This window comes from Mesocricetus auratus, unplaced genomic scaffold, assembly GCF_017639785.1.
Source record: "Mesocricetus auratus isolate SY011 unplaced genomic scaffold, BCM_Maur_2.0 Super-Scaffold_100004, whole genome shotgun sequence".
Taxonomy (NCBI): domain Eukaryota; kingdom Metazoa; phylum Chordata; class Mammalia; order Rodentia; family Cricetidae; genus Mesocricetus; species Mesocricetus auratus.
The window spans coordinates 1,067,568-1,136,094 of NW_024429189.1; the positions used below are offsets into that span (position 1 = coordinate 1,067,568).

Sequence of the window (68,527 nt, forward strand, 5' to 3'; positions counted from 1 at the left end):
CTAGGGCTCCTTCCAGAGCTTGGGAGAACCATTGAAATTACTCTGTTCAAGATGCTGTGGGACAGACCCAGAGCCTAGATGTGCCATGTTAGGGTCTGGAGGGACGCTGTGGCTACAGTGGCATTCTTCGCCTGTTCGCATGGTCCCCATTCTGAGCATGGGCAGCAGCGATGGCGGACATCAGCCCTCAGTGATGGTGCTCTGGCTGCAGCCTCCGTGTTCAATTGGAGGCCGTGCTTCGGCCCTGAGTAAGCAGCTTAGCACCTAGTTTCCTCGAGTGCCAAATCTGAGTGGAGAAGTGGAAACGAGGGCTGGGGGAGAGGCTCAGTGGGTGAGAATGCTTGCTGTGCAAGCGTGATGATTCGAAACCTGAGTCAAGACCAGATTACAGCAGCACCTGCAATCCCAGGCCTCCTACCGCAGGACAGGAGGCAGGGAACTAGAGAAAGATGGCTCGGTAGTTAGCAGTGCTTACTGCTCTTCAGGAGATTTATGTCGGCAGCTAACAACTATTTGTACTTGTAGTTCCAGGGGGATTCAACTCCAGCTCTCCACAGGCACCAGCACACATGCACAAACCCACACAAGACACACACAACTTAAAACATGAAATAACTTTTTAAAAAAGATTAAAAGAAATAAAAAGACGGAAAGTGGAGTTGGGAGAATCCCGGAAGCTCTTCGGCCAGCTAGCCTAGCGTGTGTTGCTGAAGGGAGGCCGTGCCGTACATAAGGAGGAGGCAAAACTCCACCATCATTGTCCTGTGATCCGTGCATGGTGGCATGCGAATGCCCACACACACGTACACACGTGCGTGCACACATACACAATATACACACATCGACCAATTTTAACACTCAGTTGGGGGAGCTGGAGAGATGGCTTAGCCATTCAGAGCACTTCCCACTCTCGCTGAGGACCCAGGTTCAGTCCCCAGCATCCACATGGAGGCTCACAGTTCCAGGTGTTCAATGCCTCTTCTCACTCCAGATGCACGTACATACACTCAGGCACACATACAATGTAAAATTAAATGGTTTTAAAAATAAATAAATTAAAAAATAAGTTAATACATGCGTGACACCTGGCACCTAAGAAGCAGTAAGAGTTAATGGTATTTACATTAATAGTTAGAGCCCAGCTCCTGACCTGCCTTCCTCGCTGGGTACTTATCCTCACCCTTGTCCTCCTGAGCAGGCCTTTGGGCTCCGGCTCCAGTGTTGGGTGCAGACCTGGTGTGGCCTCCAAAGTGACTGAACAATGCAGGACAGTGGCCGCCTGGTGCCTTTACATTATCTTGGCTATGGCTATGCAGCCCTGGTTGCTACTGTAGGATTATTGGCTATGCAAAAGCAGGTAGTGTGCCATCGCTGGCTGCTGGACTCTTCATCAGGAGGCTAGCAGACCTTGGTGCTCACCAGCTGCCTCAGGATCCCGGGAATGTGTGGGTTTTCCTAGATGCATCCTAGACTTGGCTGGTGTCGTGGGGATGAGATTCAGCAGCTCCGGGAAATTTGTGCCTGCAGGTTTAATCCCAGGTGCCAGTTTGCTAATGGTTGCCAAGCGTGGAAATTAGTGTGTTGAGTTGTCCCCAGCCATAGTAGCCACACTTAGGTTCATGAAGAATTGGAATTCTCCAAACTTCCACATTTACACTGTCCGAAGAAAAAGTGCAGTGTGTTCACATATTCTGACATTTTACAAACGTACAGTGAGCTTTTATTGTTGTAACTATTCAGGGGTGGTGAGTGTCTAACCTGAGAGCAGGTGTTGTCTTCACGCAGTTTCGCTCTTGTATGATGACGTCTCTCCCTTCTGTACTTGTAGACAATGGGTAAAATGTTAGGTGTCAAAACTGGGGGTCCCAGAGCCTCCTCACGCCCTGCCGAGAAGTATGTGAAATCTCTTGGTGACATTTGCAACGTGGGATCTTCAGCACAGCTCTGCTATGAAATTATGTTACAAGAAAATACCAGTGAAAATAAAGTTTGCTGTTGAGAACAACAACAACAACAAAAATAGTTTGAGGACTCTCTATGGAGCCCTGGCTGTCCTGGAATTCACTATGTAGACTAAGCTGGGTTTGAATTCTCAGCGATCACCCGCCTTACCTCCGGAAAGTAAGGATCAAAGGCATGTGCCACCACACTCAGCTAAGGTTGTTTTGCTGTTTTTCTGTGTCTTGCACAGTTTCTGGATGGAACACGGGAACTTGACAGCGCTGGGCAGGGGGCACACCTCTGAGCGGATTCACAAGCCCAGCAATTACTATTTCTGGGACATCTACTCAGAGCAGTCAGTCAAGCTGCTGATTTTATCTCAGACCCTGGAGCTTGGAGGCATGAATTTGGCTGAGCTCAGCACGGTTGCCTGGTTGTGTGGCTTTAAGGAAGTCATTCCTTCATCCTCCTGCAGTCCACTCCATCATCAGCCAAATAGAGGAACTAGCAGAACGGATCCAAACGGTCACCGCTCTCGCCAATCTTGGGATGAGGGCTGGGCTGGGTGGAATGAGACGGTGGAGAGGGACAAGAGGCATCAGCTGCTACAGTGGAGCCAGGAGAGCACCCATAACCTAAGACAGGCAGAAGGAAGGGAGTGGCTAAGAGTTTCCATAGCGATTTGAACACATTCTAGATCCTAATGCAGAGTCGGGTGAAGAGATGACAGGGCCTGCTGGACTCCACAGGGCCCGCGGCTCTATTGGAAACTGGGATCTGGATCTTAGCTTCAGAGGCAATGCTGACCTACTCCCGTCCAAAGCTCTCATGTCAAGGAAAAGAAGAGCCATCTTCTCTGCACACAGAAGTGATATGGAATTGCTGAGATTTCATTTTATCCTTTGATTGCTTTTATGTTACTTTATTTTGCCTGTGCACACGTGCGCGTGGAAGTCAGAGGACTTTGACAAAGCCTGTCCTCTCCTGCCACCGCATGGGTTCCAGGAATGGAATTCAGGTACAGGCTTGGCAGCAAGTGTCTTACCTGCTGGGCAAACTCTCCAGCCCCATTACTGAGATTTTTAAAAGCTTAAGTAAACTGGGTGTTGGTGGCACACGCCTTTAACCCCAGCACTCAGGAGGCAGAGGCAGGCGGATCTCAGTGAGTGCGAGGCCAGCCTGATCTACAGAGTGAGTTCCAGTTCGACCAGGACTGTTACACAAAGAAACCCTGTATTGAGAAAACCAAAACCAAACATACAAACAAACAAACAAAAAAATTAGTTTAACAAAGGGGGATTGGAGAGAATCATTTTATTTATTTAATATTGAGTGGAAGGTCTAGAAAAAGCAGTAAGACAAGAAAAATTGTCCTATTACTGTTCTATTGCTGTGAAGAGACACCATGACCATAAGCAATTCTTGTGAAAGAAAGCATTTATTTAACTGGGGGCTTGCTAACAGTTTCAGAGGTTTAGTACATTATTATCGCAGTGGGGAGCATGGCAGCGTGCAGGCAGGCAGGCTCTGGAGTGACAGCTGAGAGCTATATCCTGATCTGCAGAGGGAGACTCTGGGCTTGGCACCACTGCCTGACAGAACCAAACTCTTTTTTTTTTTTTTTTTTTTTTTTTTGGTTTTTGAGTCAGGGTTTCTCTGTAGCTTTGGAGGCTGTCCTGGAACTCACTTTGTAGACCAGGCTGGCCTTGAACTCACAGAGATCCACCTGCCTCTGCCTCCCGAGTGCTGGGATTAAAGGCGTGCGCCACCAACGCCCGGCCAGAACCAAACTCTTTTAACTGCTCAGTCAGTCATCTCTCTACATATCACACACACACACACACACACACATATATATACATGTGTGTGTGTATCACATTTTTGTGTATATGGTGTGTGTGTGTATGAGTATGTGCTAGTGCATACGTTTGAAGGCTAGAGGTGGGTGTCATGTACCTTATTCCCTTGAAAATCCTCCTGTCTGTGCTCCTCATAGCACTGCAGTTTTGGGGGCCAGCAAGGCCACACCTCAATTTTTATGTAGGTTCTGGGGATTTGAGCTACCCCGCTTGAACAAAAAGCACATTCGCCCACTGAGCCAGCCCCAGCTTGAGGCATCCCGAGTCTTCCCAGTTATAATTTTGTTTTGGTTTTTTGAGACATGGTTTCTCTGTATTGTTTTGGAGGCTGTCCTGGAACTCACTCTGTAGACCAGGCTGGCCTCGAACTCACAGAGATCCGCCTGCCTCTGCCTCCCAAGTGCTGGGATTAAAGGCATTCGCCACCAACTGCCCGGCTGCAGCTATAATTTTTTAAAGTATTCTATTATTTTATGTGTATGAGCGTTTTGCCTGCATACATGTATGTGCACCATATGGTGCCCATGGCCAGAAAAGACTGGAGAACTGTGAATCGCTGTGTGGATGCTGGGACTTGAACCCAGGTTCTCTGCAAAAGCAACCAGTGCTCTTAGCCGCCAAGCCATGTCTTCAGGGCCCCCAAACATAATTTTAACTGAGAGCCTAGCAGCATATTATTACCCACTATTGCTCTGTATCCATGTAAGAAAAAAAAACGCCTAGAAATAAGACATCTGGGTGTGATAGACAATTAATGGTCTCCCAAAAGTGTTGACAACATAATTTCTGAAACCTGTGGATGTGTTATCAAGGAATTCAGGCAGGAGTGGGATTGGAGTCTCTAACCAGGTGAACTTGAACAGGAGAGCCGGAGTTAGACTATCCATCTGGGCTTAATGTAATCACAAAGGTTCCCCCAAAATGGAAGAGACAGGACAGCCAATGTGGCCACCCCTGCTTTGCACATGGGCTGTGGCTGGCCACTAGAAAGGTCTGTGGGGCCTGAAGAAGGGGGAGATGACAAGAACACTCACTTTTCTCCAGGAAGACCCTCAGATGTGCAGTTTTGCTGAGCCTTTGGGTTCTAATTGTCAGAAGCACAGGAGACCAAGCATGCATTGTTTGAAAATAAAGCTGGGCCTGAGTCTCAGAAGGAGAGCTCTTGTGCGGCATGGGCTAGATCCTGTGTTCCATCACCAGGGTGCAAAAGGAAAGGAGAGTGTGTGAGAAGAGCTGCCCCAGTAACAAGGAGGAACAAACAGGAGATTAAGAAAAGTCACGAGTGTGTGTGTGGGGTGGCGCACGCCTTTAATCCCAGAACTCAGGAGGCAGAGGCAGGAAGATTTCTGTGAGTTCAGGGCCAGTGTGGTCTACAAAGTGAGTTCCAGGACAGCCAGGACTGTTTCACAGATAAACCCTGTCTTGAAAAAAAAAAGAAGAAGAAGAAGACAAGAAGGAGAAGAAGAAGAAGAAGAAGAAGAAGAAGAAGAAGAGGAGGAGGAGGAGGAGGAGGAGGAGGAGGAGAAGAAGAAGAAGAAGAGGAGGAAGAGGAAGAGGAAGAGGAAGAAGAGGAAGGAAAGAAAAAAGAAAGACAAGTCATACTGTGAGTCAAAAGATTTTGTAGGAAAAGTTTTTAATTCTTTTTCAATTTCCCTTTATGTGTATAATGGGTGTGTTTTGCCTGCATTTATTTCTGTGTACCATGTTGTGCACTGACCAAGGAGGCCAGACCCCAGGAACTAGAGACAGCTGGGAGCTACTGTGTGGGTGCTGGGGATTGAACTCAAGTCCTTTGGAAGAGCAGGCAGTGCTCTTAGCCATCTCTTTACCTGCCCCCTTTTAAAAAGACTTACTTTCTTTCTTTACTTTCATTTAATATGCATGTATACCTGCATGAGTTTACATGCACCACCCACATGCATGCAGGTGCTCAAGGAGGCCAGAGGAAGCATCAGCCCCCTGGTGCTGGACTCTGAAACACGCAACATGGGTGCTGGGAACCCAAGTAGGGTCTCTGGAAGACGGCAAAATTGCTGAGCCATCTTTTTCCGTGTCTTCTTGTTGTTTACAGTCACTGGGCTGGAACTTGGTTCTGTATCTCTGTGAGTTACATTGGTCTCGTTCTTTATCTGTCACAACAGCTCCTCAAGACACTTGGCTGTCAGTCACTCAAAGACCAGGCAGGCTCCATTCACAGGCCGGGAATGGAGGGAGTCCCGGGTGGGTCCCTGCAGCTCTCTGCCACCTGGTGACATGAAAAAGCCTGACTGAGCAGGGATCACTTCCAGAAGCTCCCACAGGAATCCTGCTCTCTGCTGCTCATCTGGGGAGTCCCAAACACTACAGATGTGATTCAGAGGTGCCCAGGCATGACCGTGACAGATCGCAACACTCTGTAAATATTATGTCAGGCTGGGATCACAGCAGGGCACTCTGGGCAAGCTAAACTCTGGTCTTCCTGTGAGACAAGGAGCAGAGTCGAGCAAAATGGTTGTCTCTCCTTCAATCAGCTCACTGCCCCAAACTTTCTGAGCCTCAGTTTCCCTCGTGAGGATTTCTGGAGGATCCCTGGCTTCGGTGAGAACCTCTCAGTTCCTAGCCAGGGCTCAGCCTAGTTAGCTCTCTCTATCCGCAGTGCACACCCTCCTGGAGTCCATCAACTAGGAATCAAAAGGATACACATGCGGGGGGGGGATACACACACCCGTCCATCAACTAGGAATCAAAAGGATACACATGCGGGGGGAATACACACACCCGTCCATCAACTAGGAATCAAAAGGATACACATGCGGGGGGGGGGGGATACACACACCCCAGATCGGCTTGCAACTTGCTATGTAGCCAAGGATGGCCTGGAACGGCTCATCCTCTTGCTTCCACCTGCCAAGTGCTGGGATTAGAGACATCACTTCTGTATAGGTGCACACCTGTGGTCCCAGCACTTGGGAGGCAGAGGCATGAGGATCAATAGTTCAAGATCAGCCTAAGCTATATACAGCAAGACTCTGTTGCAAAACAATTAAATTTAAATTTTTAATTTTTTATTTATCATGTATACAGTGTTCTGTCTGCATGTATCCCTGCAGGCCAGAAGAGGACACCAGATCTCATTACAGATGGTTGTGAGCCATCATGTGGTTCCTGGGAATTGAATCCAGGATCTCTGGAAGACCAGCTAGTGTTCTTATCCACTGTCATCTCTCCAGCCCCTTAAATTGAAATTTAAAAATGAATAGACCTGTGTTGAACATGCACAGATTTTTTTCTGCCATTATTCCTAAGCAATACGGTATGGTACTATTCCCCAGTGGTTGTGTTACATTGGGACCCTTTAACCTAGAGATGATTTAGGCAGAGGGTAGCTATGCAGTTATAAACAGATGACCCTACTAGCATAAGGGGCTTGGCCATCTGTTGACTGGGCATGTGTGGGCCATCCCCCATGACACTGAGGGACAGCGGTACCTTTCTGTACAGATTCAAAGATTAAGATACACTCCTGGCACTCGGGAGGCAGAGGCAGGCAGATCTCTGTAAGTTTGAGACCAGCCTGGACTACCAAGCGAGTTCCAGGACAGCCTCCAAAGCCACAGAGAAACCCTGTCTCGAAAAACCAAAAAAAAAAAAAAAAAAAAAAAAAAAAAGATACACTCCTGGGCTGGGCATTGGTGGCGCACACCTTTAATCCCAGCACTCGGGAGGCAGAGGCAGGCGGATCTCTGTGAGTTCGAGGCCAGCCTGGTCTACAGAGCAAGTTCCAGGACAGCCTCCAAAACAGTACAGAGAAACCCTGTCTCGAAAAAAAAGAAAAGAAAAGAAAAAAGATGCTCTCATGACAGCACTGGTATCAGGGGCTCAACCGTAAAGAGCCTCACTCTAAGCCAGGAAACCTCAGGGTCTCATCCACCCTCGGCCCCCTCAGAACATGCAAGGAAGGGAGGTGGCTCAGAGAGCGCAAGCTCTGTCACCCTGTACTCTCATGACTACCATGCCGGGGGGTTACATGGGAATTTAAGGGTGGAAATACATGTTTATTTTCTTGGAGAATTATCCTTAAAAATAAAAGGATAAATAAATAAAAGTCAAATAATGGGAGCCATGGCACTTCCCTGTTGTTTTGATTCCTGGAAACCCTAAAGTCAACGATGGAACGTATCACAGTAAGTCTGTCTGTTTTGACAGAAGAAAGGAGGGAGAGGGGGAGGGAGGGAGGGAGAAGGGAAAAAGAAAACATCCAATGGGCTGAAGAGAAGGCGCAGAGGTTAAGAGCACTGGTTACTCTTACAGAGGACCCAGGTTCAATTCCCAGCACCCACATGGCAGCTCACAACTGTCTATACTCACACAGACATACATGTAGGCAAAACCCCAATGCACATAAAAAAATTATTTAAAGCAAAAAAGAAAAGCACCCAAGTAACTCCTTCCACAACATTTTATTGAGCGCCTACTGCATACTGACAAATCTCAGGTGGGCACCAGGTCACAAACCCTAGTGCCCAAGGACTTGGGCTGCCTGAGCCTGGGACTAAACCCTGCTGGGTCCAACCACTCCAGCACTTAAAGGTGTTTTCCAAATGGGGCTGTCACTCTCAGTACTCACAGTGGAAGGGAACACTTGGACGCCCCAAGCCTGCGATTCCATCCCCACCTCAGCTCAAACTCCTGCCTCTTCCTCGGGATTCAGGGAAATCAGGGGAAGGGAGCCCCTAAGCGGAGGGCCAACAGTCAAGGCCGGGGCGGGCAGGACCTCTCTTACGCCCTGGGGCGCTGCCGACCTTGCCTGGTCCCTGCAACATCTTGCTGTAATTACTCTCCCTGTGGAGGGAAACGGTACAGGAGGAGGTCCTGCGGTGCACAAGAAACCAAACTGGGGCGCAGAGAGGCCTGGGCAGGGCCCAAGGCTTCGGAGGAGGCTCCCAGCTCAATGGCTAATTGGGGCTATAATTGTTCCGCTCATTTATAACTCACTCTTGAACCCGCGCCAGGAGGGCACGTTCCTTCTACCCCATCCAGGCATGCACTAAATAATTAAGCCAAGGTCTAATCTGGGGAACTCCCTGCGGCCTCCCACTTCCTTAGTTCGCTGATTGCTGATATTTGGTGGTGGTGGTGGTGTGTGTGGGGGTGAAATATGACTATTTTTACAATCCAAGAAAACCGAGTTCTAAAGTGGGGGAAAGCGGGCAAAAAGACGAGGGGACGCCCCTTCCAACTTCCCTTCCCTCCGATTTAGTGGGATTTAGTGGTCTGCTTAAATTTCTTGAGGCGTGCAGATTAACACACCCTCCTGTGGGGAGCCTTGAATTACCCCAATCTCTCTCTCATTCGTGGGACGGCGAACATTGAGGAGAGATTCAGCCTCCGCTGTCTTTGCAAAGGGATGAGGCCTGTAATAATGAAAATTACTCCTCCTCCTCCTCGTCCTCCTCCTCGTCCTCCTCCTCGGGACCAGCATCATTATTTTCCCAGCAGACAGTGTGTGGCTGATGAGGATAGTTTATTTGAAATCTGTACATCATCACCTTGTCCGGGGTCTGGGATCTCCCCTTCTTTGTTTTAAGGGCCCATGCGGGCTGCCTGCGGTAGGGCCACTGCCTTAGGTCCCTCGTGGGGAATCTTAAGCAGGCTTTGGCAACTGCTCCCTGTGCACCCAAACACGCCCCACCCCCTTGCCCATCTGAGCACCCACATTCCTCAGTCCCTTCCCACCTTCCCCTCCCCACCCTGCCTGCCTATGATACTCAACCCTGGCCCCCCAGATTCCAGAAGGGGTCCCTCTTCCTCCAGGAGGAAGCACAGCTCAGCGCATGTGCAGTGGCGCAGACCTGAAGTCAAGTAGAGTCGGGCCGGAGCTGCGTGCCCCCTGCCGACTGCCGCTGCTTCCCAGATTCCCTCAGCCCTTCCTCTGCTGACAGAGCTGTGTTACTCGGTGCAGCGGCAGGCCTGGTCTGCCCCTGGCGCGTATCCAGCTGTTGTCCCTTCCCTGACACTCTCAAATGTCTCTAAATCCCAGGGTTTTGTTGGTTGTTTTATTTTGAGTCAGGGGCTCACTATGTAGACCAAGCCTCAAACTCATAGAGAGTTTGGCCCGCCTCGGACTCCAGTGCGGGCACCAAAGGTGTGTGCCACCAAGCCCGGCTCTCCTGAGGGCCTTCTAGTGCTGCTGGGGACAGGCGCGTGCCTGCAGAGGGGCCGCTGAGCTTTGAGGGGCACATGGTGAAAGTGTGACCATGCAGCATCCAGCAAAGGGGACTAGGTGTAGGGGCAGCTAGCGGGGACGGTGTGGGACAGACCCACGGAACAGCAGCTGGCCCTACTTGCTCAGGCAGACGCTACATTCAGGTTTCTTTTTCTTTCTCTTTGTTGTGGTCTTTGTCTTTGCTGTGCCTCACTTTCCCCACTACACCAGAGAGGTCAAGGGGCATTTCTTTTTTTTTTTTTCTTTTTAAGATTTATTTATTATGTGTACAGTATTCTGTCTGCATGTGTCCCTGCAGGCCAGATGAGGGCGCCAGATCTCATTACGGATGGTTGTGAGCCACCATGTGGTTGCTGGGAATTGAACTCGGGATCCCTGGAAGAGCAGTCAGTGTTCTTAACCTCTCTGCCATCGCCCCAGTCCTCAAGTGACATTTCAAAAATCTCTCAGTCGAGATGTAACTCGTCCTTATACACCAAGGTCCACCCTCTGCCTGCTGTGGGCGGGGCGGTGATAACTGTGTGGCAGGAACCAGGCAGAGTAGCCGTGCTGGGGTCTGAGCCCCGCTGGCCCAGGGAAGGGAGGGCCCCAGCTGTGGCGTGTGGGTGCTCCTCTGAGGACAGAGCCTCTGCAGGGCACAACGCTCTGTGAAGGAGGTCACACGGAAGCAGCTGACCTTCAGGGACGGCGTTAGGTTTGAAGGGAGCAAAGCTTACCCCAGAGGCAGTCTGCCATCCAGGAGGCTGGGAAATGTGCTCTCCCTCTCAGCCCTGCCTGGGGAGCAGGGGAGCTGACTGGGGCCTGTGGGCCTGGGACCTGGGGGCCGCAGACAAGCAAACCTGGATCGCTGTAGAAACTGGCTTCAAAAGAGGCCTAGGCCATTGTGGGACGTGCCCAGGAGTCAAGGCTGGTCAACCACATCCGTTCCTATGTGGAGGACTGGCCCACACTGGGGGTTCTTGCTCCGTGTCAACCACATCCGTTCCTGTGTGGAGGACTGGCCCACACTGGGGGTTCTTGCTCCGCGGGACGGAGAGGGACCCTGTTGCGTGGGCTCCCCTGGAAGTGGAATCCCGCCCACATTCCGGACACCTTCAGCCTCAGCTGGCTGTCCTACCAGCTGCCGGCTGGATACATTGTGGCCTCCCTAGAGAAGAGCCCCATGCCCGGCACCAGCCAGCGTGAAATAACTGCTAAATGAGGTCATTCCAATTGAAGTGGCCCGCAGAGCACAGCTAGACAGTGTCCAGACAGGCCCAGGATCAAATCCGTACAGGCAGCCTAGGTTCAGCCACAGGGGTAGCTGGCTTCCCTCTTGTCTACAACAGAGAAATGACAGAATCCACCTCCGAGGGTGTCCAGAGGTGTCACCTGGTGTCAGACAGGGCAAGAGCCAGGCAAATACTGGCTATGCACAGGACTGGTACCAGGGCCTGATGGTTTCTGGAATTCTGTGGGACCTGTAGAATGGACGTGAGTTTTTTATTTGTTTGGGTGTTTGTTCCTAAGGTCTCATGTAGCTCAGGTTGGTCTTGAACTGATCCTTTTGTCTTCACGCCCCAAGTGCTGGGATTTCAGGCATATACCGCCATACCAGGTTTTATGCAATGCCGAGGATTGAACCTAAGGCCTCATGCATGCTAGGTAAGTGTTCTCTCTACTGAGCCATGTGCTCAGCCCCAGACTCACGCCTCTGACTACAGTCAAACCCCAAAGCGTGCCGGCCACACCACCCTCTCCTTCCCACCTCAGTCATCTCCGAGGTTCTCTGACCCCTGCCTCTGTCTCCATCATAGTGTCATTCTGGGCTTGGGTTCCAATCCCTGCCTGTCCGCCTGTCTCTCCCGTTCTCCATGTGTCTAGGGAGACAGCTCCCTTCTCTGCTGAATTCCCTGCTCCAGCGGTGACATGGGCCAAGGGAAGGAGGGAAAACAGCAGGCCACATATTGGTTCCAGATGTGGCCCTCTCCCAGCCCTCTCCAGCAATTTAATTAAGTTCCCCAGACATCCAGGAGAGGTTCTTAATGATCACACTTCCCTGCTCCCCTCCTCTGGCAGCCATGGGCCCACTCTGTCTCCCTGATGGATGGCGACGGGTCCTTCCTGCCCGAAGTCTGCTTTGCCAACGGGGCAGGCAGGGTACAGAGGACTGGTCTTCCCAGGGACAAAAGCCTGGGCCCCACTCCTGCCCATCCTCCCGCACCAGGGAGTCCAAGCCCTCTTGCTGACTGTTGGCAGGGCCAGGTCAGCTTTGCTTAGCAGTCAGAGGGGCCAAGAGGCCTCTCTCCTGAGCTCTGTGCCCCCCCCAGCACCGGGCTGCCAGGGCTTGAGGCCAAGCAGGCACCAGTGGGCCTCTGAGATGAGGAACCACCGGGGCCAGATCTCGTGAACACTCGTCTGCCAGCAGAGGAACAGACCTCAGCATCCAGGCACCCTCGGTCCTCTGGGTGGTCTGAGCAAAGCACAGAGGGCTGGAGACACAGAGGAGGAGGTGACTTGGTATTTCTGGGTCATGTTTCCCACATAAGGGGACAGCCAGCACCCTTGTGTGGCAGACTCTGAAGGGCCCTGGACTCTGGAGTGGGAAAGAAACTAATCGATCACCCAGTTCATCCACTGCTTGGACAGACAGGCCTTCAGGCTGAGCAAAGACTAGGAAATCCTCAGCCCAGAATCCTTGCTGTCCCCCAGCTAGGGACCCCGTGACTCTGTGCACGTCACCCCGTTCTCCTGGGTTTCTGGGCCCCTAGGGACACAGCAGACCTTGGAGCAGCTGGGTACTCAGGGCCTGAGATATCTCTGGGCATGAGAGAGACGCTGTGGGGCTACCTCTCAGGGCACACATCCCAGCCCCAGACTGCCTACCCAGGGCGTAGCCTGGGCCATAAGCGGCCCTCAGAGCTTCATGCCACCCAGAGCCACAGACTATTTACACAGGCTGGAAGGTTGGGCAGCTGAAAAGGGTCTCGTCTTAGAGAGGGGCTCTAGTCAGAAGTCCCAGGAGAGGGGTAGGAAACCTCTTCTCACTTAGCTCCCAGTGCCTCAGTTTCCCCTCTGAGCCCGCAGAGGGAACTTTTAAATTAGGGCCCCCTATTTCCTGCATTGGGACCAGAGATGAACAGGGCCAAATGAGCTGGGCCGCTAGTCAGTGGCACACTCCGTCCTGAGGCTGGAGAAGCGGCGGGAAAGAAGGGGGCCAGCCAGAGGGTGATGGACCATTACAGCATTTCAGGGAGAGGCTGCCCTCATCCGCTCAGGCCCCAGACATGCCCGAAGACTAAGGCCAGACCTGTCCGCCGTGATGGAACAGTCCTCCAGTGGCAGCCACGGCTTCCAAATATTTCACTTGCTGGAGAGAAACAGAGGGTGTGGAGGGAAGGAACGGTGGAAAGAAAGGGCTTTCCTGGTTTCCCACTGAGGGCCTTCTCAGGGGCACCGCTGGCTAAAGACCAGCCTCCCATGAGAGGCACGGAGGGCTTGGGATGGGGCCAAGAGGCCACCTGTCCCAGCAGCTGCCCTTCCCGGGTGAGAGAACGCCAGTGAGAGGAAATGAACTGTGTGTTGTGTCTGAGAGAGTGAGCCTGTGTGTGTGTGTGTGTGTGTGTGTGTGTGTGTCCTTCTGTCTGTCTGTCTGTCTGTCTGTCTGACTGCAGAGGTGGGTGTCTTTCCAAGGATCAAGGAGAGACCAGTCCACCCTCAGGCACAGGTCACTGTGACTATTAGTGGCCTTTTTCTCACTCTTATGGAAGCCCTAGAGACCATCTGCCACTGGGAAGTCAAATGAGGATTATGCCACCTCTGGCTTGGGGGGACAGAGCAAGGAGCTCAGCGTCACTGAGGAAGTGACCTTCTTGTTGGAGGGTGGGCTCTGGAGAAGGAGCAAGGGCTAGAAGTCTAGATGCTGCTGGACCAGTCTTCGGCTGTTCCTTAGCTTCCGCTTATGTCCAACTTCAAGTCTCTAGTAAGACTGTGGTGGTTTAACTAAGTATGGTCCTCAGAGACTCCTGTGTTTGAATGCTTTGTCACTAGGGAGGGGCACTATAGGAGGTGTGGCCTTCTTGGAGGAAGTGTGTCATTGGGGGCGGGATTTGAGGTCTCAGAAGCTCAAGCCAGGTCCAGTGTGGCTCAATTCTATTCCTGCTGTCTGAGGATTCAGAACCCCAGCACCATGTCTGCCTGCATGTCACCATGCTTCCCAACATGATGATGATAAACTAAACTTCTGAACTGCAAGCCAGCACCAATTAAATGTTTTCCTTTATAAGAGTTGTCATGGTCATGGTGTCTCTTCACAGCAACAGAAACCCTAACCAAGACAAGGACATACTGAAAGAAAGGAGTAAATCCACAGAAGGACAAAGATGGGCCAGCGAGATGGCTCAGCAGATAAAGGAACTTGCTGCTCAGACTGAAGATCTAGGCTCAATCTCAAGGACCCACATGGTTGAAGGAACCAACTTCCAAAAGCTGTCCTCTGATGTCTGTGAGTTTCAATATGCAGGCATTCAAGAGTACACACACACACACACAAGTAATGATTCTTAGATATAAAAATTTTCTTTTTGGTTTTTTAGACAGAGTCTCATTTGGTTGCTCTGGGTGGCCTGGAACTTGACATGTAGACCAGGACAGGCTTGAAGTCATCAAGAAGATCCACTTGTCTCTGCCTCTTGAATGTTGAGATTAAAGGGTCACCATTAAAGGACAGCTAGAGAGCTGCCCATCTCTTCCTGCGCTTGCTGACTTCACCTGTGGTTCACATTTGCATCTCCTGTGTCTAGACCTGTGAGTAGTTTTTACTGTTTTATTGATCTTTGAAAGTTCTTTGTATGTTGAGGTTACGTCTGAGCATTATTCAGAGTAACCCATAAATCCATGAGGGAGTAGGCACAGACCTTTGCAGGGTCTGGGCATTGTGTGTTTGTCCCTCGTTGGGTTGAGGAGCTCTGGAGCTGGGTGGCAGGATGGGGCTTGTCCTCTCAGGCAGAGAGGGAGGAGCAGTGGTGAGGAGAAGGCAGAAGGGTCAGAGCTGAAAGTGGGAGCTATGAGTGACAGCCTTAATGGGAGGCAGATGGAGGAAACAGGATTGCCCTTGCTGACAGGAGGGGTCAAGGGGCATAGGGCTTTCTAAAGACAGGAGCCTGGGGGACTGGTTGGTGGGGGAGTCTGGCTCCACTGTGTGGTGCCTAAGGGCTGTGAAAAGGCAAAGGTCAGTTTCCCCCACCCTGCAAGTCTAGACCCTCTAAGGCCCAGTGGCAGAGGAGTTGAAGGGACTCTGGGCCGGTGAAAGGACAGCGTGTAGAGAGGCCCCACAGACAGGGAAGAGGCTCTATCCAGCTGCGTTTCACTGAGCAGTCTCTGGAGCCTTTCTGAGCTGGAGTCCTGCTCATGAAAAGTATAGTGTTATTTATCTAATAGGATTTAGCAGAATCAGTTTGTGGAGTGTTTAGCCCAGTGCTAGGACCCAGGGAGGGGTTCGTTCATAAATGCAGGTTAACTCTTACATGTCTGCTATGCATGTATTTACATCTGTGTATGCATGTGTCCACACATGCCACAGTGTGTGTAGAGGTTGAGGACAACCTATAGGAGTCTGTTCTCTCCCTCTGCCATGAAGGTCCCAGAGATTGAACACGGGTCATGAGGCTTGGTGGCAAGCCTCCATTCTCTGAGCCATTTCCCCACTCTTGTTACTCTGCCCCTCTGTCCACCATTGGTGACATCCAGATGCCTTTCATTGAATCTAGGACTTTGAGAGCCGGGTGAATGATCAAGCTGTAGGAGACACCGAGGCTAGGACCAGAAGGAACACATCTGGGCTCACCCATTACAGAGGGGTTGTAAAATGCTCCCTGAGTTCCACTGGGGCTCCTGGGGACCTTCAAAGTGACCTCATTTAGAAGAAGGGTCTCGAAGATCTCATAAGGGTAAACTGAAGCCACTCTGGGTCAGGGAAGTCCCTACATCCAAGCACTGAAGCCACTGAGGAAGGAAGGAGTGATTTGAACAAAGGCACAGTCCTGAAGCAGGAAGCCAGGAAGTCCCATCTACATGGTACTGCATGTGGAGCCCCAGGCTCCATGCATGTCACCCAAGCAGCCTATCAACTGAGCCACATGCCCAGCCCCAGGATGCAACTTTTTTTTCACGTGTATGAATGTTTTGCCTGTACACATGTTTGTGCAGCACGTTGGTGCCTGGTGTCACAGAATCCAGAAGATGGCATCAGATCCTCTGGGACTGGAGTAACAGATAGATGGCTGTAAGCCACCACGCACGCCCATAAATGCTGAGCCATCTCTCCAACCCTGGTACAGATTTTTCGTTTATTCTTTGGTTGTTATTCCCTGAACAACCCAGTAAACAATTACTGACCTGGTATTTACACTGTTGGGTGCAGGCAGAGTCATGTAGAGCTGATTTGGTATTTGACAGGAGCATGTAGGATGTACATAAATGCTATGTCATTCCGTGTAAGAGACTGGAATGCCCACTGGGTTTGGTGTTCTGGGACATCCTGGAGGCAAGCCTGTGATCCCAGCACTTGGGAGGTGGAGGCAGGAGGCTCAGGAGCACAAGGCCAACCTCAGCCATTCTGAGAGTTCAAGGCCAGCTTGGGTTGCATGAGCTCCTGTCTTAAAACAAACAAGAAACTTTGTTCCCAGATAGCCAACTCTACCCCAGTGGCAGACGGCAGGTGCAAGCGGAGAGACCACAAACCCTGATACAGGGTCGGAACACTGATGCCATCTAGATCCCATAACCGGCCATCTAGAATCATCAGGAGCCAAAGTTGCAGTCTCTCAAATTCCTATGGGGGGAAGCTGCCTAATCCCTCTACAGTTCCTTCCTGCTATGTCTCCTCTCTTGCTTCCCAGCTCAGGGTCTAGGATTTAAGCAAGTGAGACTATGCCCATTTTATAGACCAGGACATGAAGGTCTGTTGATTCTAGCGAGAAGTGGGGAAAGTGGGCAGCCTGTTTGATCAGGGGTCAAGGGACAGAGAATAAAGAACTCAGTGTCTGTGGGGAAGAGTTGGGTGCAGAGTCCTCATTATGCTCGCAGCCTGCATGCTGCGTGGAGACTGAAGTGGTTGCAGCTCTTCCTTAAGGAGTGGCTGCAGGGAGCAGTGTTCTGGCTTGGAACAGGGTCTGCATCATCTCGGACGCCCTCTAGCAGCTCCGTCGGGGAGGAGCCAGAGCAGTGAGGAGTGCCGTGAGGTCCTCCGGGGCGGCAGGGGGCACTGTGGCCAAACTTGAGCCCTCACCGGCCCGCGCGAACCGGAAGTGGGTGGTAGAGTCACTTCCGGTGCGGAACCGCGGCCTGAGCGGAGGACTGGTCACCGGCGCGGGGTCTGAACCGATAGCTCTAGAGGTGGTGGCGTGTGGGTGTCGGGACGCACGGCCGTCGCCATGCCGTTCCTGCACGGCTTTCGCAGGATCATCTTCGAGTACCAGCCCCTGGTGGACGCCATCCTGGGCGCCTTGGGCATCCAGGACCTGGAGCGGCAGGAGCCCCTGGACGAGTGAGTGGCTGTGGACCCTGTGGTTGTCGCGGCGGGAGCTGTGTGGCTCCGAGCGCGAGCTCCAGCCCGAGGCGAGCCCGCAGTGTCTTGCAAGGCAGAGGACCTGAACCTCGGCGCCGCTCCCGTGCATGAATGCCGGGAGGAGACGAGCTGGCTGTGGCCGAGCGCGCTTTCTGCAGACAGCAGGCCTCTCTGAGGAAGGAAGCGGGTGTGGTTCTTGTGCCCTGTGCAGGACTCCCCGGGTATTGGGAGCGTTGCGACAGGAGAGCACCCAGACCAGCCGCGTGGTGTGCGATGCATGGGGTGGAGTGGGCAGAGGTGAGGCATAGGGAGAGGCATGAACTGCAGTTGCAGACACCAATTGTCGGTCTCAGCAGGGAAGTCTTTTCTAACCCACATCAGCTCTCTCCTCTGAGACCTACTCTGTAAGTGCATTGCGAGGCTTTTCCAGAACTCCGAGGCTGGGCTGCAGGGCTGCACATCAAGGCGCTGCCATCCTCCGTGGGCGGAGCCTAACATATTCCGGAGGGCTGCCCCAGATAAGCTTTTGTGTCCCGGCGTTGGTCGAATCTCGGGGCCAACCTATTACAGGAGGTCTGGTGCGTGAGATTAGGGAGAAGAGCGAGTGATGAACTTCGTGGAGAGAAGTTGGAGGTGAAGGTGATTGGGCCGTTGTCAGAGCTGGGACAAGGCCCAAGAAGTTCTTAGTAGGTGTGTTGACAAGGAAGGGAGAGCGCTTTGGGGCCACCTTCAGGGTGGTGAGAGACAGAGCTGGACAGAACCAGCCTTTGGTAGCAAGCCGAAGGATGGCTTTGAAACCGTTTCAGGCTTGACCGAGAAAGGCCTCTCTGCCCCACCGAGTCTGAGCAGTTCTTGTGGTTGATCGTGCACCTAGGGTAGGGCGGCTGGTCCCCAAGCGTTCCCACTGCATCTGCTTTGCCTCTGATGTGCAGTTACGCCGCCGGCGAGGAGAGCCGCATCCTGGTCCTCACCGAGCTGCTGGAGCAGAAGGCCCACTCTCCGTTCTACCAGGAAGGCGTGAGCAATGCCTTGCTGAAGATGGCTGAGCTGGGGCTGACTCGGGCAGCTGCTGTCCTCCTGCAGAGTGGGGCCAACCTCAATTTTGAAGGTCAGCAGGATCCCCAGGGGGCCAGGGCTAGGCAGCCAGGCCTGGCCGCTGCTCTTCCTCTTCTCTGCGGGGTGACTTTCCTTCCTCTTCTCCATTGGGTGGCTCCCCATTCCTGTAGGCTTTCCAAGCGGCTCATAGCGCCTCTACTCCCACAGAGTGGTGTTGCTTCTGTCATAGATTAAGTTGCCAAACTTCCCCAGCTTGCAGATTAATCCCACTTCTATTATGGTGAAATTGCCCTGGCAGTGCTAAGGGAAGGTAGTTTCCTGTGACTCTGAGCTGTCCTGCAAGTTTGGCTTAGACCCTAGAGGTGGGAAGATAAGCCATACCAGGCATCAGTTACAAGCCTCATAGGTTTCTTAAGCATCGGGATGAGGAAGGGCCAACTTCCTATCCTGTCACTGGCTGTTACCCAGGAGATAGAAACAGCTAGTGTGCCGCCAGTGCTGACCCACACAGTACAGCCTTAGTGCCTTTCATTGGAAACCATGCTCAGAGGCTGCAGGCACCTTCCTGGGAACCCTGTGAGCAGAAAGGGGTGTCTATTCCAAAGCCCTTCCATGTGGCCACCTGGCTTGAAGCAGAAGTTTTTTTTTGTTTTTGTTTTTTGTTTGTTTGTTTTGCTTTTTCCAAAGAGTTTCTCTGTGTAGCTTTGTAGACCAGCAGGCTGGCTCTAAGTCAGGGATCCGCCTGCCTGTGCCGAGTGCTGGGATTAAAGGCCTGCGCCATCGGAAGGGTCTTTAGTGATTCTGGGATACCTGACAAGGTCGAGGCCTGCCAGGGCATTGTAGTGAGAGCCTGGCTCAAGAAAACACAAGGCAGTGATGGTGCAGGCCTGAACACAGCAGCCACTCTGCATGCTCCTTGGGAACAGTCCTGAGGGGAAATACAGAGGAGACTGAGGCCAACACGGATCAGTTGCATTCCCATTGGAACTCGCCAGCAGGCCTCGCATCTGTCACTTGAGGTAGCAGTGCTAGGGAGAGCCTCTGAGGTCAGCCCCCGAACCTTTGAGAATGGACTGACCTATACTTCTTTGCGTCCAGACCCTGTCACCTATTACACAGCCCTGCACATCGCTGTCCTGAGAAACCAGCCCGACATGGTGGAGTTGCTGGTGCGCCATGGGGCTGACATCAACCGGAGGGACCGGGTAAGAGTTGGGTCCAGTCAGCTTGGGTGTATGTGGTACATTTACCAACCAGCTTTTCAGGCCCCAGGCCAACATGGCTGCTATGCTTTTGCTCAGATCCATGAGAGCAGCCCCTTAGATCTGGCCAGCGAGGAACCTGAGCGTCTGCCCTGCCTACAGCGCCTCTTGGATCTTGGAGCAGATGTCAATGCAGCTGACAAGAATGGTGAGTGCCTCCCTGAGAGGCTGGCCATCTCTGGGGCTAGCCAGGTGAGCATCTGGGGCTGACCCCAGAGGATGGCGTAGCCACAGCTGGCATACAGGAGGAGGGTACCAGCCTTCCTGAATCCAGCATCCTGGAGAGTATGGTCACTGTCCCCATGCTGCCTCAGAAGGCATCTTTAAGAAGTGAGTGTACCCTGTGTCTGTGGATGCAGACGGGTCCTGACCTTGCTGACCCTTTTGTTCCTATTGTGTGAATGAAAATCCAGCTGCTCTTCCCTCAGCCTTGAGATTCCCGCTTCCACCCATCTGTGGGCACACTGGCCTCATCCTCCTCTCCTTCCTAGGGAAGACAGCGCTGCTGCACGCTCTGGCTAGCAGTGATGGAGTGCAGATCCACAACACAGAAAACATCCGGCTCCTCCTGGAGGGAGGTGAGGTCCACATCTGTCCACAGCAGCTGTCACGCCCTCTGTTCTTCACCCCCCACCGCTGTGCTGGCCTTCTCTCACTTTTATTCCATGGCTCTTCCAGGGGCAGATGTCAAGGCCACCACCAAAGACGGGGACACTGTGTTCACATGTATCATCTTCCTGCTTGGTGAGACTGTCTGTGGGGACAAGGAGGAGGCCCCGATGATCAACCGCTTCTGCTTCCAAGTGACACAGCTTTTGCTGGCCCATGGGGCTGACCCCAGTGAGTGCCCAGCCCACGAGTCGCTCACACACATCTGCCTCAAGAGCTTCAAGCTGCACTTTCCCCTCCTGCGCTTCCTGCTGGAGTCTGGGGCTGCCTACAACTGTTCCCTGCACGGTGCATCCTGTTGGTCTGGCTTCAACCTCATTTTTGAGAGGCTGTGTTCCCACCCGGGCTGCGCTGAAGATGCCAGCCACGTTGAGCTTCTGCACAAGGCCGAGACGGTGCTGGACCTCATGGTGACTAGCTCCCAGAGGCTCCAGCTGCCTGAGAACTTCAATATCCACCCAGTGGGTAGCTTGGCGGGGAAGATCCGGGCCCTGCACGCCTCCCTGAGGCAGCTGGAGAGCTACCCACCGCCTCTCAAACACCTGTGCCGTGTGTCCATCCGGCTGTGCCTGAGGCCGTGGCCTGTGGACACCAAGGTCAAAGCCCTGCCCCTGCCTGACCGGCTCAAGTGGTACCTGCTCAGTGCACACAGCGGCACAGAGGACAGCTGCTGACGGCCTGCTGTGGAACCGTTGGGGCTGAAGCCAACCTGCGGGCAGACCTGCTACTTGCCACAGCCTTCGGAGGGTCTTCATCTGGGCAAGCCTTGCCCTCACTGACATGTAACAACTAGGGCAGTGCCCGCCCCAGGGGCCAGAGGCATGGCTGCCCCCTGGGATACCCCCACTCCTTCCTCCCTCTGCACTCTCAAGTCAGCCACATTGGAGGGGCTGGCGTGGACAGGACACATCTGCCCTCTGAGTCGGGGGAGCTGAGCAGGCAGGTAAGCTGAGGCCAGGCCCCTCGGAGCTTTGGCGGCTGATTGACTCTGGGGGGAGGTACATACCTTGGTCTTTCAGGGACCAGTGCCAAAACTCTGGACCACCCAGGTAGGCCCTGCTCTGCCACCTCAAGTCTCACGGTGCTTTGAGGTGCTAGAGATGGCACTGAGGCTATCGGGTGGTGGTGGTCTTCTGGATTAGAGGCCTGCCCCATCCTATAGCCTTTAGTGATCTGTGGTTGGTGGCAGCTCTGCTCATGCCACACCCAGGGCTTGCTTAAAGCTGTCATGAACACAAGACAGACTGTCTCAAGGGCCTGGGTCTGTGAGGGACTCCCCAGACACACTGAGGCCACAAGCTGGCTTTCCTCTCTAGTGCTCAGCCCTTGCAGGCCCTTCCCAGGCAGCTTGGCCTTTCGGAGTGAGCAGAGGTGATTAAAAATATTTATAAGATTAAATATTGGTGTCCTTGTGTGACAGATCGGCACTTTCAAGTAATCTTACACATGTCCCCACACGGCGTAACTCCAGATTGCCCGGGCATTTGAGAACAGGGCTCACCCTTTTATTGACTGCAGTGCCTATCAGGGAGGAGCTCCCGAGGAGGAAGAGGTGGGGAAGCCTTCCCTTACTAAGGCTGCTGGGACCCATCACCAAAGAGGATCTGGGATGTGACCATTCCTGAAAGTGGTACCATCTGACAGGCACCGAGTGTGGCTCTCCTGGCTGTCCAGACACAGCAGTTCATATACTCGAGATCCTTGGCAGCCAGTCTTATAGGTGGCAACTTGTGGGGAGTTGCCAGGATGCGTTGGAGTGACAGGGCACTGCCCAATCCACAGCACACCTTCCCAGGGCTTGTCCCTCCCCACTGGAGTCAAAGGTGACAGCAGGTGTGTGTAGCAGCCCGCCAGCTGCTGGCCCCAGCCTCATCTCAGGGCAAAGCTGTAGACATGGTAGATCTCATCTGGCAGGTTCTCCTGGCGCTCCTCGGCCAGAAGGCTGAGGCCCGCACTGCGGATGATGCGGCGTACCACCTCAAGGTCACGGCACACACTGCTGTCCACATCATCCAGGATCACACCCTCCTGGGCCATGTTGTCTTTGATGACAATGATGCCATTGGGGCGCAGGCCCCGCTTGCAGCGGCGCAGAAACTCAGCCAGGTGCTGATCTGTCAGGTGGCCTGGGGAAAACAGAAGCTGTGTGCGCATGTGTGTGAATGCATGTGTTTGTGTGTCTGTGCACCAGCAGGTGCTGGTGTCTCTGTCTTAAACCCTGTTTCATGTCTGAAGTCACCCAGACAAAAGCATACACGTGGAATCAGAAGCTGGGCTTCAGCCCGACTGGGGGCCCTACAGCTCTGACACAGCACAGCAGACCACCTCCCTTCCCGGCCTGGATGGGAGGGTGGAGCCAGAAGCTCCCAAACACAAGGGCCAGGCCCAGTGTCCACACTAGAGCCACAGCCCCCTCATGAGGAAGCATCTGCCAGTGCCAGCATCCCTGTGTATAGCAGTCCACATGAGGCCATTCGGGCACCCACCCCACCCCCACTGCCATAGCAAGAGTGCAGAATTACACTTTCAAATCGTTCAAACACCCTGCCCTGCCCTGGCCGTACACTCTGAGACTCCACCATTGGACAGGAGGATTTGAGTTTGAGGCCAATCTTAGCTACATAAGGAGATGTGGGGGGAGGGGTCATGATAAAAAGATAAGGATTTAGGAACTGGAGAGGTGACTTGGGTTAAGAGCCCCAACTGCTCTTCTAGAGGGCCAGGATTCAGTTCCCAGCACCCACATGGTAGCTCACAGCTGTCTGTAGCTCCAACTCCAGAGGAATCTGATGCCGTCTTCTGGCCTCCATGGGTATTGTACAAAGACATGCAGGCACTCAAACATTTTTAAATATTTAAAAAATCCTTTCTAAGCAGACATGGTGGCTCATGGCCTTTAATCTCACCACGTTAGAGGCAGAGACAGGTGGATCTGGGAGCTCAAGGCCAGTCGGGTCTACAAAGCGAATTCCAGGACAGCCAGGCCTACACAGAGAAACCTGTCTCAAAAAACCAAAACCAAAACAAAAATTCTAGCCAGGTGGTGGCGACCACACCTTTAGTCCAGCTAATGTCCCAGTGGCAGAGGCAAACAGATCTCTGAGTTTGAGGCCAGCCTGGTCTACAGTTCTAGAATGACCAGGGCTACACAGAGAAGTCCTGAAAGAAAATCTTCCTAATTGTTTTTTGTTTTTACTTTTCATGTGTATGGTGTTCAGCCTGCATGTATGCATTTGCACTGGGTGGGCACAGGCACTGCATCCCCCTACAACTTTGGTTGAATAGCACCCACCATGTCGGTGCTGGGAACCAAACCTAGGTCCTTTGCAAGAACAGCCAGTGCTCTAACTGCTGAGCCATTTCTCTAGCTCCTAAGATAAGAATTTAAAAAGAATAATCCTTATAGAACTCATTTTCACATCTCCAAATCGGTGTCACTGACCACTTTAGGATTGTCCCCCTAGACAGCAGTGACTCGGGCTTTAGGTGTCATCACAGTCCTAAGAAATGCGAGAGAGTTGCCTCTCAGCTGCCAGCTCACTGAGGGAGCAGAACTAGGCTCCCAAGGCTGGCGGGGGAATGGTGAGCATGGGGAATGGCCATGGGACTCTTACCTATCACCCACTGGATCCAGATCACATCATAGGAGTTGGGCTCTGGGCTGAAGTCCTGCAGCCCACAGCAGAAGTAGTTCCTCACCCTCTTGCCCTCTTCCCCCAGGTAGGTCTTAGCTTTGGCCAGAAAGTCCTCTGTCACGTCCACCATGTCCACCACCCTGAAGAGCGGCAGGAGCAGGCGCTTGGTGATCCTTCCAATGCCAGCACCACAGTCCAGGGCACAGGAGGTCCCCGTCTTGTTCGGTCCTTCCTGAAACACAGGGCAACACGTGACCCACGAGGCACCGCCACTGCAGGGCCCTGCTCATGAGTCCCAGGAAGCAGAGGGAGGCCTGACTGGCCTAGCATAAGGGGCAAGTGGAACGCTTTCTAAGGCTGAAGGCAGCTTCCTTCAGCTAGAAAAACAGGCGCACAATCTCCTTTCACTCAGGAGTCCCCAGGCTGACAGCGCTAAGGATGCAGAAAATGCAGGCAGGGCAACTGCAGAGCACCATGGGAAAATGGCCGTGGGGGTGGAGAAAGTAAGGGCCTCCTGCAGGGCTCACCCCATGCGGCAACAAGCTGAGAAGGGAAGACAGACAGCAGCAGGACAAGGAGTCACAGGACAGTCACCACCCACAGCCAGCAGGGCTGATCCCAGATGGCTCAGTTTTGACACAGCTGAGTCCCCAGTACATGGCCAGCTCCTGACTCATGGCCTGGAGACAAAACTCAGTCCACAAGACCCACCCAATCACCCAATCACCACCCGAGCCAGCTCTTCAAGGCCTTGGTGGCAGCCGCCAACAGATGACTTCCCGGAGAGCCTGCAGTGTGGTGTGTGGAAGTGGCCCCCACACTGCCCCCACCAGAGCCACAGCCTCTCCTGGAGAGGACATCACACCTGCCTACCCTTAGAAACCTCTGCAGAAACTTCCGAGAGCTGTTGAGGTCGATGTTGGAGATGTGGCCATACCCCCCAAGCATGCCGTCCACCGTGGGTGGGATCTGCTTCCAGTAGGTCTTGGCTTTCGAATAAAACTGTTTCTCATCTTCAATCACCTCACTTGTCATGATGTCACTGGCCGTGTTGTCACGAACCACAGCTTCACTTCTCTGAAGGAAGAGAAAAACGAGCAGGGCATCAGATGGCAGGGAGCCTCTAGGGTACTGTGTGAGGCGCAAAGCCCTGTCTAGAGAAAGCAATGTCCAGCCACCTAAACAGTCCCCTACTTCTTGGATAACAACCCAGCACCCATTTTGCCAGGGTCCCTGCAATGTACTGTCTGGTTTCTGAATCTATGGGACTCTTGACTTGATGACCTACAACCTCAGGACAGGCAAAGGACCCAGAGCAGCGTCCCCTGCCTTCTGCTGTGGACACCTCAGGAGACCACCCAGGAGGTCTGAGAAACTCTCATGTCTCAGGGAGGACCAGCCCTTCACTCCAGAGCAGGCTCTCTGCCAGGCGCCAAGCTGTGTCCCAGGAAGCAATGGCAGGAGCTAGGCACACACAGAACCGCAGCAGTAAGGAGAACATAGCCAGAGGCCACTGAGGGAGGGAGGGAGCACCCCAGGGAAGGAGCACGGTGCCCACAGTGATGGATGAGCAGGAGTTGGCTAAGTGAGGAGAAAAAATCAGGTGGAAGGCTTAGCAAGAATGTCATGAGGAACCCTGGGCTCCTGAACACTGTGGGTAGCTGAGGAAAAATGTGGGGATAAAGCCAAGGGAATCACAGCCATAGTCCAGCCCTGGCCCAGCCTGCCCTTCGGCAGAGTGACACTGGATTGGTGGCGCCCACACCAGCTTGTCCACGTGCTGTGGAGGACACGTGATCAAACAGCAGAAGCGGCTGGCGCTCCTCTGTCCCAGCTCCTTGGAGGATCTGATGTGCAGAGTCCCGTAGGAGATTAGAAAACAGAAAGCAGCTAAACGCAGCAGAAGACAAGGACTCCTCTGCCCTGATGTGGCTTCAGAAAGGGTGTGAGCACTCAGGACCCCTTTCCCATGTTTCCAGAACTGGGAGTGGAACACAGTCCTCACACCACTAGGTAAGCTCTCCACGGCAAGAGCCTTGTGAAAGCTCTAGAGGACTTCTTTCTGAGTGGGGACAAGTGGCGGCACAGTGAGCAGCATGGTGTGGGCACAGGCCAGAATGGTAGTGGGTGGGAAGCGGAGGAGGAAGAGGAGGACTTGCAGAGGACCAGCCCTGAACTGTAGCCTGCCAGTGCATGCTGGCTGAGTCGCTCCCAAAGCTGTCAGTCTCAAAACTAACCCTAAACTTCCAACGAGCAAGGAAGTGCCCAGGACAAGCCTGAGGGTGTCAGACAGGAGTGGCCGCAGCAGCAGCAGTGCTAAAAGTCGCAGAACGAGTAACAGCAGCAGGGACGACAGTGACGGCTGCTGCTCAGGCACTGCCTAGCACCCATGCTTCCCCCGGGAGTAGATACCACCATTACCCGCTACGCAGAAAAGGAAACCGGGCCACATGGAAACTAAATGCCCTGCCCAAGGCCAAAGGGTCCACACACTGCTCTTCCCAGCCAGGCAGCTTGTTCCCTCGATGCTATCCTGAACTTAAGGGTCTCCACTAGAACACTGGCTTCGTGGGACAGGACCCTGAAGTTCACACCTCACCAGCTGGGCCCTCGGTGCCATGTCTCATGGCCAATGACACAGGCCCTTTGAAGGCGACAGTGTCTCACCCCAGGGCAAAGCCTGGAGAGTCAGAAAGAATGCTGGGATGCCCAGGAACACGACAACCTTGGAGCCTGCCCACCTGGGTACCACCATGACAGGCAGTGTTGCTGAGCACCTGAGTCACAGCCCAATGCGGACTGTCAACATGGGAACCAGGAGAAGAGCAAAGCAGCCCTGCGAGCCAAGAACAGGCAGGCCCACACCAGAACAGCTCCAGGGCTGCTGCGAGGTCTCCGCTAAGTACACAAGAAAATCAAAGTGGCCCCACTTGTCACCAGCCCCAGAGCACCACAACTGCACTCTTCATTACAAGGGTTTGGGGCCAAAGGAAGACACACGGCCATCCTGCATCCCCAAGAGGCCCTTGGTGTGACAGGCTGGAGACTCTGGTTCTAAATACCCATTCCTTTACCACAATGCCCCAGCAGCAGCAGCAATGGCCCAGGGAAGACAGTGGTATGCTACATAGTGACCCAGGGAGGACAGTGGCAGCCTTCAGCTGTGAAGTCTCCGGCCCACAAAGGAGTGTGAAGAGGGCCACCGCCTCTACAAGTAGAACAGTACAATTTCCAGACTAGACAGGAAACGCCAGCCTGAAAGTCACTATGTACCTGGCGGGGGACTAACAGGATGACCTGGGACAAGAGGGCTGTCAGGTACCTCTCCAGGCACCACAGCAACTATGTCCCAGAGCCCTAGCGACTACCAGCTACGACAGCATCCAGTCCTCTTCCATTTCATACCAGCTTAATGCTGGCCCAGCAACAGCCATGCCCCTTGCTGCCCGCAAGTCCTAAGCAAATTCTCAAAGTTCAAAGCTGTCTTTAACACCGAAGGCGAGGACTTCAGAGCTTTGCATGTAGCACACAGACATCCAACACAACATTCGGTTCTTACCTGAGGACAGGAAAGTCGGATAAGGGAGGCGCTCGGCCACTCTGCCTCCTCCTGTGAGGAGGGCCATGGCCTGGCACACCCTCTGTGCAGTGCTAAAGTCAAGGACACTAACTAGCTGGGTGAGCACACACACCCGTGACCATTTCTCACTCCTAGAGGTGCCTACACCGCCCATCCAAAACAGGTTGACACTGCAGGCTGTTATCAACACTCTTTTTTTCCTGCTTTACCCAAAGCCTACAACATAATTCCTTTAAATGTCAAAGCTGAAAAATCTAATTTACAAGAACCCCCCTTGCCTCTAGGAAGCAGCTGGGGTTGGGGGTCAGGGTGGGCTCCAAGCAGAAGGAACACAGTCAGGCCGGGATGCGAGTCCAAGGCTGATTAGTTCTCACAGCTGATTCATGAAGATGTGTGCTTCTGCCAGGCAGCGGTGGCGCACGCCTTTAATCCCAGCACTCGGGAGGCAGAGGCAGGCGGATCTCTGTGAGTTCGTGGCCAGCTCCAAAGCTACACAGAGAAACTCTGTCTTGAAAAACAAACAAAAAAAAAGTGTGCTTTCTGAGGCTCTGCCCTAACATGGACCTCTAGTGTCCACTGAGCAGCCTGAAGGCTCCTAAAAATTAGGGACATTAAGAAAAACATCCCCCACCCCCAGCCAGGTGGCAATGGTAGCAGTATATGCCTTTAATGCTAGTAGGCGGGTCACTGTGAGTTTGAGGCCAGCCTGGTCTACAAAACGAGTTCCAGGACCACTAGGGCTATACAGAGAAACCCTGTGTTACAAAAAATAAAAAATAAAACAAAAAGAAAATCAAAAAAGAAAAATACCCCCTGCTACAGGAGACTGCATGCCACGGGCGGGAGCCATCAGGAGAGTGTGGCTGTGTGTGTATGCTAGGCTGGCTCATGGGAAGACCGGCCTCCTGCTCATGGCCGACTGTCACCTGCACATCCTCAGAGTCATAGCCACCTGGGCTGCTGCCTTGCTAAGTCTCTTCTCCCAGGATCCAGAGAAGAAAGTGATGTCACCACACCCTGTGACATTCCTTTGAGAAAGCATGAAAGCAACTGGAGGCAAAATAAACAAAACCCTGTCTAAAGTTAGAGGCCGCCACAGCCTGGTGGGCGGGGCCTGTTCTAGATCTGTATGCACAGCAGCTGGACCTGTGAGGAGCGCTCTGGAGAGGGAAGGAGAAGGGGGTGGTGGGAGAGGAAACAGAAGAGAAGGTAGGGAGCCTGGCTCTAGCCATGCAAGGCTGTTGTTTGTTTTGTTTTTTCGAGACCCACCTGCCTCTAACCTGCCAAGTGCTGAGATTAAAGGCGTGAGACACCATCACCACTGGGCACCACACGAGTTTTTGTTTTTTCTAAAGATTTATTTATTATGCATACAGTGTTCTGCCTATATGCATGCTTGCAGGCCAGAAAAGGGGACCATATCTTAGTACAGATGGTTGTGAACCACCATGTGGTTGCTGGGGATTGAACTCAGAACCTTCTGGAAGAGTAGCCAGGGCTTGCTCTTAATCTCTGAGTCATCTCTCTAGCCCCCAGCCACACAAGGTTCAATTCAAGATAAAAAGTGTGTCAGGTGTGACAGCATAGGCCTTTAATCCCATTCCAGAGGTGGAGACAGGTGGATCCCTGAGTTCAAGGCCAAAATAGTCTGCTCAGAGAAACCCTGTCTCAAAACATAAAAATATGCCGTGTGTGATGGGAAATCTCTGAGTTCTAGGCTAGCCTGGTCTACACAGTGAGCTCCTATCTCCAAACAAAACAAGGCAACAAATGGCTCTGAGAGTAGGGTGAACTGTACCTGAACCTTGGCTCTTCTCACCAGCTGTGTAAGCTTAGAACTAACACTTAGCTGGGTATGGTGTAATGCCTATATTCCTAGCATTCAAGAGGCTGAGGCTGAGGCAGGGGGATCAGGAGTTCAAGACTAGCCTGAACAACACAGTGAGACCCTGTTTCAAGAAAACAGCCGGGCGTTGGTGGCGCATGCCTTTAATCCCAGCACTCGGGAGGCAGAGGCAGGCGGATCTCGGTGAGTTCGAGGCCAGCCTGGTCTACAGAGTGAGTTCCAGGACAGCCTCCAAAGCCACAGAGAAACCTTGTCTCGAAAAACCAAAAAAAAAAAAGAAAAAAGGAAACAAAAATAGTTCAGTTGGCCGAATGCTTGCCTAATATGTACAAAGCCCTGGGTTTAAGCCACAGCACCCTAAAAGCATGGTTCATGCCCGGCATCCCAGCACTCCAGAGGTGGAAACAGGAGAGTCTGAAGTTCAAGTCATCCTGGGCTACAAAGTGACTTTGAGGCCAGCCTAGACTACATGAAACATTCTATCAAAAAATAAAGAAGAAAAAAACCTGAGTTACAGATGTACAGCTCCACCACACAGCCCTCACCTCAAGGTCACAGCATAAATGAATAAATAAACCAAATGCTTTACCTCAATGTTCTTCCTTTTCCACTGGTTTTTTGTTGTTATTGTTGCTTGTTTACTGTTTGTTTCTGAAAGACTCTCCCTATGTAGCCCTGGTTGGTCTGGAACTCACTCTTGTAGACCAGGCTGGCCTTGAGCTCAGAGATCTACCTGCCTCTGACTCTGGAGTGCTGAACTTAAAGGTGTGCACCACAACTGCCCAGCTCTTGGTTTTTATTCAATGAGGACAGTGACGCTGAACTTCATGGAAATGTTGTAGTGACTACATGTGCCTCTGGGAAGTCAGGTGACCCACAGTGGAAGGTGTATACTCTCTTGAGCTTTTAGTTCTCAAAGAGGCGCTGGTGAGATTGTTCAGCGCCAGAGCCCTGGCTGCTCTTCTCAGCACCCCACTCTGGCTGCCTCACGACCACCAGTAACTCCATTTCCTATGGTCTAGTGCCCTCTTCTGGCCTCCAAGGGTCCTGCACTCACATGTACAGCCCCCAATACACAAAACCGAACTTAAAAATCTCAAACACCGAGAAAAAAGAAGAAAAAAAAAAAAAAGCCAGGAAAGCCAGGCGCTGGTGGCCCACGCTTTTAATCCCAGCACTCAGGAGGCAGAGGCAGGAGGATCTCTACGAGTTTGAGGCCTGCCTCTGCCTGGTCTACAGAGTGAGTTCCAGGACAGCCTCCAAAACAATACAGAGAAACCCTGTCTCGAAAAACCAAAACAAAACAAAAATCTCAAACACAAATCTTAAGAAGATCAAGTGAGGAAAATGTTAAAACCCCCGATCCCATAGACCCTAGGAAGGTTCTATGAGGTCATATGACCAGAGAAACTGATGGTCAATCTGGAAGATACAAACACACACTCTCCCTTCCTGTACACTCAGAACTATCTCACAGTTGAAAACTCTGACTTCTTCTGGCCTCCAGTAGAGCATTCCACAAGTACTTCCAACACTCCCACAGCACCCCCCCCCCCGCCCCCAGTTTACAGGGGAAAACCATCTGAGGAAGGAAATGACCTGCCTTAAAACACCACATAGCAAACAGGGACCAAAACTAAGGACAGGATCCGGGCGTCTCATGTAGTTCTGGGCCCTCCTAGTGGCTCGTCCCATCTCACTGGTGACCATACCATCAGCTGCATCACCCCAGTCAGGGCCTCTGCCACCAGCTGTTCCAACCCCTCACCAAAAGGATAAAAGGCAGAAATGATCTCACAGTCGGTACAGCAGCAAAGCCTCTCCCTGCAAAGAGGCTGACCTTGGTCCCAAGGGCTCATGCTTGTAGCCGTGTTGGTCAGAGCTGGAGCTAGTTAAACGTGATAGCAATCTGTGCGACCGGGCACTTAGCCACGAGGACGTGAGCCTAGCACGGCGACAGTTCCTCACACCAGCCTTGCAGTAGGTGCTATTTTATCTCAGAGGGGAAACTGAGGACTGGAAAGGGCCTTTCAGTGGCTCAGGGGCGCGGGTGGGGAGGGTACAAGTCTTGCCAGCTTCCGACAACGTGGCTTTCTCTAACCCGGTCCGTGGTCACCGAAGTCCCTGCCCAGGTCGGGTCGGAGGACTCCCCGGGACACGCACGTGGGACAGGCCTGGGTCACCTGACCACCGGGCCTCACCGCTTTGGGCAGTTGGAGTGAGTACCGCCCTCCTCCCTAGCCGCGTCCCCTCTGTCCACCTCGCGCTACTCACCCGGGAGGGTGCTCTCGGGACCCGAGAGACAAGGGCGAGACAAGAAGGCTGGAAGGGACCGGAGCCCACGGCGGCCGCCACCAACCTACCGGACCAGACACCTCGCGGCCTCTGCCTTTGTCCGCACACGTCACTTCCCCGAGCCTGGAGGGGCGTGGACTCAAGCTCACTCCGCCCCACGACCAGTTTACCCCTCCCCACAGGCTGATAGCCCTTCCCACGGTCCGACCACCCAGCCAAAGGCCAGCTCACCGGTTCTACGTCCCGATCGCCCCGCCCCACAGCCGACTCGCCTTTCTCCACGCCCCTCTCACCCTGCCCTACAGCCAGATCGCCCCGCCCCACCCCAAACTCGCCCAGCCACACTTCCAGAGTCCCGCCCCATCGCCAGTTCGCCCCGCCCCATCGCTAGATCGCCCCTCCCCACGGCCAGTTCGCCCCGCCCCACGGCCCGTTCTCTGCTCTCCTGGCCTGATAGCTCCATCCCGCAGGCTCCTACACAATTTTGCCTACTCGAAAGGCCCTCCTGGACTTCAAGATGAAGGATCCGCAGCTGGTATCTCCTGGACTAAGTGCGTGCGGCAGTTCACTTAAGGATGTATCTCTCTTTTGGACAGAGTTCATCTACTTATCTTCTGCATCAGCGTCGCAGTTGCTGGAGTTACCGGCACGTGCCACCACCATGCGCCGCAAGGCTGGATTCTTAAAAACCAGCGTTTGTGAGAGTTTTACACTCTAACGGAGGAATGAAGGCCATTGTTGCTCAGATTCACCCATCTCCACTAGTACCTTAAAATAACAACCCAGAAAACAGAAGAAACAACTTCGATAGAGGCAAAGAAGCAGAAATCCAGAAGCTTCCCTCCAGAGGACTGCCCTTCCCTATTCATTCATAGTTCTGAAGCAGTCTTGAACAGTGTGACAGAAAGATGAGCTTGCTGCGTGTAAACCCTTTAACCTCGGAGTTCTAGTTGCCTTTTCTGACTAGTGGATGTAAGGATTCAGCTACAATGCTCTGAGGGTTAAACTTGTGACATTAGCAGGTTCAGGCTTCAGCCCAGCATTTGCAGTGGGTTCCCAGGCAATGAAAGCTATCATAAGTGTTTTCACCTTAAGCTCTCCTCTGCCAGCCAACATCCTGATGTTCGACATAGCTACAACGCCTTTCCCAGGCTCTGCATATAGGAGGTGCTTAAAGAAGTGCTTGCCGCTGGGCGTTGGTGGCGCTCGCCTTTAATCCCAGAACTAGAGGCAGAGGCAGGCAGATCTCTGTGAGTTCGAGGCCAGCCTGGACTACAGAGCGAGTTCCAGTACAGCCTCCAAAACAATACAGAGAAACCCTGTCTTGAAAAACAAAAAACAAAAACAAACAAAAAAGAAGTGCTTGCCTTTATTTTATTTTTGAGTCAGGGACTTGCTAGGTAGCCCAGGATTGCCTGGAATTCATAGCACTCCTCTTGTACTGGGATTAAAAGAATGATCTTTTGATTAACTTACTCAATGTGTACATTAATGAAATGAAAGATATAGAGATTTAGGAGGCTGAAAACCCCCACCCACAGTTGAGTCCCCACCCTAAAGGCATACCATTTAATATCTGCTCTGAAGTGTAAGTTATACCTGGTCTCAATAGTTTAAAGAGCTCGTGATCATCACACAGTGGTGAGTGCTTATAACCCTAGCACTTGGGAAGTGGAGCCAGAAGGCCAGGGGTTAAAGGTCATCCTCTCAGTAGTAAATTCAATACCAGCCTACACTGCCTGAGACCTCCTCTCAGAAAAAAAAACGAAAGCCAAGGGTTTGTGGCTCAGCAGTTAAGAGTACTTGCTGCAGGTGGGGTGGCTGCACACGCTTTTAATCCAGCACAGGTGGATCTCTGAGTTCAAGACCAGCCTAGTCTACAGAGAGTTCCAGAACAGCCAGACGCAGAGAAAACTTGTTTTGGGGGGTGAGGGATGCTTGCTGCTTTTCCAGATATCTAGAATTCATTTCCCAGGGATCTGACCCCTTCTGGACTCAAAACACTGTGTGCGTGCATGCGCCCTCCCCCACACATAAAATAAAAAATGTGAAATTTCTTTTAAAATGCAGGTTTCACTGGGTGTGGTGGCTCACGCCTTTAATCCCAGCACTCATTGGCAGAGGCAGGTACATCTGTGTGAGTTCAAGGCAAACCTGGTCTATATAGTGAGTTCTAGGACATCCACAGCTACATAGTGAAAGCGTGTTTCAAAATTAATAATAATAGTAATAATAATAATATGCAAGTTTGGAGGCTGCTAATAAGAGCAGGTAAGAGTATATATTGCTCTCACAGATCTGACTTCAGTCCTCAGAACAAACACTGGGAGTCTCACAGTCACCTGTAACTCCAGCTCCAGAGGATCCAGTGCCCATTTCTGGCTTCTAAGTGCACTTGCATTCAGGAGCACAGGCACACACACACACACACACACACACACACACACACACACACACACACACACAAAAGGCCTGGAGAGTTGGCTTGGGTTAAGAGCACTGACTGGCCGGGCGTTGGTGGCGCATGCCTTTAATCCCAGCACTCAGAAGGCAGAAGCAGGCGGATCTCTGTGAGTTCGCAGCCAGCCTGGTCTACAGAGCTAGTTCCAGGACAGCCTCCAAAACAATACAGAGAAACCCTGTCTCGAAAAACCAAAAAAAAAAAAAAAAAGAGCACTTGCTGTTCTTCCAGAGGTCCTGAGTTCAATTCCCAGCAACCACATGATGGCTCACAACCATCTATAATGAGATCTGGTGCCCTCTTCTGGCCTGCAGGTATACATGCTGGCAGAATACTGTGTATATATAATAAATAAATCTTTAAAAGAAAGAAAAAGAAAAAAACAAAAAAGAAAAGTTTATCACCCCCCCCACTCAATATTCTAACTCCCTGAGGAAATATGTGCCTCCTCCCCTCTGAAGAAAGTCACAGAAAATGGAATACATCCTTCATGACGCCTCCTGTGGGCATAGGAGTGATACCCCTTTTTTTTATCATAAAATTATACCATACCTGCGTATACTTGTCTCAACTCTACCCTCGTCCCCCAGCCTGAGTTCTACACTCTCATGGGCTTCCTCCAGGTCTCTCCCAACCACAACTCACTGGCTCATCCATCTATCTATTCGATTCACTCACAGAACTCCCAGAAATTAAAAAATAAAAAAAACCCATCAGCATCTTATAGCTAAGAGAAGCAGAAAATGAACTTAACCTTGGTTTGGGGTTTCCAGGCCCACTGTGTTCTTACTGTCCTCTGGGTCTGGAAACATGGCTGAAACTAGCCTATTCCTCTCTGGATTAAGCATCTGGAGTACCAAGGCCTCTGTGGGTGTGGCCCTGGCATCCAGGACACACAAGCCCCACCCTTGTCCCCAGGCCACAGTGCCCATTGCTGCCCAGTAGCTATGGGTGAGAGCTGATCACAATGACTCCAAGAACACTTGCAAGCACCTAGGAGGGGCTGCCAGAGGCAGCAGGTGGGAAGATGGGCTCTCCCAGCAAATAGCCCACCTGTTAGGGGGCCTCTAAACTCACAGGACCTCACCCAGCAGACCCCACACGGTGAGTGAGATGTGTCTCCCAGGAACCAGTTTACAGCTGATGGCAATCTGAGAATAGGGTATGCTTGGGGAGGAAGCAGGCCTGGAGACTTCCCCTCCCCACCGCCAACCACCAGTGTCAGAGATGAAGGGGCACTGGGGCTTTCCTCCCTAATTGGGAGTTTGCTCAAAATGTGTCTTGACTTTGGATGAGGCTTGATGGTGGAGCACTTGTCTCTGTTTCATCCCCAGCTTGGGGGAGGGGACAGTAAAACTGCTCTTGGCTTCTGCCCAGACCCACTGTCAGAATCTAGGATAGGAGGTGGGAGAAAGTCATGTGTATTTGCAGTCTGTTCCGATTCTGAGAGCAGGCTGGCAGATCCCCGATGAAGTCTACAGTCAGTAGGAGATCCAGCCCTCCCATGCCTCTTCTATGGCCTTTAGTCTGGTGTGAGCTGCAGGTGGCAGCCCAGGTTTGTAATCCCAGAATTTGGAAAACAGAGGCAGGGGGATGATGGAGATTAGGCCAGCTTGTGCCATGCAGGGAGACCCTTCCTCAAAATGAACAGGGAGGCAGGAGGAGGCTTTGCCTCATTTTATAGTCCTGAGTTCTGACTTGGGGGAAGTTTTCTGACTGCCCAGATCCCAGAGACATATATATATATATATATATATATATATATATATATATGTATGTATACATGTACTATATATATATATATATATATATATATATATATATATATATATATATATATATAGCTTTTTTTGAGACAGGCTCTCTCTGTAACAGTTCAGGCTGTCCTGAAACTCACTCTGTAGACTAGGCTGGCCTTGAATTCACAGAGATCAGCCTGCCTCTGCCTCTGAAGTGCTGGGATTAAAGGTGTGCACCTCCACTGTTTGGCAATAGCCTTAAATTTAAGAAAAAAATTAAAATGCATGTGTATGAGTGTTTTGCCTATAAAGTTGTGCACCACGTGTGTGCCTGGTGCCTTCGGAGACTAGAAGAGGGTGGCAGATCCCCCTGGGACTGGAGGTTGAAAGCTGTCCTGTAGGTTTTGGGAATCGAAACCTGGTCCTCACGCTGATCCATCTCTCCAGCCTCTACCTCCCAAATTCTGGGATCACAGGCATGGACCTCCACGCTGAGGTTCTCGACAATTCTAGGCAAGCCCTCGCCCGACTGTGCTAAATGATAAAAAAAAAAAAAAGAGGCAGTCTTCGTCCAGCAAGTGCCCACGCCCTGCACTGTGCCAGTTGCCCGGCAAGTAGTAGTAGCTCACGTGAACGTCACAGCCGCCTGCAAAAGGCTGGCGTCCTCGCCTTCACCGTCTTGGCGCACTGACACAGCCGGACGCGGACACGGCAGGGGAGGGTCCTGCCCGAGCCGGCTCCGCTGCCCCTACCCGGCGCTATGGCCTGCGGGCTGGCGTGCCACCTCCCCGCGGTCCCGCTCGCCCCCGCGCGTCCCCCAGGCGCGAAAATGTCCTGAGCTGAGCTCGGACTCACGATGTACCGGCGCCAGCCCGCCGCGGGGACCCGGGTCTACGAGCCCAAGGGGTGTCCCGACCGGGCCGCCCCACGCCGCTCCACTCCGCTGCTCCCCCGGCTGCCCAAGCTCGACTCCCGTACGGAACGAGGCTCAGGCGGCGCGTGGTGGCAGGACAGCGAGCGCCTGCCCTACCTGTCCCCCGGGGTTCCATACGGGCCGCGGGGCCGCGGGACCATGAGAGCGCTGCTGCTGCCGCCGCTGCTACCGACCAGCACGGCCCGGGGGACGGGGGCCCGGGGTACACGGCAGCCGGCGGCCCGCGACGACCCTGACACCTTGGACACACTGCTGGGGACGTTTCTGCCCGTCAAATTCCGCGACTTCCTGCACCAGCTACGCGCCAAGTGCGCAGAGCCCGAGGCGCACCGTGAGGCCGCAGGAACCGGGGTGGGGTGGGGTGAGGTGAGGGCTAGGGTCCCTTCCCAGTGAGGTCCAGCCCCAGCTCACCGGGTTTCCTCCTCTTCTCCCTTCTCCATTTCTTCCTCCTCTTCTCCTCCCCCAGCACCCTCAGCGCCACAGTACCCCAAGAGTGCGTCAGAGCACAACCTAGGTTTGCGCTGTCCCAACTGCTCCTTCCTCCCAGACCTGTGGTAAGTGGAGATACCTTCTTGGTGAAGGAGGGGTTGCCCTGGTTGCTGCCAGAGTGGGGGTTTTGCTCCCATCAGCTGTGACCTCTTTGTCTTCAAGGGACCAATCACTGCACTCAGAGGACAGTTTAAGAAAGAAGCCTACCCTGGGGCTCCCAAGAGGCGAATTCAGCACAGCCAGAAAGGCCAAGCCGTGAGTAGTAGTAGTTGTGAGGACACAGGTGCTCATACCTTTGCGGAGACTCTCTCCTTCACCTTCGCATGGGTTGGGGGTGTGTGCGGTGAAACAGGTCACTAGGCTTACCTGCCATCACCTTTACCCCGACCGGTGAGTTATGGGAGTGGGAGCAGAAAGGCATTCCTTCGCCCCTCATTTCCTCATTCACTAGTGAATTTACCATGTGTCCATCAGCCCGTTCACCTGTCCATCCTTGCGTGCGCCTTAGGCACGAACTACGAGCTATTGTGAATTTCTCACACATCTATCCATCAGGGCATCTATTGGCCATGAACCAGTAACTGCCCCCCGGACAGCCAGTTTTCTGTCTGTTCACAAATCCCCCCCTGGTTATAGCTGCCCAATAACCATCCTTTCATTCACTTATAAACCCGGGGCACCAATCACCTCTCCCGGAATAATGAGGCCACCCACAAGGTTCCATCTGCATCTGCCTGCATAACCCTACAGCTGCCCACCCTGAGGTTCAGCCCTTCAGTTCAGATCGTCATAAATCCACCCATCGCTGCAATCTTCTCTCATACTATCATTACCCACTCATGAAGTTTTACTATGTATCAAACACTAGCGGAAAAGGCAATGAGATGGAAGCAAGAAAGAACCCGAGGCACTAAAGATGCTTACCTGAACCTGAATGCTAAAGACCTCCTGAGGGAGAGGGGAAAAGAAACAGGTTTAAACAGGCCAGAGCAAGGGTGACGAGCACTGTCTGGGAGTTTAAAGGCTAGAGAGTTGGGTGTGGTGGTGTACTTCAAAAAAAAAATCTTTATGTATTTTTTAGATGAGTGTTCTGCCTGCGTGTATGTCTGCACGCCAGAAGAGGGCAGCAGATCCCATTATAGATGGTTGTGAGCCACCATGTGGTTGCTGGGAATTGAACTAGGTCCTCTGGAAGAGCAGCCAGTGCTCTTAACCACTGAGCCATCTCTCCAGCCCCAGTGGTGCACATTTTTAGTCTCAGCATTCAGGAGGCAGCGGCAGGCAACTCTGTGATTTGGAGGCTAGCCTGGTCTACATAGTGAATTCCAGGACAGCCAAGGACTATGCAGTGAGACACTGTCTCAATAAATTAATTTAGGGAAGGAAGGATAGATGGATCAGAGAACACGCATACACAGCAAGCATACTATTACTGTTCCATCTGTATTGATGCCAGACAATACTAATGGATTACTGCACATTTCTATGTGAGCCTCAGAACCCTTCCTGACACAGTTCTCCAGGACCCAGGACCGTAGAGACCAGGAAGGTGGAGAGATGCCTCATGTGGGTTCAATTCCCAGCACCCACATGGCAGCTCACAACTGTAACTCTGGTTCCAGAGGATCCAACACCCTCACACAGACATAGATGCATGAAAAACACTAATGCACATAAAATAAAAATAAGTAAATCATTACAAAAAAGTATAGACTAGTTGGACACTTATTGATATATAACATTCTCTCGGTACATTGCATGGCTCCAGTGTTCTGCCCTAGGCAGGGAAACCATGATTTCACACCAGCAGGCAGAGCTGGGAGATGCCTAAACCTGGCGCTGTGGCCAGGACAAAGCTGGGGTTCGCAGGCACACAACTGTGGCCTAACCGAGTTCCAGCACCTACACACTGGTTCTTCCCTAGTCGTCCCAGCTGGGTGGCTTTCTGATGGACAGATAAGAAACACGCCCTCTTGGTCCGCAAGAAGATGGCACGGGATAACTGGAGGCAGATGTGTAAATATGTGTGCCCAAGACGAAAGTGTAATGGGTCGTTTCTGAGTGACCAAGTAACCAGGCTTGCCACCCAGCCCGAGGGAGAAGTGAACAGATCTAGCCTTTTTATCTATTACACATAAATACAGCATGCCCTTTATGGCACACAACCCCATGACAGGCCCTGTTCTAGATGCTTCCCCACTTTCCCAGTTCTTACACCACAACACATGACCCGAAGGAGGACGCTGAGACGCAGAGCCCTGAGGACAGTGTGCCCAGCTCATGCGGCCTCCGAGGCATAATTGAGACTGACCAGCACCGGAGATGCTTCCTCTGCCCGGCATACCCTCAGCACGGCGCCATCTCTCCATGCCAGTCCTGAGGAAGGGGTGGGGCACCAGGATCTCCTTGTTTCTGTTTTTATCTGCTCGATTGTCAGTGCAGGACCTCACACAGCACAGGACGGCCTCACGCTCACTGTGTAGCCGAGGATGACCTTGAACACCTGACCCTCCTGACTCGACCTCCCAAGCGCCCTGCACGCCCCTGTGCCCTGCTCCATGACCTCCATTTTACACATGAGGGGGCGTCTTGATTTATTAGGGCAAAACCCTACCCTCTGGCATGATGTTTGAGTGACAGCCATGCCTGGGTTTCCTCACCTACAAGTGAGAATAGCAGCAGGGTTTCGGGGACATTGTGCAGGTTTGGTGGGAAAGAGCATGTTACACGATGAGCCAGAAGAAGCACTTGGAAAAGGCCAACTGATGTGACTAGAGTATCCTGTCACCAAGTTAGATCGGGTCTTTCTTTCTTTAATATTTATTTATTTGTTTGTTTATTATGTACACAGTATTGTGTCTGCATGTATGCCTCCAGGCCAGCAGAGGGCACCAGATCTCATTGCGGATGGTTGTGAGCCACCATGTGGTTGCTGGGAATTGAACTCAGGACCTCTGGAAGAGCAGTCAGTGCTCTTAACCTCTGAGCCATCTCTCCAGCCCCCAGCCCCCAGATCTTTCTTTCTTCCTTTTTTTTTTTTTTTTGAGACAGGATTTCTCTGTGGCTTTGGAGGCTGTCCTGGAACTCGCTCTGTAGACCAGGCTGGTCTCGAACTCACAGAGATCCGCCTGCCTCTGCCTCCCGAGTGCTGGGATTAAAGGCGTGTGCTACTACCACCAGGTTTCTTTTTTTTTAAACAATCTTTTTTAAAAAGACTTTTATTTATTATGCATACAGTGTAGCTGCACACCAGAATTGGGAATTGAACTCAGGACCCCTGTAAGAGCAAGCAGTGCTTTTAACCACTGAACCACCTCTCTAGCCCGAGATCAGATCTTTCAAAGATTTATATTTTATTTATTGGGGATGTGATGTGCTCTTGAGCCCTGGTGCCTACAGAGGCCAGAAGAGGGCTCAGATACCCCTAGAGTTACTGGCAATTTCTAGCCAACAATGTGAGTGCTAGAACCAAATTTGGATCCTCAGAAAGAGCAGTGACCATTGGGCCATCTCTCCAGCCCTGTTCAAGATCTCCCAGGGAGCCTTGGCTCCCCTGGCCCTCACCTCCCTCAGTAGACTCCACAAGCACAGGTCCCCAATGTGAAGACTCTGCTCATCCACAGCCCCTCTGGAGAAGGCTTGAGGCCTCGCAGACGCTGTTGTCCTTTCCGGGTGCGATTTGCAGACGAGACCCTGCAGGACACGGCACTCCGCTACTGGGAGCGCAACCGTGCAGGTGAGCAGACATCTGCTTCTAGAGCCCTGAGATTCCAGAAAACTCCTGCCAAAAGTGCAGAGGTCAGAAGTTGTGGCTGTGGATCCTCAAAGAGCTGGGGAGGCCATTGCCTCCAAAGAGGAAGTACCTAATACAGACCTTTTCAGAATATGTCAAGGTGGTCTTCAAGGACCAAGTAGGGGCCCTGAGAGCCAGCAGAGGTGAGTGGCGGCATCAGGAAGGTGGTGTCAAGAAATAGCTGCAGCCGGGCGTTGGTGGCGCACGCCTTTAATCCCAGCATTCGGGAGGCAGAGGCAGGCGGATCTCTGTGAGTTCCAGGACAGCCTTCAAAACAATACAGAGAAACCCTGTCTTAAAAAACAAAAACAAGCAAAACAAAACAAACAAGAGAAATAGCTGCAGTGATGACCCAGGTAACAATGGCAGTCCAGGCCTGGCTATCATTAAAGAGCCCTTCCTTGCTGCCACTCGAGCTCACACAGCTTTCCAGGTTGACCAGATGTCCAGAAAGTCTGAGACGATGAAGTCTGTTCTCTTGAGAACTACTGTAAGGATCCAATACAGAACCCCTAGCAGAAGAGGAAGCTTGGCTCTGGGGATGGTGGACACTTGGTTTCCTCTGACCAAATGTGGGGAGGCAGGCAGGATAATGAGGAAGACAAGAGATGACCATTGCCATACACCCCTCTTTCCTGATACTCAGCACTCAGTGGCCCACAGGGCCTTTTTTTAACGAAAGAATCAGAGAAGCCCAACTTCTGGTTAGTTATATTTTGTGCATATGTGTGCATCAGAAAAAGAGAATTTCAGCTAATAGATTTAAGAGTGTTTATGTGCAGGGCTAGCAATGTTGATTTATTGCTCTTTTTTGAGACAAGAGTCTTCTGTCTACTCACATGTCCTTGTCTGTCTCACTGTCCTTGACTAAGGATGACCTTGAAGTACTGATCCCCCCACCTCATCCTCCCAGCTGCTAGGATCACAGGCAGTCATTGGCTGCTATGCCTCACTCCAACTTCTAGTTATTTGATTCAGGAGAAATCTGAGGCAAAAGGCATTTGTATAAGAGCCATGCAAGCCTAGAATAGAGGTCAGAATACCCCAGAAAGCCATGGACAGCCCAAGCACTGTGGCCATATTCCATGGTACCAGGATTCAGCACACGTCTTCTCAGACTTCCCTGGGAATTGTGGGTTCTAGGAGAAGTTGAGACACCCCTCCATCCCTTTCATATTCTTGGCATCCTCTCTGGAATTTCTGTGGTGGGGTGCCTGGCCCTTCCACTTTAGAAAGAGGGGGTCTATTGGAGGTTGGAACAGGGGTAGGGGCATGGCAGGGCACAGCGTGGTGGTAATAGCAACAGCAGTCATAGGAGGGAGGTAGTTTTAAAACCCAGAACTCTGGAGGCAGTCAGAAGGCACTGGGGAACCTGAGGTTGCCATGGAGACAGGGCTCTGTCTAGCCTTGCCAGCCAGAGGGAAGAGAGAGGGTGGAGCTTCAGTGTACCCCGGGGGGGGGCAGGGAACTCACTCTGCTCCTCTCTCTCTTCTAGTCCGACAGAGTATCTTTCCGTGTGAGCAGACGACTTTGCCTGCTGTGTCTGTGTCAGAGCAGGTGCTTGGGAGTGTTGGGAGATGGCTGGAGAATCTGCCCAGAGCCCTGCGTCCCAGGGCCCAAGACGTTGTGGCCGGCTCCTCATGCTGGAACTGCCCCCGAGTGTGAGGCTCTGGGGAGAGGAAGCAGGAGGGTTGTGGTCCACGCCCTCCAGGTCCAAGCTGAAGATGGGCCTGGGACTTGAGGTCACAGAGCCATAGGTCCCTGTCTCCCCACCAGGTCATCTCAGGAATCACAGCTCTGCCTTTCTGAGGATGCCACCATGAGCAGCCGCTTCCCCTCCATCCCCAGGGCCACCACCACAAGGCCACAGGGAGGCCTCAGGACCTTCCTGGACACCCCTAACAGTGTGGAGCAGGTGGGCAAATTACCCTGTCCCTGCTGGTGGGTAACTCAGGCAGCTGGTCACCGGAAGCAGCAGTGCCGAACGGCTGGCTCTATAGGGGACCCTCTCTGCTGAGTCACCATGGGGCTTATGGCTTGGTCTTGTGTGACCTGTGGCCTTGTGTGACCCGGCCTCCCTCAGTGTGGAACCCTGCAGGCGAGGGGCGCGCTGGGAGGTGATAGAGCCAAGGCAGCAGCTGCCTTACTGCTAACCAGTGGGTTGCTGTGCTTCAGCCCAGGGTGGATGCAGAGCCGCCTGGGCCCTGGGGACCTGTCTCCTCCCCTCTGAGCTTTGGGGGGACCTGTCTTCTCCCTGTCTCCTCCCTGAGGTCCCCTTGGCAGTGCCCAGCTGGGTATCCTTCTCCCTCTAGGAGTCCTCTCTGCCTAGCTTGGTGCTGCAATCCATCCTGAAGCGAGGCCGCCCTAAGGGCTACCAGCGACTCCTCCTGCCATCCATAAAGCGGCAGCAGGCTCAGAGGTGACTTCCTGTTGGAACCCCAGCCCAGGGGTACCCAGGCCAGGCGGTGAGAGGAGTGCTCCCTTGACCCACAAATAAACACACCTCCCAGGTGACTGAGATGGATCACTAGGTCTCCCAACTCAAGCCACTCTGGGCGCCTAATTTGGGACCACGTGGGGTCTCTGGGTGGGGGAGGTTAGGATGGAATCATATCCATGAAGCTGGTGACGACAGGGAATTGGAGGCGGGGAGCGTCCCAGGGGCTCGGCTTGTTCCAGGGAATACTTTCCTGGCTGGTGATTAATTCTACACAACCTCAAACCTGGATCAGTCCATGCCTGAAGCAGACCCCAAGCCATCATCTTAGTCTGGGACGGTGGACAAACAACTTCTGCTTGTCTTCAGTGCCAGAGGTTTCTCTGCTCACCATCTTATAGAGGGTGAGGGTATCCAGACCCCAGCCCAGGAAAAAGAGCCCCGTGTGTGGGCAAACCTTAGCCTCTTAGCCCGATGCAGTGTTCAAATCCATATGGGGGAGTGGCCCGAGACAAGATGACAGGCACCTCCTAGAGTTTGTCTTCTGCACTAACCTAGCCACCTCCACACACCTGGGTGCCCTACCACACCACGTCCCAACCCCTGAAGGAAACTTGGGAGCCTCCCTCCCTTTGGAGTTTCCGCCTTGTGCTCTGGTCAGGTCTTTATCGCCACCTGCTGGCTGGTGGAGAAACAGCTCGGACTCGCCTCAGAGCGGGGTCTAACCGGGAGGACAAGGATGCTAAAGCGGGGTTTGGGCTGGACTGGGCTGGTCGTCTCGGGGGACTAGATGAGCTAGCGGTGGCGAAGGGCTGAAGAAAGGCAGATCTGGGCCTGACTTGAGGCGCGATGCAGCAGTGTCCCCAGAGCTGGACTGGAGCTTGGCTTGGTTCTCTTTCTGAGCTTTCAGGCTGCGATCCAGAACGAGGGCTCCCTGTTTCGCAGTAGTGCTGCGCGCAGCAGGTGCCCTCTCTGCCTCGGTTTCCCTGGTCGCTTGCAGCGCCGCACCATGCCGCGCGGGGGCAGTGTTGGCCTGGCTTTGCGCCGCAAAACTTCAGCTCTTGCTCTGGATGGGAAACTTTCCCTCACTGTGGATCCCTGAATCCTGGGTTCCGGCGCCTGACTGTGGGGAACCTGCCTTCAACCTGCGACCCGAGACATGGCCACCATGGAGAATCTGGGAACTCATGGAACAGACCCACGCAGGGAGAGGGACGCTGAAGCACACACACACACACACACACACACACACACACACACACACACACTACATATATGCTACAGAGACCCCACACACAGCAAGCATGCCTCAGGACACAGGGAGGCACACATTCTCATGTACCAGAGAAGCCACACACAGAGAGCAGCACATACACACCACCTGGAGACCCCACAAGCAGGGAGGGAGAGCACTGCTCACACACAATACCACAGCAACAGAGACCTCACACATACGGAGAACCATACCCACAGATAGTCACAAAAGACCCAGCCAAGGTACACAACACACAGTAAACACTACATACACACCACACACAGAGCCTACAGATGGAGAGGCACACCACACATGACTGCACACACCATATATGGAGACACACCACAGATGCACATGAACATGGAAAGACACACACGTGACGCATCGTACACTTGGAGAAACAGACAACGGCTCTGCCACACATACCACAGAAAGACAACCCCCCCCCACACACACGGAGATGCTTACCACTGGCAGGTACTTGGCACACAGCACTCACTGACACATGTGACCAAACACATGGCACACAGACACCACACCCACCCCCCGTGGAGAATACACCAGAGACACCACACACAGAGCACACGCCACAGAATCCTAGAGGTAACACACTTCAGAGATGGGCTGCACAGTGAGGCGTGTACCACGGGCTGTTGCGGTACCAGGGTCTTGCAGCCCCCCAGAGGGCATAGCATGGCAGTTAGTTCATGTGGACCTTAGGTGACCAAGAAGAGGCTGGGGAAAGACACTTTTCAGATGACTTAAGTCCCAGGTCTTTCCTCCCTCCTGGGAGTGACTCCGTTCTCCATCCCAGAGTTGTCAGGGGCTTTTTTGTCTGGTTTGTTTGTTTGGTGCCTCTGTGCTGTGTGCTTTGGGCCCTGTCTGCTCCTGCCTTGCCCCGCCCCCCAAGCCTCCCCACTCTCTCATCCTGTTCCTTACCACCACAGGCTGTCTCTTCCAAGCCAAGCAAGGGAGCTGGGCCTGTTGGGGTGGCAGGTGGTGCCCCTAATCTTTTCTTTGGAATGTTCCCTGCCTTTTGAGCCTCTGAGCCCTCAGGAGGTGGCTCCTTGGGTATAGGAGTGAGGGTTGTTGCTTATGCTGTGCCTTGTGAGGGGAACTGTGTCCAGTCCCCCTCGGGTGGGGCTGGAGAGAGGCCTCAGTGGTTAAGACTACTTGCTGCTCTTGCAGAGAACCTGGGTTCGGTTGGCAGCACCCGTATCCAGAAGTTCACAACTGCCTGTAACTTTAACTTCTGGACATGAAATTAACAATTAAAAAAATTTTGTTTTCCAAGACAGAGTCTCACTGTGTAGCTCTGGCTATTCTGGAACTCGTTCTGTAGACCAGGCTGGCCTTGAATTTATAGAGATCTTCCTGCCTCTGCCTCCCAAGTGCTGGGATTAAAGGTGTGTGCCACTATGCCTGACTAAAAATCTTGAGAGGGAATGAAGCCAGGCAATGGTGGTGCATGCCTTTAATCCCAACACTCAGGAGGCAGAAGCAGGCGGATCTCTGTAAACTTCAGGACAGACAGGGCTGTTACACAGAGAAACAGTATTGGAAAACAAGCAAGCAAACAAAAAATCCAAAAATCTGTATTTTCAAAAAGGCTAGAGAGGTAGCTCAGCAGTTAGGAGCACTGCTGCTGTTCCAGAGGACCCAGGTTCAATTCCCAGCACCCACACGGCTGCTCACAACTGTGACTCCAGTTCCAGGGCATCCAACACACACACACAAGCAGGCAAAACACCAATGCTCATAAAATACAAATAATTATTTTTAAAAAGTGATAATGAGAGAGAAATCTGAGTGGTGGTATATGTCTTTAATCCCAGCATCTGAGAGGCGGGTGGATCTCAGAGTCTGAGGCCAACCTGGTGGTCTACGTAGTTCCAGATAACCCTGAGCACCCTAAGACCAGAGAAACAAAGACAGAGACTGACTCCCAGTTTCCTGAAGCCTCCAGACCTCAGCTGTACATGGTTTCTTCAGAAGCCATGCTCCGGAGAGCTCTTCCCTGGGAAACCAAACCGAGGCCCAGAGAGGGCTGGTCCATTCTCAGTTATGCAGAGTTGCTCCCATGGAGGCTGCATTATGGGGTGTGCGCACCCCCACTCACTCACTCACTCCTCCACCCTCCCCCATGGGAGAGGCCACTGGGCTATGTTGGTGTAGAAGGTGAGCAATCCTGGGCCAGAGAGATGACTGTGTAGTTGTTAAAAAACACCGGCTGCTCTTGCAGAGGACCAGAGTTGGGTTCCCAGCACCCGCATGGCTGCCCACAACTGCCTGTAACTCTAGTTCCAGGGGATCAGATGCCTTTTTATGGCCTCGGTGGGCAACAGGCATGCACCTAGTGCACATACATTACATGCAAAGCACACGAAAATCAGGAGTAAGGGGAGGGGCTGCCAACAACCACAACACCTGACTGCTTCATGGCTCATGGCCTTGAACTTTGGCCTCCAGACAGGAATGAATTTCTGCTATGCATTCTCCCCCGAGTCTGTGGGACTCTGCTCAGCAGTTAGTCTCTTGAAGGGCCAACTCAGCACTCAGTATAGGTCACACAGCTGCGGCCCCACCCTGAGCTCACAGTGGACACTTGGCTCACCAGCACTGGCCCTGTGGAGGCTCTGGGGACCCTGTAGGGAGAGGACTTGCTAAGCGGGCATGAGAGCAAACAACTGACTGAGGGTCTCACTACACAGCCCAGGCTAGCCCGGAGCTCTTGAAAAACCTGGGATTACAGATGATGAGCCGTAGCAAACTTGTTTCCTAAATCACTTCTAGAACAGCCTAGCATCTGTTTCCATAATAGCAGAAAGCAAGGAATCAGCCTCTAAGACAGACTCAGGGCCTGCTTCTAAAGCAATGGCAGCAGGGAGTCCCAAGGACCAGAGTGTGTGCAGACCAAGGACTGTCCTCTTCCATACCGAACTGGCCTCCACTCGAAAGAGTGACACTTGGGGAAGTAGGCACCACACTCATCTGTAAGGAAACCAGGGCACAGAGAGGTTAAGTAACTGGGAGAGGATTGCACAGCTACGCATCAAATCAGAAGCTTCAGTAAGAGCTGCAGTAGGGCTTTGCAGACGCTGTTTCCTGTTGCCTGCAGCCATGGTCAGTCCCGCGGTGTTCTTAAACATCTGGGCAGATGTCAAGCCCTTGGGCCTCGTCTCAGCTGTTTGCAAACTTTCTGCTCTGAGCACTGGGGAGAAAGGATTTGGACATAAGGTTCCTCCTTTCACAGGATTATCCCAGGACTCGTGCCCGGGGTGGTTGTGTTATACCACAATGGCCCTGGCTGCAGGTCCATCTGTGGGAAGAAATTTGAGGATGAGGACTTCATCCTAAAGCACACAGGTCCTGGCATCTTGTCCATGGAAATGGTTCCCAGTTTTGTTTTATTTTGGTTTTTCTTTTTTCTTTTTTTTTTTTTTTGAGACAGAGTTTCTCTGTATTGTTTTGTAGGCTGTCCTGGAACTCGCTCTGTAGACCAGGCTGGCCTCGACCTCAGAGAGATCCGCCTGCCTCTGCCTCCCAAGTGCTGGGATTAAAGCATGTGCCACCAACGCCTGGCTTGTTTGGTTTTTCAATACAAGGTTTCTCTTTGTAGTCTTGGCTGTACTGGAACTCACCCTGTAGGCCAGGCTGGCTTCAAACCCAGATCCACCTGCCTCTGCCTCCCTGGCTGGGATTAGAGGTGTGCACCATCACTGCCCAGCTATTTATGTCATGTGCATTGGTGTTTTGCCTGCATGTGTATCTGTGTGAGGGTGTCAGGTCCCCTGGAACTGAAGTTACAGACAGCTGTGAGCTGCCATGTGGGTGCTGGGAACTGAACCTGGGTCCTCTGGAAGAGCAGCCAGTGCTCTTAACTGCTGAGCCACCTCTCCAGCCCTGTTCCCAATTGTTTTTCTATCTGCGCCATCAAGACTGAGTGGCTGGATGGCAAATGTGTGGTCTTTGGGAAAAACGGAAGCCGTGGGACGTTTGGGGTTCAGGAATGGCAAGGCCAGCGAGATCACCATTGCCAACTAGGACAACTCTAGTTCTTTTGACTTGCAGGCATCTTGGCCACCAGACCATCCCTTCTGTAGCTCAGGAGAGACCCTACTCCATGTGGTCTTTGCTCGTTGGAGTCCATATTTTCCTCAAGCCACTCAAGTCTAGCTGGTTTGCAGAGTTGACGATGATGAATAGAAACTAAATAAAGAGGGGGCTGTGATAGAGAGAAAGCTGCCTAGATTTTCCAGAACCCCCCAGATGTAGTCGAGAGGGCAAGGTTTCTGCTCCTGCGCCCTGCTTGCCCTTCAGGCCAGCCCTGGCCGCGGCTGGGCCATTTCTCCGTTACCCACTTCCTGCGTCTGTACTGGGTGAAGCAGGGACTCTGACTCTGAAGGAGGAGTAGGCAGGGTGATTAGATGAGCAGGTCCCTGGAGACCACAGAAAGGTGCACTCTTTTTCTGCTGACCCCCAGAGCTTGTCCTAGGGGCTGTCTGGGTGTCAGCTCACCTCAGGAGGGAGGTTGGGAGGGAGCTCCAACCCCATCCATTCATTATTCACTGTGCATGGCGTGCATATGCGTCTAGGACAGAGTGTGTGAAGGTGACAAGGCCTGGGAAGCAGGGAGGAGAGGCCTGGCCCAGGCTGCAGTAACCCAGCTTCCCAGTCTAGGGGCAAAGTAGCATTGTTACATGGCATTTGCACGGTGATTTCCCATAAACCCTGTGCTATAGCTGGGTACAGGCCTATGATGCCAGTACTCAGGAGGTAAAGACAGGATTAGGAGTTAGAAGCCAGCCTGGGGTACAAGAGACCTCATCTCAAAAACACTGAAATAGGCTCTTATACAAACAAAGGTGTTTCCTAGGACTAGAGGCTTGGCAGAAAGCCCTGCATACAATCCCCAACACCTGGTGGTTCATGACTGTAATCCCAGTACTCTGGAGGCAGAGGTGGGGTGATCAGAAGTTTGAGGCTAGCCTTGGCTGCAGAGTGAGTTCAAGGACAGCCTGAGCTACATGAAACTCTCTCATAGAAACAAAACCCAGTTTTTAAGACCACTTGGCTGCTCTTGCAGAGAACCTGTTCCCAGCACCCACATGGCAGCTCACAACCATCTGTAACTCCAGTTCCAGGGAATCCAGTGCCTTCTTTTGGCCTCCTCGGGCACCAGAAGTGAATGTGCTCACATATATGTAGGCAAAACAGTTGTACACAGAAAGTAAAAGCAAAGCTTTGACAAGCGAGCGAATGTAGACTGTGTGAGGAAGGCACCTTCGCTCTCTCCCAGGGTGCGAGTCGGCCTGTGAGGAAAGGCTTTTGGGGCTGCTGAACTGAGATGGGGCAGAGTCCCCCAGTATCTCACAGGAAGTGTGGGTGCTCTCCTCGCCGTGTGAGGGGCCATCAGCCCTCTGTACCATGTGTGCAGGCTCCACACATGCTCTCCTGCTCTGACTGCAGGGCCTGCCACAGAGGAAGCAGAAGGTGGCTCTGGAGGAGCCTCGGAGAGGTGCGGCCACTGGGTGGGGGTCAGGCAGCTGAGCCAATGCAGATAGACGTGTTGTCTGTTGGGAGCAGGCCCCGTCTACCTGGACATGAATGCCTCTCTGTGCTGTCCTCCCCAGTTCCAGGCAGGGGAGCCCCACCTCAGAAGGTGACATTTGGGTACAGGTCCTCCCAGGTTGATGGAGCTGGAAAGAGACCCCAGGAAGGAGAGGTGTCTGGTGCCATAGTTCCTCACAATAAGCACCAGGAACCCTGGGCCTGTCTGTCTGGGCTCCAAGGAGGGCTGAGCTCTTTGGCTGAGGAGCCTAGGGTTACAACCACTCCTGGCTTTAGCCTTAGGCTTAAAGCAGATGGTGTGTGTGTGTGTGTGTGTGTGTGTGTGTGTGTGTGTGTGTGTGTGTTGTTTGGTTTTGTTGTTTTATTTTTGTTTTTGTTTATTTTGCTTTGTTTTTCTTGTTTGTTTGTTTTGTTTTTAGAATCTCTCTACACAATCCTGTCTGCTGGCCTGGAACTATCAGAGATTCTACTGCCTCTGCCTCCTGAGTGCTGGAATTTAATGTATGCACCACCACACCCAGTCCTTATATGTTTTAATGTTTGACAATTTCACTTAGCAGGCTGCTTTTCTCTGAGCACATGCATGGGTGGGTGCCAGTGGCAGGTTCGTGGAGCAGCCTGTCACCACCAGCCACCCTAGAGCCAAGCAAACATCATAAGGGCGCCCTCCAGAGCCCTGTGATGCCAGTCTCCAGCCCTGAAGACAAGAGCAGACTCCAAACGCCAGGGACCAAAGGCCTTTTGTGTCCAGTATAACATCTCTCAACACATGCCCTCACGATGAATTACAGGGCCTTTTGAAACTGGTACACACACACACACACACACACACACACACACACACACACACACACACAGCCCTGCTTAGGGCCTTCTCTTGAAGGAACCCCCAGCTGCCCACTGGAGTAACAGGTAGGTAGCTAAAACTAACACAGCTACCGTGCCATCATTTTGCTCCTCACCCTAGTGGTTCAGAGAGGTTGGGCCACTTACTCAAGGTCACACAGCTAGTAAGTCACTGATGGAGGATTCCAGCAGGCAGTCTGGCCCAGGCTACATCCCTGGGTGCACACACGAGCCCCTCCACACCCTCCTCAGTCAGGCCTGGGGCCTGGGTGGAAAACCCAGTTAAGCACCCTGGCAGGCATGGACTGGAGACTTCAGTCTTGTGAGGCCCAGCCGCAGATTCCTGGGAAGGGCCAGCGAGAGGTGGTGCGGACCCTATAGTGAGGGAGGTGACAGATATGGGGGCCTCCCCTCCTCCTCCCCCCTGCTATCCACAGCACCCTCCACACCCCACTCCTGCCCTCTCTCCTGCCTCCTCTTCCCTCCCAACTCCTCTCTCCAGTGTTTCTGCCTCTCTGTCCTCTCTCCCCTGCCCCTCCCCCACCACAGACAGGGTGTTTTGTCTACCCCACCACCAGCTGTCCACACTTGGGAGAGGCGGCACAACCCTGTCCCCAGGACTGGGGAGGGGGGCTGTCTACCCCTCGCAGCCCAAGCAGGACCCGGGCAGCCGTCCACGCTGGGGGAAGACAATGCCAGGGGTCTCCAGGGCTCTCGGAGTTAAGACCCTAACACTTCCAGGGGCTCCTGAGGCTTAAATCTAACTTGCAAATGCCCTCTCGGAGCTCCCTCCTCTGGTCCTAGGTGCTGGGTTGGGAAGGGCCTGGCCACAGGCCAGCCCCTCTGCAGTCCCTCCCAGCCAGGCTGGTTTTTCAGTGTGGGGAAATCCTGCCTGCTCAGGTCAGATTCCTGATGCTCAGTGTAGACACCCCTGCTATCCGCCACCCCCCTGCTATCCGCCACCAGCCTCGGCTGGCACCTCTCCACGCCCCGTGCTGGGTCCCCCGGCCCCCTTCTCCTCAGCTTCTGCCCCCCCCTCCACACACACCTCCATACTCTCCTCATTCCCCTCTTACAAGTCTCTGGTTTCTTTATACTACGCTCCTGAACCAAATTCATTTGTGCCCCAGGGCCTTTGCACATGTGAGCCCCCTCTAACCTGGACTTGACAGCCTCATTGAATCTGACTGAACACGGGATCTGAGGTGCCTCCTCCAGGGGAGCTTTCCCCCAGAACAGAGCTTCTCTCACATGCTCGAAGCACAGGGGACAGCTCTCGATGGACACCGCCCCCACCCCCACCCCTGCAGGCTCTGCCTTCCTGCCGCGTGCTGGGTGGAGGCTGGGCCCTATCTGCGTGCATCTCCGGGGTCCGGGGGGAAGAGGCGGGGTCCCGAGCCCTGTGCTCAGGCTGAGGATTCCGCCAGGCTCCTCTGGGTGCGCAGGGCCCACACTCATTTCACGCTATCTGACTTCTGTGATTATCTGATTTTCCCAGGAAGGAATTTTAAATCTCCAGGCTGAGGAGGTGTCCCATCCCACCAACCGGATGCACCTGGTGCCCTGAGGGAGGCTTGGGAAGACTGCCCCTCCCCAGCAGGTGGGCCTGGCACTGAATACCCTCAAGGGCTCTGTAACCACAGTGAGTGGGGACACCATGGCCACCGCCTCGGGCCAGTGCAATCACGCGGAGCGTGTGTGTGTGTGTGTGTGTGTGTGTGTGTGTGTGTGTGTGTGTGAGTGTGTCTGAGAATGTGTGTGTGTCTGTGTGTGGTGTGTGTGTGAGTGTGTGTGGTGTGTGTGAGAGTGTGTGTGTGAGAGTGTGTGTGAGTGTGTGTGTCTGAGAATGTGTGTGTGTCTGTGTGTGGTGTGTGTGTGAGTGTGTGTGGTGTGTGTGTGTGTGAGTGTGTGTCTGAGAATGTGTGTGTGTGTCTGTGTGTGGTGTGTGTGTGAGTGTGTGTGGTGTGTGTGAGAGTGTGTGTGTGAGAGTGTGTGTGTGTGTGAGTGCCCGCCCGTGAGGGAGGCCTGCACATGGGGAGGTGCTCCAGGATCCAGACAAACCAGCTTAAGCTGTGGCTTCCTTCAGGTAAACCCTCCCCCCCCCTTTTTTAAGGGTGGGCTCACACTGTTAGCTTTGGCTGCTCCAGAACTCACTGTGTAAAACAGACTGGCCTCACACTGAGAGCCGCCTGTCTCTGCCTCCCTAGAATTCCCAGCCCCCCTTCATCTTGGTCACTTCTGTGCACCACAGTCGCCCCCTCTGTGGGGGCAAATGACACTCACACCCTCCAGCCTTCCCCACACCTCCAGGCTCCCTCTGTGGGGGCCAGTTCCCTACCTGGAACAGGGCATAGGATCTGACAGGGGCCAGCCCGACTGTGCAGTGGTCACATCTCTAGGGTCTGAGGCCAGAACGGCCATCCTGCTCAGCACCAGGCCGTGTGACACAGTGCCTCAGTTTCCCCCTGGCTAAAACGGAGGTGCTATGTGCACCGGCTGCAGGAGTTCTCTGTACTGCAGTTCCTGTGTGCTCCCACAGTTCCCAGCCCGCCCCACCCTTCATCCCACAGTCCTCTTGCAAGTAACGGCCATCGACTTTCCCTGCGGACTGTGTGACCTGGAGCAAGTCACCTGCCCTCTCTGAACTTGTAAAGACTCACCCGAGAAAGGCTGTGAGGTTACATGGAACCTGCACGGGGGTAGCTAGAATTGTCTCTACAACCTAAAGGTAGAGCTAAGCTCCCAAGAGACCAGCACCAGCTGGTGCTTGCTGGATAGGGAGGCGGGCAGCTGAAGCCCAGAGACAGGCAGTGGCATGCTCGAGGTCACACAGCTCAGCCCTACGTCCTCTCTTCCCTGGCCTGCAGGGACTCGCAGAAGCCCAGATCGGCCTCCCGGGGGTCGGCTCCCAGCCGGGATGAAAGGGAGCCCAGAGGAACACCTCCTCTAGGCCCGCCCGCCCCCACCGCAACCGGATCCCGCGGCGGCCGCTTTGATGTCCCAGCCCTCGCTGGGGAGGGCGGCCCCGGGGACTCCCAGGGCCGACTTGAAAGGGTGAGCCGCGCAGCCCGGGCTTCCCAGGACCGTGGGGTTGGGAGAGGCGGAGAGGAGGACGAGGGTGATAGAGAAGGATCGCCCCCACTGCAGTCCTCTCCCGAGCGCAAGGGCGCCCCAGGACTCTGAAATCAGTGGCCATGACATTCAAGGTCTTCCATGGATGCACGGTCTCAGACACCTCTGAGCACTCCAAGCAGTGCCTTAGCGTGTGCTGTTCCCTCGTCTGGAACTCCCTTCCTGTCGTTCTCTCCCGGGCTGCAGACTTAGCTCTCCTGGCCCAAACCTCTCTCTCTCTCTCTCTCTCTCTCTCTCTCTCTCTCTCTCTCTCTCTCTCTCTCTCTCTCTCTCTCTCTCCCTCCCTCCCTCCCTCCCTCCCTCCCTCCCTCCCTCCCTCCCTCCCTCCCTCCCTCCCTCCCTCCCTCCCTCCCTCCCTCCCTCCCTCCCTCCCTCCCTCTCTCTCCCTCCCTCTCTCTCTCCCCTCCCTCTCTCTCTCCCCTGTCTCTCTCTTCTCTCTCCCCTGTCTCTCTCTCCCTCCCCCCTTCCCTCGCCCTCTCCTCTCCTCTCTGTGTGTCTGTCTCTCTGTGTGTGCTTGTCTGTCCCTCCCTCCCTACCTCAATCCCTGCCTCCCTCCCTCCTGCTTTATACTGGATTAAAGATTTCCCCAGGCTGTGGATTTGAGGGATCTCAAACTCACAACCTGCTGCTGCTGCTGCTAACAAGGGCCTTGGGCTCCAGGGAGCTGAGGGGGGCCCACTAGGCTGGAGTCCCACCTAGATTTCATTCCATTCCACCCAGGGCCTCCTAAAGGGAGGAGTCCATCCGTCCGTGTGCCATGACATGTGGGGGCTGTGGCAGATTAACCCTGGGCCAGCCTGGGGTCTCAAGTCCCCCCAAGAACTTCTGCTCTGGTTTCCAGTGACTCCACATGGCTGTCTGTGGACACCCAAGGCTCAGTGAGGAATGGGAGGAACAAACGCACCCTTTTCCTGTGTCCTGCCCGCGTTCTTGCCAACACTGTGGTGCTCTGTCCTCCTTCCCTCCTTCTGAGACAGACAGGTTGGTCTCCTCTCTTCAGCCTTCTTGACTTGGCGGTAGCCGGTTGTCTGCCCTCCCCAGCTAGACTAGGGGCTTCTGGGAAGACAGAGGCTGTGAGGACCTCGAACATAAAATGTAAAAAGTCCCTGTCAACTGTCAGCAGGCCTCCAAAGTCTCCCACTGTGATCTGGAAGCCTGAGTCCTGCTTCTAGTGTCTCCAAGGCCTCTAAGAAGACCTCTCTCTCTCTCTCTCTCCCCCCCCCCATCATAACCTGTTCTTTGCTGCCCGCCTTTCCCTCCCCCTTTCCCTTGAACCCAGGATCTTGTCCTTGTAGGGGAGTGCTATACTACCCAGTTACACCCCACCCCCTTCCTAATTCTGCTGTTGCTGTTAGTATTTCTCCCTTTTGCATTGTTTTGTGGCAGGGTTTCAAACTGTGGAGGGTTTCAGGTCAGCTACAGAGTGGGACGTTGACTTAAAACCATCCAAACGCAACCCTGCGGCTTTTAACCTCACAGCACACAATGGCTGCTCCAGTTCCAGCCTCCACGCTCCTGGTCTTGTCAACGGGAAGGAGAAAATGGCCCAGGGGTGGGGAATAGGGGTTGCTCTGCCCTCAACTTTTTTTTTTTTTTTTTTTTTTTTTGGTTTCTTGAGACAGGGTTTCTCTGTATTGTTTTGGAGGCTGTCCTGGAACTCACTTTGTAGACCAGGCTGGCCTCGAACTCACAGAGATCCGCCTACCTCTGCCTCCCAAGTGCTGGGATTAAAGGCGTGCACCACCACCGCCCGGCCTGCCCTCAGCTTTTAAAGAATACTTGTAGAAAGTGGGACCAGACCTCTTCTGCTGGCATCCCATTGGCCAGTGTTTGATCACATGGCCAAGGAAACCTTGAAATGTAGTCGCTAAACCACACGGCAAGCCACCCAGCAAAAACCGGGGATTGCTAGTCTTATGGAAGAGACCAGAGGCCTCGGCTCCACCCTCCTGGATCGCGGCACTGACAGCTTTGTGGGACTGTGTAGTCAGTGCCTTGCTGAGGATGTAGTCAGCTTCTGTCTCTACGCCAGCCCTCCACCAACCCAGCCCCCGCTGTCGTTAGTCCTCCCCTGGTCCTCAGGTGTGCAGGAGAGGAACCTTTTGCCCCACCACCTGCCCATAATAAGTACGGGGCTGGCACTCCCCCAGGCTACCTGGCTCAGAGCTGTGACGTCCCCAGTCCTCTGTAGGTGGGAATGAATGACAGTCCTACCAGTTAGCTTTGTTTCCGAGGGACTGAGAACTGGGGCTGCCACATGGGCTGGCCTGGGTCTAGCCTGACCAAAGAGGACTCAAGAGGGGACAGTTCTTGGCTGGATCTTGAGCTGAACCAAGGGAGAGGGTCAGCTGGAAGGCTCTAGAACATCAGTGCAAATGAATGAAGTTGTCCACTCCAGGACCAGGTAGTGTGGGGTAATCCCACAAGGTTCTTGTGTGTCTGACCTTGTCTGGTCCCCAAATGTCCACAGTTGCCAGCCAGCATGTCTGGAACTCTATACCATGCTCTTCCTCTGGGTGGCTGTGCCAAAGGGTCTTCCCAGGGACAGTTTCCCTACATAATCTGGGTTTGATGCCATGGGGACCCTGGGAAGACCTGACTTTCAGCCTGTGGAGCCAGCCTTCAGGATGAGAACCCTGGACCCCATGTCTGCACTGTTCCCTAGCCTGTCCCACCTGGACACCCCGTATTCCTATCCCAGCCCCTGTCACCTGCCAGCAGGCCTCCAAAGACTTCTGCTGTGTTCTGGAAGCCCAAGTCCTGCTTCTGACTCATATCTCCAAGGCCTCTAGGACCTCTCTCTGCACTGGCCTTCATAACTTGTCCTATGCTGCGGCCTGAGACATCTGGTGCTACCCTGAGCCCAAGCTTGTTTGTGCACCTGTCACAGGAGTAGAGTCACTCAGGTGCTGGGGTCTACTACCAGCATGCCTTAAAAATCTCCATTTGCCAACTGGATGAGGCAGCACCTGTGGCTCCCAGCACTGGGAAGGTGGACTTAGGACGATCAATATGTAGCCAGCCTGGGCTACGTATTGAGAGTCTATCTCAAAACAAGCAAACTAGGATGAATCACACCAACTCTGCTTGTGACATAGTAGCAAGGCTTTCACAAAAGGGGTCAAGGGAAGCAGGAGGCAGGAGATGTTGAGAAGTTGGTACCAACATGGATGCAGCCCAAGGCCATCTCTGGTTTTGCTGCTGGCCACTGGACTCAGTGTGCTGACCACTGCAGGGATTGGAAGCTGATTAGAGGCCGATGAGGATGCATATGGAATGTTCTCCACATCCAAGGTCAGGAACACACTGACTGTGCATGCCCCAGGTTGAGAGGCTTGGCTTGGGGCTGGGAAGATGGCATAGGAGTTAAAAGCGTTTACTGCTTTTCTTAGAGGATCCGAGTTCCCAGCACTCAGTCAGGCAGCTGGAAACCCACTGGACTCCAGTTCCAGGAGACCCAGCACCCTCTTCTGGCCTCCCAGGGTACTGCACATAATTAAAAATAAAAATTGACTGGGCATGGTAGTGTATGCCTTTAATCCCAGCACTCAGGAGACAGAGGCAGGCAGATTTCTGTGAGCTCGAGGCCAGCCTGGTCTACAGAGCTGTTCCAGGACAGACAGGACTACACAGAGAAACCTTGTCTCGAAAAAAAAAAGAAAAAGAAAAGAAACAAATTTCAGACCATCCAGGACTAGACAGTGAGACCCTGTTTCAAAATAAATAAATAAAATAAATAAGTTAAATTTGAGAAAAGATACTTTGCTCTCCTGGAAGTTCACTAAGCAGAGGGTATTCTGGGAGGGGAGGTCAGCTAGGGGAGGAGATAGGGGCGGAGCCAGGACTAAGGGGCGGAGTCTTGGGCAGATGGCAAAGTTAGGGGATCAGGCCGAGGCCTGCAGGGGTGGACAGAGTTGGGATCCAGGAGAAACCCTCCGGAGAGCAATGGAGGAAGCCCTTTGGGGTCTTGCCCTGACCACCTCATGTGTGCACACAGGCATACTCACGTGCATGTAACACACACACACAAATCATTAAAATGTGTTTTAGAAAAAGACACAGAGCTATGGAGGCCGGTCCTCTCTCCCTGCGGATGCCCACTTTGCCACTGCCCAAGGACGTGGTCCAGCCTTCCCCAACCTCACTACCTCCAGCCAGGTCCGGGGGGAGCCGTGACTTTGCAACACCCTGCTCCCTCTGTCTGGAACGCTTTTCCCTTCTCACTGATTTCCTCCCGCTCTGTGTTTGGATCTTGGAAAGCCATGGCCTCCTTCAGGTAGCTGACCTCCTTCTTCAGCGGAGTGACTGCTCCTACCCCTCCTTGAAGCACCATGGGGCCGTACCCCTGAGTGCTCCTCTGTTCTACAAGCCTAGTCTGTAAGTCACTGGGGAAATCCCCTCTTCTCTTGGGTTTGTGTGCTTCTTGAGGGCACCCTGGGGGCATGGAGCCTGCCCAAGAGCTGGGACTCAGAACCCTTTGGCTGAGTGAATGCAGATGTCTGGGTAAGGAGGCTGCTCAGAGGCGGGAGTGCAGCTCACAGGCGCAAAGGCTTGTCCCTGCATTTAAAGATGGGAGAAAAAGCAGGGCGTTGGTGGCGCACGCCTTTAGGCCCAGCACTCAGGAGGCAGAGGCAGGCGGATCTCTGTGAGTTCAAGGCCGGGCTGGCTGGTATACAGAGCAAGTTCCAGGACAGGCTCCAAAGCTACAGAGAAGCCCTGTCTTGAAAAACCAAAAGAAAGGATGGGAGAAAAGATCATACCTTGAAGGAGGAAAACGGACTGACTGAGCCAGTCACCAGGGGCGGGTTTACGTGTGAGATGGCTGTAAGGGAGATGAAGAGTGACCTCGGGAGATGTGAGGGAAAGGAGAGAGAGTGCGCCTGCAGCTAGGGATACACTGACTCCTTCCTCCATGACCTCTTTGTGACCCCACCTGCACAGCCTGGGCCCCTCCACCAAATAGGAGGAGGGGCTGAAACTTCCCAGTGTCACCAGGGGACCAGAGCTGAGACAGTCATTGTGTCCAGCATCCCCATCCCCCAACTTCTGCCCCGGTCTCTATCAGGCCAGACAGAGGTCAGAGGAAAGGGGGGGGCTGCCTCCCTTTACTGGCTAGTGTGTGTGTGTGCACTCTGCCTCTCTGACACTAATCCCGTGCTGTATAAAATGCCCCAAATACCACACTGCACTTCCTACACCGCCCGAGCTGCAAATGATCCCAAAGATGTGGCTCACTGGCAGAGTGCTTTGGGACAGGCTTTGTTCCCACATTCAGGACCCTGCAGAATGTCCCAGGATGCCCTGGTGGGCTGGCAGGCCCATGTCCCCCTCAGCTCTCAGCACTGGGTGGTCGGTTCGGGTTTGTTGTGTACAGGGGAACCTGTTCTCCACTCCGGGGAAGTCACAAAGCGGGCATCTCTGCCATTCTGCCCCTGTGTCCCTCAGCTGGCAACACGCTGCCCCGTCCTCTCAGACAGTCCCCTCCCCTAAGGTCTGAGGTCTGTGGCCCGCTCTGTTTCCTCCCTCTGCGCCCCCCCTCGCCTTCTCTGGTGTTCTTCCAGCCCACAGCCTCCAGACAGGGACCTTAAATATAACCCTGCTAGAGAAAGACAAGCGGCTCTGTTTCTGTTTGCCTCCTTGCAAAGGCGAACCCGGGGCCTTTGCGCACACAGGCGAGTGCTGCACCACCCGGCCCCAGACACCGTCCTTATCATGGTTCAAGGCCCCACACAGCACAGTCCTTGGGGGCCTTCTCCACTGCTTCCTGAAGCCACCCCGGCTCCCTGTCCATCCTAAGCCCTATGCTGTTCCCTCAGGCTGCACGCCCCCATTCTGGAACTGTCTAAGGCCACTACTTCTGGCTTCCCCCCCAGAGGTCAAACAGTCCCACGGCTTGCCTGAGTCTAACATTGCTTCCAGTGCCCATCGTGGTCAGCCAGTCACACCTGCTGTTCCTCATGCTACCCACGTGGGGCTTCAAGATCTGGCCTGCCCTGTTATTGGGGACTTCACCCGGGACTGTGGTCCCTCAACAGCGCAGGGATCTTTGAGGTGGTAACAGTCTGCTTTCTGTTGCTGGGATAAACACCATGACCAAACGAGATTTGGGGAGCTTCAACTCTCAGGTGGCACTCCCTCGCTGAGGGAAGTCGGGGCAGGGACTCAAGGTGGGGCCGTGGAGGGGTGCAGCTTACTGGCTTGCTCCTCATTGATCGCTCGCCCGTTTCTTACAGCACTCAGGAGCGCCTGCCCAGGGAGGCACCGCCCACAGTGTCAATCACAAGTCGATCTTGGAGTTCCCTCTTCTCAAATGACTTCAGCTCATGCCAAGTGGGCATAAAACTAGCTGCCACGCCGGGCGGTGGTGGCGCACGCCTTTAATCCCAGCACTTGGGAGGCAGAGGCAGGCGGATCTCGGTGAGTTCGAGGCCAGCCTGGTCTACAGAGTGAGTTCCAGGACAGCCTCCAAAACCACAGAGAAACAAACCCTGTCTCGAAAAACCAAAAAAAAAAAAAAAAAAAAAAAAAAAGGCTGCCACACAGGGTCTCCACAGAGTGCCCTAGGGTTTCATTTCAGGGTTTCCACCAGAGTAAGCGTAGGGGTGAAGGCATGGTGGGTAATCGGGCTCATGACATGCGCCCCACCCCACCCCCAGCCATTACTACCTGGCCTGTGTCGGCTCAGTCACTTGAGACTCACCCCTTCCTGTTCTCTGAGTTTGCTACTCCTGGCCGGGGGAGGAATCCAGTCAGCACTTAACTGCTGGGCCTCCTTATGCAGAGGCCCTTCCTCTCTGGGCCCTGGATCCTCCTGTGTAAAATAGAGACATTGCTGGTCCTGATGCAGGGACAGGAGGGAGACAACTCCGAGGTCCATGGCACCAGGCTCAGCACGGGCAGGGAGGCTGCCACCTTCACTCAGCAGCAGTGTTGGGGGAAGGCACAGGGCACGGTCTCTCCGAGGGCACTGTGCCCTGGTTTGCAGCAGGCCTTAAAAAGAATCTGTAGAGAGCACTTTGAGGGCCTGCCTGGAAGGGGTGAGGGGAGGCGGGAGAGATTGGAGCTGGCAGGAGAGCCTTTAAAGGGAGGAGGGATGGGAATGAGCTGGAAAACAGTGCATGAGCCAGCAGAGCGGAGAGGCCTCCAGCAAGGCTGAAGGAGGGAGCACAGAGAAGCTTCTAGAAGCCAGGAGGAGACACTCTGGGTCCTGGGGCACAGTTTGAGCTAAGGGCATTCACCTTGCTGAGGAGACCCCAGTTGGGGTCCGGGCTGGGGTACAATCCGAAGGACAACCTAAATTCATTATAGTCCTGGGACCCGATGCCTGAGTCGGATGGCGAGTAGGGTTTGCGGGTGGCAGTCCCCACTGTGTGTGGGGCCTTCCTTCTGTGGGTGTCTGAGCCTCGCTTTCCTCCCCTCCGGAAAATGCCAGTTCTGCCGGATCTGCGCCCTCTGAATGGCCGCCTTTCAAAGATGCAGCTCTCTAAAGACCTCAGAGCTCAGTCTGCTCCGCCGTAACAAATGGCGCTGGTAGGGAGGCTTACAAACAGCAGCTCCGCTGGCAGCCCAGATAGTGGTAGGGGCGAAGATTAAGGCACATGCGTGGGGAAGACCTGCTTCCCGGTTCCTTTTCTTGCTGGGGACCTGACTCTGTGAGAGGGAGGGGCAAGGGTGTTCCCCCAGGCCTCTTCCGTAAGGGCCATTCCTGGTGCCAGAGCCTCCCACCTCCAAAGCTCACTACTTTTGTTTGTTTGTTTAATTTTATGCTTAAGAGTGTTTTGCCTCAAGCTGGGAGGTGGTGGCACAAGCCTGTGATCCCAGCACTGGGGGGGGGGGGGGGCGCAGAGGCAGGTGGATCTCTGTGAGTTTGAGGCCAGCCTGGTCTACAAAGAAAGTTCCAGACAACTAGGGCTGTTACACAGAGAAACCCTGTCTCAAAAAACAAAACAAAACAAAACAAGAGTGTTTGACCTCATGATGTGTATGAACTGTGTGCCCGCAGTGTCCATGGAGGCCAGAAGAGGGCGTTGGATCCCCTGGAACCTGAGTTACAGGTTTTAGACTGTGAGCCTCCATGCTGGTGCTGAGAATCAAGCCTGGGTCTTCTGCAAGAGCAGCCAGTGCTCTTAACTGCTGAGCCATCTCTCCCCGCCCCTTTTGAGTTTTGAATTATGTGTATGTATGTGGGGAGAGGGATATATATATATGAGTACAGATACCCCAGGAGACCATTGGATCTCCTGGACCTGGAGTTACAGGGGATTGTGAGCCGGGGATATGGGTGCTGGGAACCAAACTCTGGAAGAACAGCAGGTGCTTTGAACGCCTGTTTCGTCTCTCCAGCCCAGGCCACTACTTCTTTTTTTTTTTTTTTTTTGGTTTTTTCAAGACAGGGTTTCTCTGTGGCTTTAGAGGCTGTCCTGGAACTCGCTCTGTAGACCAGGCTGGCCTCAAACTCACAGAGATCCACCTGCCTCTGCCTCCCGAGTGCTGGGATTAAAGGCATGCACCACCAACGCCCGGCCAGGCCACTACTTCTTAATTCCGTCCACAATAGAGACTGCAGTTTAACAGGGAGGCAGTAGGAGGGTGACATTCAGACCAACGACCTGATCTCCAAACACAGCCACGTTTTTGTATGTTTGATTTTTATTTATTTGTTTATTTATTTATGTATTGGTTTTTCGAGACAGGGTTTCTCTGTATTGTTTTGGAGGCTATCCTGGAACTCGGAACTCGCTCGGTAGACCAGGCTGGTCTTGAATTCACAGAGATCTGCCTGCCTCTGCCTCCCAAGTGCTGGGATTAAAGGCGTGCGCCACCAACGCCCAGCATGTTTGATTGTTTTGAGACAGGATCTCATGTAGTCCAGGCTGGCCTCAAACTCACTAAGTAGCTGAGGATGACCTTGGACTGTGATCTTTCTGTCCCTACCTCCTTTTCAGCCTCACTGAAGTCACAGTCCAAGTACTGGGGGTTAGGACTCCCACCTGTCGATTTGAGGTCATTTGCCCTAAGTCTTGGTCTAGGTTCTCTCGAAGGAGGCTTTAAAGAAAGGCTGTTTTTTTTTTGGGGGGTGCCCCTAGGGGTAAGGGTAAAGGGTGGCGGGCAAGTAATAGGCAGCAGGGGAGAGAATTAATGTGCACACCGTTGAGTCTCCGTGGCTGAAGCGTGGGTGGGGCAGCCCTTGGAGCCACCAGAATGGTCTGTTCAAAGGCCTCTGCAATGGTTGCTATTGATTCTAGATGCAATATTGATAGGGTTAGATCAGCAAGGAGCCGGTCCTCCGGACATGCCTGTAAGGGACCGTCTGGATTAGGTTAGCTGTCTGCTGGACTCAATGGAAAGGAGACAGCTAAAGAGTAAGCGCCCGCCCATCCCTCTGCTGCTTGATTACAGACGCAATGTGACACCAGGTAACTCAAGGTTCTGCTCTCATGATGTCCCCACCATGATGGGCTGTAGCTCCCAACTGTGAGATACATCAGATCTTCCCTTCCTTGAGCTGTGTGCCACGCATTTCATCATGGCAACGCGTCAAACTCACGCCTGGCAGTACCTTGCTCTCGGGTCCCCTCCTCCGCCCACCTCTGTGTGTTTGTGAGGTTTCTGTGGAGACGGTGCCTCTACCTGGTGGCATCAGAGAAGGAGGCGAGATGTGGGCATCGTGCCTGAGCCACAGGGGCTGGTTCCACAGTTGAGCTGGGCTATGCCACCAAGCCAAGGACTGCAGATCCGCTTTAGCAACCATAACTTGGCCCGGCTCCCAAGAGCCCCCTTTGAAAAGGCCCTGACAGCCTGAGGATCCTGCAAAGATTTTTTCTACAAAAATGTACGGAAACCGTCACAGGTGATTCCCATACAGAATGGCAACTCCTGTCTTTGCCTGCTGGCCCTGGTTCAAAGACCCCATTGTCATCAGGTGGAGCCATGGCTTTTAGTTCAATGAGTCCCGAGCTGTGCCAGGAGGAAAAAGTCTCCCCTTTCCTTTCCCTCCTGTCCCAGATAACCAGGATTTCTGCCTGGCAGACTAGAGCTATGTGAGGAGAAACACAAACCCACCCATGGCAGGGTCCTTAGACCGTGTGTCCAGTGCCTGGGGACACAAAACCATCACTGTGGTTAGCTCTGGCTCAGGATGCTGCCCCTAGTTGCTAGCTCCAGTATCTTTATTTAAGCTATTGCTCTAGGGAAGACCAATAGGCACTGTGACCATATCCTGCTATAACCCTCCCTAGCCATCAAATGAATATATCCCTTGGTCTTAGCATAGTGGACTCCTTTCAATCAGCCACCATGCCCGTTTTACACCTGGGGTGCTGGGACCCCCCCAAGGGCACAGCACAGGACAGCGGAGGTGGCTGGTCCTCCTGTCTCGCTTTGACTGCAGGCCTCCTGACTCTCCAAAGTGATGCTTGCCTGCTGCACTGGTCCTGGGCATGTCCAAGAGGCCAAAGTCACCAGATGGTTACGCAGAGCAGCTGCCGCTTTGACCCACAGAGGCCTTTTGGAGGTGGATGGCAGCCAGAGCTACCATTGAGGGGAAGGACAAACAGCTCCGAGACCCTGAGCTATTCCCCGTGGCCAGTTTCTGTCTGGGATGCCACGGTCCCCGGTAAGGGGCAGGCTCTGGGGTCAGACAGACCCGAGCTTACTCCTTCTGGCCCCCTAGCTGTGAGACTCTGAGCTGCCCTTGGTCTTGATTCCCTCTTGTCATTCTGGCAGACTGAGGGGCTATGCAGAATCCTAGGTGGAAGGCCTTCACCTGGGCATACTGTTCATCCAGAGCCAAGCTCTGCCAGACAGGACAAGCGCTCCACTCTTGGTTCCTTCACTAACCAAGACACAGAGAGTTCACTGGGCCTGGCTAGGTCACACGACTCTCAGTCTGGTGTTCCTGATCATGCTTCAAAGGATAAGAAAGGTAGATCTGTGGGAACAGGGTGGGGGGGGGGATGGGGAAGCCTGGTGTTGACCACACATGGTGCCTCCCCATAGCAGATACTTACCCAGTCCTTGTCAAATAGCCTGGTAAACATTTAGGTAGGAGAAGGGCTGGCTGGATGAGTGGATGGATGTGTGGATGGATGTGTGGGCAAAGGGACCAGCAGGGGGGTGACACCCAGCTCTGTATTGTCCTGAGTCCCAAGCACAGCCAGCACCCTGGCTGCCAGCAGTCTCCTTCCCCCTGTTGGCTGAGTCACTGCACTGGGCTTGTCCCAGAGACAGAAACACAAAAGGAAGGAAAGCATCGGGACCCTTGGGGCCTTACCATCAGCCCCCGTCTGAGATGAGGAAACCGAGGCAGGCGGGCAGGGTCCTGATCTCACCACTCCCCCCGCAGCAGAGGTCCTCTACCCCTGCCTGGCTCCCTCACCGCCACAGAGGGAGTCTTAAGCCTCTTTTGCTGGGTTTCTGGAAACTGGGGGTGGGGTGGGGCCAGTCAGCACATCTGATTCCCGGAGGCCCTGTCAGTCATCCTGAATCCTCCACGTGGCTCCCGGGAAGCCCTGTGGCCTCTGCCCAATGAAAAGGCCCCATCCTCCCCACACAAGACTCTTCATCTTTCTCCTTCTCCTCAGCCTCTCTTGTTCTCTTCCAGGCTTGGGGCGCAGGACACAGGAGCCCAACTCGGTCTTCTGTGACCTTGGGGGTGGTCCCCAACCTCTCTCTGGAGCTCAGCCCCCAGGATCCAGGAGTCCTTGGCTACAAACAGCATCTGTCTGCTTTTCTGTCGGTGGGCACCCACCCCCACCCTGCTCTCCAGCGCCTTTGCTTTCTCTCTCCATCTCACGGACTCTCCCATAGGGAGACTCCCACCCACGGCCGGCTTCTCCCTCCTCCACCCTCCCTCCGCAGAGAATGCCAAGTCTGCAGCTTTCCTGCGACCTTGAACAGGCAGCAGCTTTGAGCTTGGCTGGGAGAGCCCGGGGAGGGGCCTCAGAGCTGAGCCCTGCAGGTTGGTCCCGGCTGGGTGTCGGGATTACACTGCGATGTCCCCCAGTCTACCCTGTTTACCTCGGCTTGTTTTGGACTCCTTGGCCCTTGCTATCTCTCTCTTTCCTTGCTTTATGGCTCATCCTACCGTTAGAAGCCAGTTGCAGGGAGGCGGAGATTCTTGACTTCCTTGTTTAGAAACGCCTAGACCAGGCCAGGCACATGGTAGTTGCTCTAAGCCAGGCTGGCAACCGACAAAACACTCTCTGCTCTAAACAACACCACGCAATGTGCTGTTCCTGGGAGCCACCTCACAGGTCTAACCTCGTGCCAGGACCCTACTACAGGAAGAGGGGGAAACCGAGGCTCTCAGTAGTAGGCTGTGGAGTCTAGATCTGAACCCACTGCCTTCTGGGTCCTTCCTCTTGTCCCGCCTCTCTCCAGTCTGGGGTGGCAGGTGCATCTTTAGCTCCCTCTGGAGAAGCAGAAGGTCAGCCGAACGCCCCTGCCCAGGCCTCACGGCCACCCCCAACCCGGCCACCTCGAGCTTAGCCCGCGCCCACCGGGAGCCGGGGAGGGAGAGAAAAATGAGTTTTCCCGGCGCCCGGTGGCGGTGTCAATTGATCGCGCGCGGGCGGGGGCGCGCGGCGGGCTGGGGGCCTGGCTCGCAGCTGCCGGCGCGCAATTATCGGGAAAAAACCCGGGCGGCTGCGGCGCTGAAATTAGTTATCGATCCCTCGGCGGGGCCGCGCTCGTCGCTGACGGCTGCAGACCCCGGCCGGGCCCTGGGGGCGGGGCCTCCCCGGCACTCCCGGGCATCCCCCTGCTCCCGCTCACCCCGCTGCCGATTGGCGCGCGGTTGACCGCCCTGTCCTCCTCCGTAGGCCTGCCACTGCCGAGGGCTCAGGGACAGCTCGGGCGCCTGGGAAAGTTTTGAGTCTCAAGCTGCTTGTCTGTAAACCGGGGCTGGGGTCGTTCCTGAATCTTGAGTCTGGGAGAAGCCTCTAGCCGGCATGTTGGGAATGTCTATGCAATTTATTTTTATCGTTTACATTTATTTATTTAGTGTGTGTGAGTGACACATGTGTGAGATGGTGTGCGTGCGGAGGTCAGAGGACAGCTGGCGGGGGTGGGTTCCCTTCTTCCACAGCACAGGTCCTGGGGAGAAAACTCATGTTGTCCGGCTGTGTGGCAAGTTCCTCATCCGCTGGGACGTCTGACTCAACCTGGATGCTTATGCACGTTATGAGAAGCACCGACTCTTTGCAGAGATTCCCAGAGATGTGACATCCTGCCTTCCAGATAAGGAAACCAAGTCAGCAAGGGCAACCTCCAGAACCCTGAACCGGGAAGGGAGAGCGGCTGGGGAGTGGGTTGGAGTGGCCTGGCTTTTCAGGGCACAGGCTGGGGGAGTCAGCCTGGGCCTCCTAGCCATACTGAGCAGAGATTCACAGCTTGGGACGGGGAGATGGCAGCTTGCACCCACCTCTGATCTCCACAGCTAGGAGAGGAGGGAGGCTCCAGCCTGGAGGAGGGATCTGGGTTCTAATCCTGACCCTGGCTTCACCCTTCTCACCATGATGTGAACTGCAGCAAGTCGGCCTGACCTGGCCTTCTATGCTTTTGTGTAGAGGCGGTGGGCCTGTGTCTCCTGAGGGGTCTCTACTGCCTATCTGCCAGCCACATGTGGGCTGGTGGGGTTAAAACAACAAAAGGAAGTTCTTTGTATGTAGCCCAGGCTAGCTTGACCTCTTGAGTCTCCTGCCTCTGCCTCCTGAATTGTGGGGTATGCACCAGCCTGCTAACACTGCACATTTTCATGAAACACCAGGAGCTGTCTGTCCTGGGTGTAGTGTGTGCCACTGAGAACAGGACAGCCCCTCGCTCCCAAGGGGTAAGTTGAGGATTAGACCATCGTTCTACCCTATTCCACAAACCCATGGTGAGTTCTTGGGGCTGAAGGGTAGCACTAGGCTTGGGTGGGAGGTCAGTCACCAGGGAACACTAAGGCCAACTTGAACAAGACTGGGTAGCTTAGA

At 53.6% G+C, this 68,527-nt stretch overlaps 3 protein-coding genes, 1 long non-coding RNA gene and 1 pseudogene across 12 annotated transcripts in view; 3 read left to right on the forward strand and 2 right to left on the reverse strand.

Moving 5' to 3' along the window:
- Positions 1-1,261: 1,261 nt before the first annotated feature.
- On the forward strand, positions 1,262-1,602 carry LOC101839692 (annotated as a pseudogene).
- Positions 1,603-17,306: 15,704 nt separating this feature from the next.
- Positions 17,307-21,936, forward strand: Asb6 (ankyrin repeat and SOCS box containing 6). The gene is made up of 6 exons (XM_005085497.4): positions 17,307-17,530; positions 18,484-18,659; positions 19,706-19,812; positions 19,909-20,017; positions 20,361-20,447; positions 20,548-21,936. The coding sequence occupies exons 1-6, from the start codon at positions 17,418-17,420 to the stop codon at positions 21,210-21,212; spliced, it is 1,257 nt and encodes a 418-aa protein (XP_005085554.1). The 5' UTR covers positions 17,307-17,417; the 3' UTR covers positions 21,213-21,936.
- Positions 21,937-22,021: 85 nt separating this feature from the next.
- Positions 22,022-35,214, reverse strand: Ntmt1 (N-terminal Xaa-Pro-Lys N-methyltransferase 1). Of its 8 annotated transcripts, none has more exons than XM_040745034.1 (4): positions 35,110-35,214; positions 25,047-25,250; positions 24,153-24,405; positions 22,022-22,664 (listed from the first exon to the last, which is right to left on the reverse strand). In XM_040745034.1, exons 2-4 carry the CDS (start codon positions 25,206-25,208, stop codon positions 22,408-22,410), a joined length of 672 nt encoding a protein of 223 aa, XP_040600968.1. In that variant the 5' UTR covers positions 25,209-25,250; positions 35,110-35,214; the 3' UTR covers positions 22,022-22,407. The 8 variants fall into 8 exon arrangements, with proteins under 8 accessions (XP_040600968.1, XP_012980239.1, XP_005085553.1 ...); XM_013124785.3 differs by lacking the exon at positions 35,110-35,214 and adding an exon at positions 32,126-32,146; XM_005085496.4 differs by lacking the exon at positions 35,110-35,214 and adding an exon at positions 31,874-32,032.
- A 1,523-nt stretch (positions 35,215-36,737) lies between these two features.
- Positions 36,738-43,834, forward strand: CUNH9orf50 (chromosome unknown C9orf50 homolog). Its single transcript, XM_013124798.3, has 7 exons — positions 36,738-37,359; positions 37,495-37,582; positions 37,680-37,772; positions 41,141-41,253; positions 42,806-42,971; positions 43,087-43,225; positions 43,623-43,834. Exons 1-7 carry the CDS (start codon positions 36,951-36,953, stop codon positions 43,731-43,733), a joined length of 1,119 nt encoding a protein of 372 aa, XP_012980252.1. The 5' UTR covers positions 36,738-36,950; the 3' UTR covers positions 43,734-43,834.
- Positions 43,835-63,399: 19,565 nt separating this feature from the next.
- Positions 63,400-68,527, reverse strand: part of LOC106022459 — a 12,592-nt gene continuing 7,464 nt past the window's right edge. Inside the window, exon 3 of one of the 2 annotated variants that reach the window (XR_005877078.1) lies at positions 63,400-67,783. This is a non-coding gene — a long non-coding RNA (uncharacterized LOC106022459). The remainder of the gene's footprint in view (positions 67,784-68,527) is intronic. The other variant, XR_005877077.1, reaches the window with a different exon arrangement.

Bases quoted from the DNA above. Each gene is read 5' to 3' on its own strand.
- Asb6 (XM_005085497.4), top strand. From the start codon at position 17,418: ATGCCGTTCCTGCACGGCTTTCGCAGGATCATCTTCGAGTACCAGCCC. The intron at 18,660-19,705 runs GTCAGCAGGATC...CTTTGCGTCCAG, and splicing joins GGCCAACCTCAATTTTGAAG to ACCCTGTCACCTATTACACA. The intron at 19,813-19,908 runs GTAAGAGTTGGG...GCTTTTGCTCAG, and splicing joins ACATCAACCGGAGGGACCGG to ATCCATGAGAGCAGCCCCTT.
- CUNH9orf50 (XM_013124798.3), top strand. From the start codon at position 36,951: ATGTACCGGCGCCAGCCCGCCGCGGGGACCCGGGTCTACGAGCCCAAG. The intron at 37,360-37,494 runs GTGAGGCCGCAG...CTCCTCCCCCAG, and splicing joins CGCAGAGCCCGAGGCGCACC to CACCCTCAGCGCCACAGTAC. The intron at 42,972-43,086 runs GTGAGGCTCTGG...TCTCCCCACCAG, and splicing joins TGCTGGAACTGCCCCCGAGT to GTCATCTCAGGAATCACAGC.
- Ntmt1 (XM_040745034.1), bottom strand. From the start codon at position 25,208: ATGACAAGTGAGGTGATTGAAGATGAGAAACAGTTTTATTCGAAAGCC. The intron at 24,406-25,046 runs GTAGGCAGGTGT...CCTGTGTTTCAG, and splicing joins TTCTGCAGAGGTTTCTAAGG to GAAGGACCGAACAAGACGGG. The intron at 22,665-24,152 runs GTAAGAGTCCCA...TGTTTTCCCCAG, and splicing joins CTGGATCCAGTGGGTGATAG to GCCACCTGACAGATCAGCAC.